Raw genomic sequence first — 72,089 nt, forward strand, 5'->3', positions numbered from 1 at the left:
ATAACTACCTAGCTAAAATAAATACAAATTGACCTGTAAAATAAAACCTAACCTAAGTTACACTAACACCTAACACTACACTACAATTAAATAAATTACCTAAATGAAATACAATTAAATAAATCAAATACAATTAGCTAAATTACAAAAAACAAACAAACACTAAATTACAGAAAATAAAAAACAAATTACAAGATCTTTAAATTAATTACACCTAATCTAATAGCCCTATCAAAATAAAAAAGCCCACCCAAAATAAAAAAACACCTAGCCTAAACTAAACTATCAATAGCCCTTAAAAGGGCCTTTTGCGGGGCATTGCCCCCAAGAAATCAGCTCTTTTACCTGTAAAAAAAAAAGATTCACTTACCAGGAGAAGTCTTCATCCAAGCGGCAAGATGTCCTCAACGAAGCCGGCAGAAGTGGTCCTCCAGACGGGCAGAAGTCTTCATCCAGACGGCATCTTCTATCTTCATCCTTCCGGCGCAGAGCGGGTCCATCTTCCAGACACCCGGCGCGGAGCATCCTCTTCCAACGACGACTACCCGACGAATGAAGGTGCCTTTAAGTGACGTCATCCAAGATGGCGTCCCTTAGATTCTGATTGACTGATAGAATTCTATCAGCCAATCGGAATTAAGGTTGAAAAAATCCTATTGGCTGATGCAATCAGCCAATAGGATTGAAGTTCAATAATATTGGCTGATCCAATCAGCCAATAGGATTGAGCTTGCATTCTGTTTGGCTGTTTTTTCAACCTTAATTCCGGTACACCTATACCTACAAGACTTGTAATAGCAAGCAGCGTTAGGACCTGTTAACGCTGCTTTTTTACCTTAATGCACAACTCGTAATCTAGCCGATTGATAGCAAGAGATTTAAGAAAAATTGATAATAGGAGTAAATTAGAAAGTTACTTAACATTGCATGCTCTATCTGAATCACGAAAGAAAACATTTGGGTTCAGTGTCCCTTTAAAGAGAATAATTGGAAATTAACATTATATTTCTCATCTCTTCCTCCTCCCACTGGGAGTGTAGTTTCTTCTGCTGGCTATGTTTACACAGCTTTTTTATAGCCTATACTTAGGTTATAAAAACTTTCAGTATAGGTAGGAATACTACAGACAAAATAAGCTATTTTAAATGCTGATATGAAGGTAAATTAGCTATTTGTAAACAATTGAATACACTCCAGTAGGTAAAATTGATCATTAGAAACAAATTAAAAGGGAAAAAAACTTTTGCAATGTGTGGATGTGGCGGTTTATAGAAGGAGACTTTGTGATGGGCTGTTTGGCAGTTTAGGGGTTAATAGTATAGTTGTTTTTTTTTTTTTTAAACTTTTATTTATAACCAATAAAGGGTGCCAAGTTACAAGGTGCCTCCCCAGCCCACCTCGCAGGATGGGCACGGGGGGCAGATAAAACAATATAAGCATTAGATTCATACGTTAACATGCATTTGTCTCCAAGAATTCTCAAGTGACAGTCATTGCTCTAAAAGATAAGGGTTTGCACCACTTCCTTGGGGTTTTATTAACATTATTTCAAAACACAACAAAACCAGACAAACGGGGGGGGCGTAAGGGGGGGGGGACAGATGAGAGGGAGGGCAGGATGGAAAGGAATGGGGGGACAAACAGACTTAAGACGTAAAAAACAGGGGAAACGGAAGGGTGGCAAGGGAGGGGGGGGGGAAGGGATGGGGTGGTAGGAGATGGGGGGGGGGGACATGGCGAGTGTACGTGGACCAACCGATAAGATTTCTACATGTTTCGCAGGACAGACCTTGAGTTATCGTGGTGATCGTGAGACAATACCATAATGGGCCAATACTAGTGTTGGGTCATTTATATTGATGTGGAGTTTGCAAAAGTCGAGCAGAAAAACAGTGATCACCCTTTGTGGGACATTGGTATACCTTGCTGAAGTCAGAGCAAAACAAAACTAATTAACAGAAAGCCATGAACAGACCACAGCAAGTATCATTTCCTAACTTGTTATGTAAAGATACGGTAGGATAACAGCTATAGGCTGATAATGGGAATTATTAATACAAGTGGTGAAGCGCATATATCTTTGAATTTTAGTAGAATGTGTAAAGGCAAAGTGAGATTTAGAGTGGGTACTCAGCTAACAAAGAGGCTGTGAGGTAAGAAGTAAGGTCTCCTTATATACAGAATAGAGCAGTTGCGGATCTGATTAGAGATAGGCACTAACAGCTAACTGCTTGCGAACATGTGTTTAGAGACATAAAGCCTGTAACCTAAGAAACAGAAATGTGCGGGACGGAAATAAAAAAGTGGATACAGGACAGCTGATCTGGGCTAGATCTGTCCGCAGTAGAAAAGGTAAAATTGCTTAGTGCATATAGAAACTTGAGGTAAATCCCCTGCCAAGAGATCGCTAGCGCCACTGTGAAGTGAACCTCAGAGCTGTGCCGCAATCCATAAGGATACCTCAGTCATCCACAACCCTTTACAACAAAAATTAGCCCATAGCTGCTTAACACAGCATTCTTATATGTATCTAAGACAAAATTAAAATTAAACCCTTGTGACGCTCGAGTGGCCATAAGTAATCATCTTAAGATGTATGCATTACCCGTTTCCAAGTCAGCAGGGTTACTGAGAACATAAGCACAGTGGTGGGGCTATATATCAAGCGTAACTCTATAGATTGAGGCACTGTAGTCACATTTATCTCTAAACAGACGCATAGTTTGCAAAGTCGCATGTAGTGTACATAGTTAGGCATCGGAAATGTAGACAAGAGGTAGTGGTTCAGGAGCTGTGTTAGAGGCGGATGGCACTTGACGTAGATTATGTGTCACAGAACACTGACTGTAGCTGGGTGTGTCTAAGAAGAAACAGTCATATCGGAACCCAAACACAACCATAGAAATATACATAAACTTTTTTCAAAACAGTATGCGTTAAACATCAAGACATATTAACATATTGACATAAGTCTCTTATCTGATTGTGTGGCTAACAGGTTGTCACTACAATATTTAACAAGGCTGATGGTCTCCGCACATTGGCGGCTTAGCAAGAGTCATAATAATGGCAGTCCCGGTCAGTTTGTATACAAGTGAGTTAGGTTACAGACCAGGTGACAGCTACGCTTATTTCAGAATGCCCATAAACCAGAGGAGAGCAGCAAGCTCTGTCCTGCTGCCAACATGATACCTCAGCCAATGCCTCTCCTGAGCTTCGATGCAAGTACAGTACCCGATAGCGGCAATAGTTCCTTTAATCCATGGGTGCATTGTGGCCTGTCCTCCCTCAGTAGATCAAGTTCTCCATCTGCCACAAACATGCCCGTGTCAAAGATAAGCAGCCGATGAGACGCCAGCGTCTGCATTCCACCAGGTGAAATGTTGTTGCGCTGTTGATGTATGCTTTGAAAGATAATGCGATTCAGGGGCTGGTGGAAGTAATAACGGATGTCAGATGACTGCTGCAACTTAGGGGGATCATGATTCAATACGGTAGTTTCAGGTGACCCTGTGTCTGAGATTGCGAGCGTAGTGGCCGGTAGGCTCTGGGTCCCATCCAAGCTCAGTACCCTAGTAGAAATAGATGTCATCACGGTGACGGCAGAGGCTCTAGTAAACACATTTCCCAAAGGGTCCGTGGCAGGATATGTAGGAGAGACTGTAGGCAAGTTTTGAGTTCCAACAGCGTGTCGACCTGCCCCAGCCATCACAGCGATTTCAGAAGTTGTCGTTACTTCAGTCGCCCATACAGTGTGATAGCTGAGGATATCTGGTGTAGAGAAAACTGCCACCTGATTATTCAGACCGGACCCAGACTTTGTATCTACTTCTAAGCAAGGTTCGTGCTCCTCTGCTTTTACATTACTTTTCTGAGAAAAACTTTCCTGTGTAATATCTCGATCATTAGCTGGTAAGACAGCTTCTGGTCGACGCCATTTTGTCAGGGTGTCTTCGGGTCTCTGTGCCTGGATTTCAGCTATCAAATGCTGCGTAGTCACATCCAGCATAATAAATTTTGGCAATAGCAGTTCCGTCAAGGAGAGGAAAATTTCCATACACTTGTAGTCTCCTGAGGGTGAGCCCGGTATCTTGTGTTCCCGGGTTGTTGCTGCACAAGACAGCATGCTGCACATATCTCCTTTTCCCCTCTTATATTCCACTTTCTCTGACTTCTCGGGGGCCAGATGATATCAATTCTGATCCCGTAAGGTTCCCAAACAACTTGCTTGCTAAGGGAGATTAGGATGGCTGAAGAAATGGCCACTTTCAAACAAAACTTGAGACAATCTGCAGAGCTTCACAATCTTGTGGCCATCTTGGGGTGCCGCCCACCCGGAAGTCCGTTAATAGTATAGTTTAGTTTAGTGCAACTATTTCCCCTGGACAAACTTTACTCAACCTTTAAGGGTGCACAAAAAGTTTGAGTGGTAAATGTGATTGCGTTTGAGCAATCGCATTTACTTTTAACTTGTAATATGAGCGCACATTTCCGCACCACTTGTAATATGGATTTGAGCGTAAAGAACACTGCAATCTCGCAATTGCTAATGATAGCGCTCCACTCATCTAGGCCTTAATTGGGTATGGTCATAGGCGGACTTATGTACTGCACTACTTAGGGCGAGCTGGCCAGGAAGCTTAGGAATCAATTGTTGTTTGAGTCCCCGTGGTTTTGCTGTTTTTGTGCACTCTGGTAAGTTGTCATTTTATACAAAGTGCAGACCATACTGGGACTTTTTAAATATGTAGTGTGTGTACATTATATCTAGCATGTTATATATTATTTTTGAAACTTGTTCCCTGTGCTTTACAAAAAAATCCCTTTTTTGGAACAACTGTACACCCTGGGCTAGAAATATTTCTGATTATTTTATTGGATTTTAATAAGCAGGAAATTGCTGTTAAAAAAAAAATAGAAATATCTTAAGGTATCAGACTAAAAGCAAATTTAGAGTCTGAGTATCAATGTGTGTGGGTGTGGTGCAGTGTGTGTTTGTGCAGTATGGTGTTGTGTGTGTGTGTAAACATCTGGTGCGGTGTGTGTGCAGTATGGTGTTTTGTGTGAGTGTGGTGCGGTGTGTGTTTGTGCAGTATGGTGTTGTGTGTGTGTGTGCAGTATAGTCTTGTGTGTGCATGTGGTGCGGTGTGTGTTTGTGCAGTATGGTGTTGTGTGTGTGTGTAAACATCTGGTGCGGTGTGTGCAGTATGGTGTTTTGTGTGCGTGTTGTGTGGTGTGTTTGCAGTATAGTGTTGTGTGTGCATGTGGTGCGGTGTGTGTTTGTGCAGTATGGTGTTGTGTGTGCGTGTTGTGTGGTGTGTGTGTGCAGTATAGTGTTTGTGTGTGCGTGTGGTGCGGTGTATGTTTGTGCAGTATGGTGTTGTGTGCGTGTGGTATGGTGTGTGTTTGTGCAGTATGGAGTTGTGTGGTGCGGTGTGTGTTTGTGCGTGTAGTGCAGTGTGTGTTTGTGCAGTATGGTGTTGTGTGTGCGTGTGGTGCGGGGTATGTTTGTGCAGTATGGTGTTGTGTGTGGTGTGGTGTGTGTTTGTGCAGTATGGAGTTGTGTGTGTGTGTGGTTTGGTGTGTGTTTATGCAGTATGGTGTTGTGTGTGCTTGTGGTGTGTGTTTGTGCAGTATGGTGTTGTGTGTGTGTGGTGCTGTGTGTATGCAGTATGGAGTTGTGTGTGTGTGTGGTGCGGTGTGTGTTTGTGCAGTATGTAGTTGTGTGTGCGTATGGTGCGGTGTGTGTTTTTGCTGTATGGAGTTGTGTGTGCGTGTGGTGCTGTGTGTGTTTGTGCAGTATGGAGTTTTGTGTGCGTGTGGTGCGGTGTGTGTTTGTGCTGTATGGAGTTGTGTGTGTATTTGGTACGGTGTGTGTTTGTGCAGTATGGAGATGTGTGTGCGTGTTGTACCATGTGTGTTTGTGCAGTATAGAGTTGTGTGTGCGTGTGGTGCCGTGTGTGTGTTTGTGCAGTATGGAGTTGTGTGTGCGTGTGGTGCTGTGTGTGTTTGTGCTGTATGGAGTTGTGTGTGCGTGTGGTGCGGTGTGTGTTTGCGCTGTATGGAGTTGTGTGTGCGTGGTGGTGCCGTGTGTGTTTGTGCAGTATGGAGTTGTGTGTGCGTGTGGTGCGGTGTGTGTTTGTGCTGTATGGAGTTGTGTGTGCGTGTGGTGCTGTGTGTGTTTGCGCCGTATGGTGTTCTGTGGGTGTGTGAGAAAATAAGACAAGACAAGATAAAGAAGACTGTGATTTTTTTAATTTTGTCATTTTTATTTCACATCACATGAATGTACACACTCAAAATAATATGCAAAGTAATATATACAAACTACGTATCTCAAACACTGAACCACCATGTGGTCCAGATGACTCACAGACTATAAAACCACTTATATAACTGGGTAAGCAAGCAACACAGATTAAAGGGATATTCCAGCCAAAATTGGAAATCACATGGGTGCATTTCGGTATTTAACAGAAGCAGTTTTGTAATATACATGCATTAGCAAAAATGCTTCTAATAAAAGCTATAGCTGTTTCAAAAGTGTATTTAAGTATGCTCCGTGCACCAGCATTTTAAACACAGCACTTGCTAATAGAGCCTAAGGTGTCTGTACCATCTGTTAATGACTCAATCTGATAATTGCTGACACGATACAAGCCCCACTGATGATCTGAGCATCTGCAGTATTTAAAATGTAGGTGCAGTGACAATATCTAGCTATGCTTCACGTGCACTTGCAGAGGAAAATGTTAACACTAAAACAGTGATAGCTTTTACTAGAGGCATTTTTGCTAATACATTTATAGTGCAAATATGTTTCTATTCAAACATGTAATTCATCTATGTGCATTTACATTTTGACTGGAATATCCCTTTAAGCATTTGGGCATCATATGGAGATAATGCAGAAATGTCCAATACTCGGATTTCGGTATAGACATTTTAAAGAAACAGTGTACTGTAAAAATATAATTTCATTAGTGATCTCTTCTACTCACCGCCGGGAGTGTATTTTTTTTCTGCTGGTTGTGTTTACATAGCCTGTCAATAGCCTGGATTTAAAGGGACATAATACTCATATGCTAAATCACTTGAAACTAATGCAGTATAACTGTAAAAAGCTGACATAAAAATATCACCTGAGCTTCTCTATGTATAAAAGGAAGATATTTTACCTCACAATTTCCTCAGCTCAGCAAAGCAAGTTCTGTGTAAAAAGTTATACTCAGCTGCAGCCCAGCTGAAGGTAAAAATAAAAAATGAAGAAATGAACAGCAGCCAATCAGCATCAGCAGTGCTGAGGTTGTGAACTCTTTTACTGTGATCTCATGTGATTTCACTTAACTCTCATGAGATTTCATTGTAAACTTCCTTACACTGAATAGGGAAATAAGATGAGTGTGCACGAAAGCTCGCTTCTTCCGCTGTCCCGGAATAGACATACTGATTTGCTTCTTAGAAGTCCTTTACAATGGGATGTGGCTACTGAGAAACTTTTGAGGTAAAATATCTTTCTTTTTTACATAGAGATGTTCAGGTGATATTTTCTAGTCAGCTTTTTACAGCTATACTGCATCATTTTCAAGTGTTTCAACATTTGGGTATTATGGCCCTTTAAAGTGAAAGTCAACCATAGCGTTTTTGAAACGCTAAGGTTGACTGTTGAAACAAACAAAGGGCACTTTCATTCATGAAATATAAGATACTTCATGCTGAAAGTGCCTTTATTTGTTTCAACCGTTTGCCGTTCTTAGCTGCTACAGCAGCCCACGGCCAAAACATTTTTTTGCTAAGAGGTCACATTTTCACCTCTTAGCCAATAGCCATGGGGTAAATCCGGTTTTGCATCCATGGCAGCCGGATTTACAGCACGGCTATTTGCTAAGAGGTGAAAACGTCACCTTTTAGCAAAAAATGTTTTCTCTTGTAAGGTGTATCCAGTCCACGGATTCATCGATTACTTGTGGGATATTCTCCTTCCCAACAGGAAGCTGCAAGAGGATCACCCACAGCAGAGCTGTCTATATAGCTCCTCCCCTACCTGCCACCTCCAGTCATTCTCTTGCAGCTCTCGACAAGGAAAGTAGCTAGAGAGATGTGGTGAATTAGTGTAGTTTATCTTCAATCAAAAGTCTGTTATTTTTAAACGGTGCCGGCGTTGTACTGTTTTTTTTACCTCAGGCAGAAATTAGAAGAAGAATTTGCCTGAGGTTTTTGATGATCTTAGCAGGTTGTAACTATGGTCCACTGCTGTTCTCACACATAACTGAAGAGTATGGGGAAACTTCAGCTGGGAGAAAGGCCTGCAGAATTAACTGCCCTGAGGTATGTTCAGTATATTTTTTTTCTAGAGGATGATAAGAACTAGAAATTGCTGACAGTGCCTGATATAGTTAAGGTAAGCCTGATTGCAGTGATTTAATAACGACTGGCATCATGCTTGCAGTAAAAAGTAATTTTTCATTTTACTTTCTATTATTGCTTAGTATGTAAAACGTTTGCATATATATAAAGAACGTTTTTTACTGAGGTGATAAATCTTTATTTGGGGCCTAGTTTTCCACATGGCTGTTATTTTAATACTAGGAATAGTTTTTTAAGGCCCTCTGACTTTGAGTGCATGGTGGGAGGGGCCTATTTTCGCGCTCTAATTGCGCAGTTGTTTTTACATTCTGAGACATCCAGCTTCCCTGAAGGAGTCCCCTGACATATTGGATCTCTGTAAAGGGTTTTTGTGCCTACAAAAGTCATTTTATGGGAAGGTTGGAGCCACAGTAGAGCTGTGGCAGTTTGCTTGTGACTGTTATAACGGTTTTTACTGTTTTTTTTTTTTTGCTTCGTTTTTGAACCTGAGGGGTTAATCATCCATTTGCAAGTGGGTGCAATGCTATTTTAGTCTATTATATACACTGTAAAAATTTCATAGTGTTAACTGCTTTTTTCACTGTTTTGCAGTTTTTGTGTTTGTTTTTTCCCTTAAAGGCACAGTACCGTTTTTTATATTCTGCCTTTTCACATTAATTAAAGTGTTTTCAAAGTTTGCTGGTCTCATTACTAGTCTGTTAAACATGTCTGACATAGAGGAAACTCCTTGTTCATTATGTTTAGAAGCCATTGTAGTCCCAGAGAAATTGTGTAAATTGGATAAATACTACGCAGTGCCTGTTTACACTGATGTTTTTCCAATACCTAAGAGGTTTTCAGAAATTATTACTAAGGAATGGGATAGACCAGGTGTACCGTTCTCTCCCCCTCCCCCTTCTGAGGGAGCAGTTTCTACTCTAGCGAAGCGTACAACTATCCCTGTTGAAGACAGTTGTGCTTTTCTAGATCCAATGGATAAAAAATTAGAGGGTTACCTTAAGAAATTTTTTATTCAACAGGGTTTTATTCTCCAGCCCCTTGCATGCATTGCCCCTGTCACTGCTGCTGCGGCCTTCTGGTTTGAGTCTCTAGAAGAGGCTCTACAGGTAGAAACCCCATTGGATGATATCCTTGACAAGCTTAAAGCTCTTAAGCTAGCCAATTCATTTGTTTCTGACGCCGTTGTTCATTTAACCAAACTAACGGCTAAGAACTCAGGTTTTGCTATTCAGGCGCGTAGGGCGCTATGGCTTAAATCCTGGTCAGCTGACGTTACTTCAAAATCTATGCTTCTCAACATTCCCTTCAAGGGGCAGACCCTATTCGGGCCTGGACTGAAGGAGATCATTTCTGATATTACTGGAGGAAAAGGTCACGCCCTTCCTCAGGATAGGTCCAACAAATTAAGGACCAAACAGCCTAATTTTCGTGCCTTTCGAAACTTCAAGAGTGGCGCAGCTTCAACTTCCTCTAATACAAAACAAGAGGGAAATTTTGCCCAGTCCAAGCCGGTCTGGAGACCTAACCAGGCTTGGAACAAAGGAAAGCAGGCCAAAAAACCTGCTGCTGCCTCTAAGACAGCATGAAAGATCAGCCCCCGATCCGGTAACGGATCTAGTAGGGGGCAGACTTTCTCTCTTCGCCCAGACTTGGGCAAGAGATGTCCAGGATCCCTGGGCGTTGGAAATTGTGTCCCAGGGATATCTTCTGGACTTCAAAGCTTCTTCCCCAAAAGGAAGATTTCATCTCTCACAATTATCTGCAAACCAGATATAGAGAGAGGCATTCTTAGATTGTGTTCAAGACCTCCTAGTTATGGGAGTGATCTACCCAGTTCCAAAGGAGGAACAGGGGCAAGGCTTCTATTCAAATCTCTTTGTGGTTCCCAAGAAAGAGGGAACCTTCAGACTAATCTTAGATCTCAAGATCCTAAACAAATTTCTCAGGGTCCCATCCTTCAAGATGGAGACTATTCGAACCATCCTACCTATGATCCAGGAGGGTCAATATATGACTACCGTGGACTTAAAGGATGCTTATCTGCACATTCCGATACACAGAGATCATCATCGGTTTCTCAGGTTCGCCTTCCTAGACAGGCATTACCAGTTTGTGGTTCTTCCCTTTGGGTTAGCTACGGCACCAAGAATCTTTACGAAGGTTCTGGGGTCACTCCTAGCGGTCCTAAGGCTGCGGGGTATAGCAGTAGCCCCTTACCTAGAGGACATTCTAATACAGGGGTCAAATTTTCAAATCGCCAGGTCCCATACAGACATTGTTCTGGCATTCCTGAGGTCGCATGGGTGGAAAGTGAACGAAGAAAAGAGTTCTCTATCCCCTCTCATAAGAGTTTCCTTCCTAGGAACTCTGATAGATTCTGTAGAAATTAAGATTTACCTGACAGAGGCCAGGTTGTCAAAACTTCTAAATTCCTGCCGTGTTCTTTATTCTACTTCTCGCCCTTCAGTAGCTCAGTGTATGGAAGTTATCGGCTTAATGGTAGCGGCAATGAACATAGTGCCGTTTGCCCGCCTACATCTCAGACCGCTGCAACTCTGCATGCTCAGTCAGTGGAATGGGGATTACACAGATTTGTCCCCTCTACTAGATCTGGATCAAGAGACCAGGGATTCTCTTCTCTGGTGGTTATCTTGGGTCCATCTGTCCAAGGGTATGACCTTCCGCAGGCCAGATTGGACAATAGTAACAACAGATGCCAGCCTTCTGGGCTGGGGTGCAGTCTGGAACTCCCTGAAGGCTCAGGGCTTGTGGACTCAGGAGGAGACACTCCTTCCGATAAACATTCTGGAACTAAGACCGATATTCAATGCTCTTCAGGCTTGGCCTCAGCTAGCTGCGGTCAGGTTCATCAGATTTCAGTCGGACAATATCACGACTGTAGCCTACATCAACCATCAAGGGGGAACAAGGAGTTCCCTAGCAATGTTGGAGGTTTCAAAGATAATTCTATGGGCAGAGGTTCACTCTTGCCATCTATCAGCTATCCATATCCCAGGAGTAGAGAACTGGGAGGCGGATTTTCTAAGTCGACAGACTTTTCATCCGGGGGAGTGGGAACTCCATCCAGAGGTGTTTGCACAGTTGATTCAACTTTGGGGCAAACCAGAACTGGATCTCATGGCGTCTCGTCAGAACGCCAAGCTTCCTTGTTACGGATCCAGGTCCAGGGATCCCAAGGCAGCGCTGATAGATGCTCTAGCAGCTCCTTGGTCTTTCAACCTGGCTTATGTGTTTCCACCATTTCCTCTGCTCCCTCGTCTGATTGCCAATATCAAGCAGGAGAGAGCTTCGGTGATTTTGATAGCACCTGCGTGGCCACGCAGGACTTGGTATGCAGATCTGGTGGACATGTCATCCCTTCCACCATGGACTCTACCGCTGAGGCAGGACCTTCTACTTCAGGGTCCTTTCAACCATCCAAATCTAATTTCTCTGCGTCTGACTGCTTGGAGATTGAACACTTGATTTTATCAAAACGTGGTTTCTCCGAGTCGGTCATTGATACCTTAATTCAGGCTCGAAAGCCTGTCACCAGGAAAATCTATCATAAGATATGGTGTAAATATCTTCATTGGTGTGAATCCAAGGGTTACTCATGGAGTAAAGTCAGGATTCCCAGGATATTATCTTTTCTCCAAGAAGGATTGGAGAAGGGATTGTAAGCTAGTTCCTTAAAGGGACAGATTTCTGCTCTATCTATTCTTTTGCACAAACGTCTGGCGGATGTTCAGGCGTTTTGTCAGGCTTTAGTTAGAATCAAGCCTGTGTTTAAACCTGTTGCTCCACCATGGAGTTTGAATTTAGTTCTTAAAGTTCTTCAAGGGGTTCTGTTTGAACCTCTACATTCCATAGATATCAAGCTTTTATCTTGGAAAGTTCTGTTTTTGGTAGCTATCTCTTCGGCTCGAAGAGTTTCAGAGTTATCTGCCTTGCAGTGTGATTCCCCTTATCTGATCTTCCATGCAGATAAGGTAGTTTTGCGTACCAAACCTGGGTTTCTTCCTAAGGTGGTATCTAATAAGAATATCAATCAGGAGATTGTTGTTCCGTCACTGTGTCCTAATCCTTCTTCAAAGAAGGAACGTCTATTACACAATCTTGATGTGGTTCGTGCTTTAAAGTTTTATTTACAAGCTACTAAAGATTTTCGTCAAACATCTGCATTGTTTGTTGTCTACTCTGGACAGAGGAAAGGCCAAAAGGCTTCAGCAACTTCTCTTTCTTTTTGGTTAAGAAGTATAATTCGCTTAGCTTATGAGACTGCTGGCCAGCAGCCTCCTGAAAGAATTACAGCTCATTCCACTAGAGCGGTGGCTTCCACATGGGCTTTTAAAAATGAGGCTTCTGTTGAACAGATTTGTAAGGCGGCGACTTGGTCTTCGCTTCATACTTTTTCTAAATTCTACAAATTTGATACTTTTGCTTCTTCGGAGGCTATTTTTGGGAGAAAGGTCTTACAGGCAGTGGTACCTTCCGTTTAAGCGCCTGCCTTGTCCCTCCCTTCATCCGTGTCCTATAGCTTTGGTATTGGTATCCCACAAGTAATGGATGAATCCGTGGACTGGATACACCTTACAAGAGAAAACAAAATTTATGCTTACCTGATAAATTTATTTCTCTTGTGGTGTATCCAGTCCACGGCCCGCCCTGTCATTTTAAGGCAGGTGTTTTTTATTTTTAAACTACAGTCACCACTGCACCCTATAGTTTCTCCTTTCTCTTGCTTGTCTTCGGTCGAATGACTGGAGGTGGCAGTTAGGGGAGGATCTACAGGGAGTGCAGAATTATTAGGCAAGTTGTATTTTTGAGGATTAATTTTATTATTGAACAACAACCATGTTCTCAATGAACCCAAAAAACTCATTAATATCAAAGCTGAATAGTTTTGGAAGTAGTTTTTAGTTTGTTTTTAGTTATAGCTATTTTAGGGGGATATCTGTGTGTGCAGGTGATTATTACTGTGCATAATTATTAGGCAACTTAACAAAAAACAAATATATACCCATTTCAATTATTTATTTTTACCAGTGAAACCAATATAACATCTCAACATTCACAAATATACATTTTTGACATTCAAAAACAAAACAAAAACAAATCAGTGACCAATATAGCCACCTTTCTTTGCAAGGACACTCAAAAGCCTGCCATCCATGGATTCTGTCAGTGTTTTAATCTGTTCACCATGAACATTGCGTGCAGCAGCAACCACAGCCTCCCAGACACTGTTCAGAGAGGTGTACTGTTTTCCCTCCTTGTAAATCTCACATTTGATGATGGACCACAGGTTCTCAATGGGGTTCAGATCAGGTGAACAAGGAGGCCATGTCATTAGATTTTCTTCTTTTATACCCTTTCTTGCCAGCCACGCTGTGGAGGACTTGGACGCGTGTGATGGAGCATTGTCCTGCATGAAAATCATGTTTTTCTTGAAGGATGCAGACTTCTTCCTGTACCACTGCTTGAAGAAGGTGTCTTCCAGAAACTGGCAGTAGGACTGGGAGTTGAGCTTGACTCCATCCTCAACCCGAAAAGGCCCCACAAGCTCATCTTTGATGATACCAGCCCAAACCAGTACTCCACCTCCACCTTGCTGGCGTCTGAGTCGGACTGGAGCTCTCTGCCCTTTACCAATCCAGCCACGGGCCCATCCATCTGGCCCATCAAGACTCACTCTCATTTCATCAGTCCATAAAACCTTAGAAAAATCAGTCTTGAGATATTTCTTGGCCCAGTCTTGACGTTTCAGCTTGTGTGTCTTGTTCAGTGGTGGTCGTCTTTCAGCCTTTCTTACCTTGGCCATGTCTCTGAGTATTGCACACCTTGTGCTTTTGGGCACTCCAGTAATGTTGCAGCTCTGAAATATGGCCAAACTGGTGGCAAGTGGCATCTTGGCAGCTGCACACTTGACTTTTCTCAGTTTATGGGCAGTTATTTTGCGCCTTGGTTTTTCCACACGCTTCTTGCGACCCAGTTGACTATTTTGAATGAAACACTTGATTGTTCAATGATCACGCTTCAGAAGCTTTGCAATTTTAAGAGTGCTGCATCCCTCTGCAAGATATCTCACTATTTTTGGCTTTTCTGAGCCTGTCAAGTCCTTCTTTTGACCCATTTTGCCAAAGGAAAGGAAGTTGCCTAATAATTATGCACACCTGATATAGGGTGTTGATGTCATTAGACCACACCCCTTCTCATTACAGAGATGCACATCACCTAATATGCTTAATTGGTAGTAGGCTTTCGAGCCTATACAGCTTGGAGTAAGACAACATGCATAAAGAGGATGATGTGGTCAAAATACTCATTTGCCTAATAATTCTGCACTCCCTGTATATAGACAGCTCTGCTGTGGGTGATCCTCTTGCAGCTTCCTGTTGGGAAGGAGAATATCCCACAAGTAATGGATGAATCCGCGGACTGGATACACCACAAGATAAATAAATTTATCAGGTAAGCATAAATTTAGTTTTTGTCCGTGCGCTGCCGTAGAGAACGGTTGAAACAAATAAAGGCACTTTCTGCATGAAGTATCTTATACTTCATGAATGAAAGTGCCCTTTATTTGTTTCAACAGTCAACCCTAGCATTTCAAAAACGCTATGGTTGACTTTCACTTTAAAGGGACAGTCTACACCAGAATTTTCATTGTTTTAAAAGATTTGCATAACCAACACAGTTATATTAATACACTTTTTACCTTTGTGATTAAACTGTATATAAGCCATGGCAAACTGCCCCCTTATTTCAGTTCTTTTGACATACTTGCATTTTAGCCAATCAGTGCTGGCTTCTAGGTAACTTCACGTGCATGAGCACAGTGTTATCTATATAAAAAAAGGATGGTGATGTGAGAGCTTCCCTATTGACAGTATTTAGCAAAAAAAAACAAAAAGTTTGCACACAAATCTCTAAAAATGTGAAACACACAGATATGTTGGAAGAAAAGAAGGGGATACACTCCAGATAGAGCTAACTGTCTACAAAGTGTAAATTAGTATAAGTACCTAATGAGTACAACCAGTGTAAATAACAACTGAATATTTATTTTACTAAAAAATAGACCATAAAATGTTATTGATCCAATATGTGTACAGATAAATCAGATGCCGGCATCTAAATAAAAAACAAGTAATATTTAAAACATCACAATGTGCAAAAATGTAAGTTTAAAAAGAATAAAAAGTCATTAGCGTGTCTCAAAAAAAGGAGTGTGTCAGATTCTGTATTTGACCATATAACAGGATGGTTTTAGAGCAGGTCTGTGGGATTCCAGACTAAATGTAAAATCCTGCGTTTTTGAAGAATCGTATGTTTTACTATAATAGTACCTTTACCCTTGCACGTGGTAACGCTAGGTTTCTGAACTCGTCGTTTGTGTTGAAGGAACCCTCTGTAAGACACTATGTGTATAGACGCTCGATTTTCTGAAAGCGCCGTTCGTTATAGTGTAGAGACTTTAATGATCATGTGGCCTTTGTTTTACTTCTCCGATTGGTTATTTGGTCTAGTCCAGTTAATTGGTTAATCTTTTATGTGAAGACCACACCAGTATTTTTCGTAAGGTATTTATTATTGTAGCCTTTATGATAATTGCAGTCTTTATGATAATTGCAATCAGAAAGGGATCTTATTCAACTTGTTTAGCTGATAACCCAATAACTAGAGGTTAGTGAGAGCGCCACAACAGGATTTACACAGCCAGAATCACTTGTAATAACACAAAGTGCTGAAATAACCTGTTCAGCTCTGGTTACCTTTTTGTTATGAAAAGGGAGGACGACTGTGACCATTAGGAATCAAAGTGTGTCTGAAGTCAGTTTAAAAGAGCACCACAACAGGTTTAATTGTTTAAGCATAAAACACTCATATGTAACACAAAGTGCTTGTTGCCACCGTTCTGCTCTTACTAACGGACACCTTCTCCTGTTATCTGTTGGTGAGCAAATCTACGCGTTTCAGCAGTTAACTCTGCCTTTATTGTATGTTATCTATATGACACACATGAACTATCACCCTCTAGTGGTGAGAAACTGTCAAAATGCTTTCAGAATAGAGGTCTTCAAGGTCTAAGAAATTAGCATATGAAACTCCTAGGTTTAGCTTTCAACTAAGAATGCCAAGAAAACAAAGCAAAATTGGTGATAAAAGCAAATTGGATAATTGTTTAAAATTACGTGCCCTATCTGAATCATGAAAGTTTATTTTGGACTAGACTGTCCCTTTAAAACCAGAAACTTTTAGTATAGGTGGGGATACCACAGGCTAAATTAGCTGTTTTTAAATCCCGAGGTAAGGTTTAACAAGCTACTAAACAATTTAATACACTCCTGCAAGTAAAATTGATTATTGTAAACAAATTAAAGGGAAATTAAACCCAAAAGTTTTCTTTCATGATTCAGATAGACCATACAATTTTAAATAACTTTCCAATTTACTTCAATTATCTATTTTTCTTCATTCTCTTGGTATCCTTTGTTGAAAAGCATATCTAGATAGGCTCAGGAGCTTGGAGCTAGCTGTTGATTGGTTGCTGAACTTGTATGCCAATTTTCATGGGCTTACAAATGTGTTCAGCTACCTTCCATGAGTGAAATGCTGCTTCTTCAATTAAAGATACCAAGAGAATGAAGCAAAATTGATAACAGAAGTAAATTCGAAAGTTGTTTAAAAATGCATAATCTATCTGAATAAAGTTGCATTTTCATTTTCAAGGGGATAACATTTTTAATGTAAACTGTCCCTTTAAGCTCACAGATTGTCAGTTTACCCACTCCTGTTGAGCTGCAAAATATGCAACGGACATCAATGAACTACCCCGCCCTGCTATCCGTGTGCAACCACAATTGTTGCCTCTATGATCTATATCTTAGTAGCATAACAATGTGCAATCTTACTAGTTACAAATGTGTGGGTGGGTGTACACTATTCCTTAGAGATTGCAGTGTAATTTCTCACAAATTAGAATAAAAGTGGTAGATAGAAAGTCGTGTGTTGTTAGGGGCGCCCCAAAAGGCTGACTGTGAATGTGACTGTACTGTGAGTATTTATACTGAAAATTTAAATTCTTAAAAAATTCTTAAAAAATTGTTGATAGTACTATGTACGAAAAAACTTTTGGTGCGAGTTATTTAGTTAACTCTATGTTATAAACCTAGGTTGGAGTAATCAGAATTTGAATCTAAAGCTCAAAGGTAATTTGACTAACGGACCCAATGTTCACTCTAATTGTACTTGCCAAATGAAGGGTATATTACCATTGGTAGATATAAATTATATACATAAAAATAAAAATATAAAATAAATTGACATTCAAATATCTTGCTAAATACTAAAATTATTAAAATTATAGACACCGATGTCCCCAACAATTAGATGTTCAGTTATTTATAGCTTTGCATAAAAACATATAGATACATTCATCTAATGATTAAGGCGTTTCAAAATTTTGCTACTACTGGCCATGTATTACATGCATAAAGTAAATCATAGGCACTTGTGATGTATTACACAATGCTCAATTATATCTCAATATATATGTTCTTATCTTTATCAAATCTTTATCCAATCCTTGTGAAGTATGATGAGTGCGCGCACTTTTGGAAAATTGTCGGTTGATTCCCGTCTCCTACTGCTTCTCTCTGTATTCAGAATTGGTTCTGGGAGTGGGATCTAGCAATCTCCTAAGAATTCAGTTTGCACCTATGTATGTTAGTGCAATACTGATAATGGTCCTGGGAGATCTATTGCCTTGTCTTTAGTTCTGGGAGCTTAGTAGTATGATCTACGCGTTTCAGCTATGAATAGCCTTTATCAGATTTGAACAGCCAATAGGATTTCAGTAGCTCTCATCCTATTGGCTGATTTGACTTTCCAAAATCAAATCAGCCAATAGGAATGCAACGGACGACATTTTGAATCGCGTACCTTGCATTGAAGATTCAGTATACGGCGGTGACCGTATGAAGAGGATTCTCCGTGCCGAATGTCTTCAGGATGAACCCACTCCACATTGCTGGGATGAATATAGAAGACGCCATTTTTAGAGTAGTGTTAGGATTATTTTAATGTGTAATATAGTTTATTTAATTAGTAGTTAGTTTAATTTTAGTTTAACAGTTAAATTAGTTTAATTGTTAGTTTAAACTTAGTTTTTTGAATTTGACAGGTATCATTATTATTATTATTATTGGTTATTTGTAGAGCGCCAACAGATTCCGCAGCGCTATTAACAAAGACGGAGTACAACAAAACAATTATAGGGATCAAATGGGTAGAGGGCCCTGCCAAGGGTTGCACTGTTGTAGTCAGCTCTTGAGAAGGTGATCGACAAACAGCTGGACTCAGGCCTACATGCTAAGGGGGTTCAGGGGATAGCAATGGAGGAGAGAAACTGGTATAAAGAAAGGTTAACGTAGGTTGTATGCATCCCTGAACAGTAGAGCCTTTAGGGAGCACTTGAAGCATTTAAAACTAGAAGAGAGTCTTGTGTAGCGAGGCAGAGAGTTCCACAAGATGGGAGCCAGTCTGGAGAAGTCCTGTAAACGGGAGTGTGATGAAGTGACAAGAGAGGAGGAGAGTAGGAGGTTGTGAACAGAGCGAAGAGGATGGGAGGGAGAGTATCTGGAGACAAGGTCTGAGATATAGGGGGGAGCAGTGCAGTTGAGGGCTTTGTATGTCAGAATGAGAATTTTGTGTTTGATCCTAGAGGCAAGAGGAAGCCAGTGAAGAGATTGGCAGAGAGGTGCAGCAGATGAAGGGCGATGTGTAAGGAAGATGAGTCTGGCAGAGGCATTCATTATGGATTGTAAAGGAGCTAGGCGGTAGGTGGGGAGACCAGAGAGGACAGAGTTGCAGTAATCGAGGCGGGAGAGAATGAGAGAGTGGATTAAAATCTTAGTTGTGTCTTGTGTAAGGAAGTGTCTAATTTTAGAGATGTTTTTAAGGTGGAAGCCACAGGCTTTAGCCAATGACTGAATGTGAGGAGTGAAAGAAAGATCTGAGTCAAATGTGACCCAGAGACATTGGGCATGCGGGGTAGGGGTAATGATGGAGTTGTCGACAGTTATAGAGAGATTGGGGGTGGAGAGTTTAGAAGAAGGGGGGAATATAAGGAGCTCAGTTTTGGAGAGATTTAGCTTGAGGTAGTGAAAGGATATCCAGTTGGAGATGAGAGAAAGACAGTGACACGGGTTAGCAAGGAAGGAGAAAGGTCTGGTGCAGAGAAGTAGATTTGGGTGTCATCGGCATACAAATGATATTGTAAACCGTGGAACTTTATTAAGGAACCTAGTGATGACGTGTAGATTGAGAAGAGAAGGGGACCGAGGACAGAGCCTTGCGGTACTCTGACAGAAAGTGGTGACGGGGCAGAGGAGGCCCCAGAGAAAGCTACACTAAAGGTACGGTTTGACAGGTAGGAAGAGAGCCACGAGAGGGCTGTGTCACATATGCCAAAGGATTGGAGGGTTTGGAGCAAGAGAGGGTGGTCAACAGTGTCAAAGGCTGCGGACAGATCAAGGAGGATAAGCAGAGAGAAGTGGCCTTTTGATTTTGCTGTAAGTAGGTCATTGGTAACCTTAACAATTGCTGTCTCTGTGGAGTGATGGGGACGAAATCCAGATTGCAATGGGTCAAGGAGGGAGTTTATTGTAAGGAAATGGGATAGGCGTGCATAAGCTAGTTTTTCGAGAAGCTTTGATGCAAGAGGGAGGTGGGAAATAGGGCGGTAGTTGGATGGGGAGGTAGGATCAAGGTTTTTTGAGGATATGTGTGACCAGTGCATGTTTCAGCGATGAGGGAAATATACCGGTGCTGAGGGAGAGGTTGAAAGTGTGTGTGAGTATAGGGGTAAGGGTGGCAGAGAGGGAGGGGAGTAGCTGTGAGCGGATAGGGTCAAGGGGACAGGTAGTGAGATGAGAGCGCAGTATAAGTGCTGAAACTTCTTCCTCAGTAACAGGGGAGAATGAGCTAAGTTTAAGGTTTTATGGGTTGTGGGTGAGAGAATGGAATTATGTTGAGAGCTGATTTCATTTCTGATGGAGTCGATTTTGTTATTGAAGTGGTTGGCAAAGTCTTGAGCAGACAGAGAAGTTGTATTAGGAGGTGGGGGAGGGTGGAGAGATAAGAGTAGAGAAGTAGTGTTGATTATGGAAATTATGGACAGGTAAGTTTTAATTTAAATAAGGATAGGGAAATTGTAATTTTTTATAAAGTTAGGGGGCGTTAGGTTTTAGGAGTTACTAGTTTAAATTAGTTTATTGCGATGTGGGGGGCTTTCGGTTTTGGGGTTAATAGGTTTATTATAGTGGCGGCGGAATAAGGGGTTAATAACTTTAGTATAGTGGGGGCGATGTGGGCGGACGGCAGATTAGGGGTTAATAATATTTAAATAGTGTTTGCGATGCGGCAGGGTGGCGGTTTAGGGGTTAATAACTTTAGTATAGTGGCGACGATGTCGGGGAGCGGCGGAATAGGGTTTAATAATTTTTATTAGTGGCGGCGATGTCGGGAGCGGCAGATTAGGAGTTAATAACTTTAATATAGTATTTGCGATGCGGGAGGGGCTCGGTTTAGGGGCTAATATGTAGTTTATGGGTGTTAGTGTTCTTTGTAACACTTTAGTTATGAGTTTTATGCAACATTTTTGTTGCGTAAAACTCATAACTACTGCTTTCAGATGGCGGTACGGAGCTTGTCGTTTTAGGGTGTAATGCAAGCTTTTTAGTCAGAACGCAAAACGTGTAATGGCTGCGCCATGCAAGTCGCATGAAAAAAACGTCATTTTTACGAGTGCGAGACTGACGTTGCATTATAGGCTAAAAGGCTTGCGGCACAGCTATACCGACAAGACTTGTAATGGCTGTGGTGATGTTTTTTTAACTCTACAATTACCATTTTTTCAGCGTTAAAACACGAACGCAAACTTGTAATCTAGGTGTAAGTCTTTATAAATTACTTTAAAAGGTTATTAAATCCAATTTTTTTTGTTTAATGATTCAGATAGAGTATGCAATTTTAACCCCTTAGTGACCAGAGCACTTTTCCATTTTCTGTCCGTTTGGGACCAAGGCTATTTTTACATTTTTGCGGTGTTTGTGTTTAGCTGTAATTTTCCTCTTGCTCATTTACTGTACCCACACATATTATATACCGTTTTTCTCGCCATTAAATGGACTTTCCAAAGATACCATTATTTTCATCATATCTTATAATTTATTATAAAAAAAATTATAAAATATGAGAAAAAAGTGGAAAAAACACACTTTTTCTAACTTTGACCCCCAAAATCTGTTACACATCTACAACCACCAAAAGTTCCCTTTTTCACAAACTTTTTGTTTCTCACTGAAATTATTTACAAACAGCTTGTGCAATTATGGCATAAATGGTTGTAAATTTTTCTCTGTGATCCCCTTTGTTCAGAAATAGCAGACACATATGGCTTTGGCGTTGCTTTTTGGTACTTAGGCCGCTAAATGCGCATCACACGTATTATGGCTAGCAGTGAAGGGGTTAATTAGGTAGCTTGTAGGGAGCTTGCAGGGTTAATTTTAGCTTTAGTGTAGAGCTTAGCCTCCCACCTGAAACATCAGACCCCCTGATCCCTCCCAAACAGCTCTCTTCCCTCCCCCACCCCACAATTGTCCCCGCCATCTTAAGTACTGGCAGAAACTCTGCCAGTACTAAAATAAAAGCTATATTTGGGCTTTTTTTTTTAAAAGAAAAGGCATATTTACATATGCTGCTCTGTAGGACCCCCCTTTAGCCCCCAACCTGACTGATCCCCCACCAAACAGCTCTCTAACTCTCCCCCTCTGTCTTAATGGCCGCCATCTTGGGTACTGGCAGCTGTCTGCCAGTACCCAGTTTAGAATAAAATTGCTTATATTTTTTAATGTTTCCCCTTTTCTGTAGTGTAGCTCCCTGCCCCACCAAAGACCAACCCCCCACCCCCTCCTAGATACATTTGATTTACATTTTTTTTTATTCAGATACCCCTTTCTCAAACTTTGATTTTCTGTAGTGTAGCGTTCCCTCCCGCTCCCGCCCCGTGCACGCGCCCGCCCGCCGCCCCCCGTGCACGCGCGCGCGCCCGTGCGCGCCCCCATCGGCCCTGCCCCCGATCCCGCCCCCCTCTACATTACCCGGCCCATCGATGGCCGCCCACCCGCCTCCCAAGTCGGCTCCCACCCACCAACGATACCGGCCATCGATGTCCGGTGCAGAGAGGGCCACGGAGTGGCTCTCTCTGCATCGGATGGCCATCTAGCGTTATTGCAGGATGCCTCCATATCGAGGCATCACTGCAATAACCGGAAAGCAGCTGGAAGCGAGCAGGATCGCTTCCAGCTGCTTTCCACACCGAGGACGTGCAGGGTACGTCCTCAGGCGTTAACTGCCTTTTTTTTGAGGACGTACCCTGCACGTCCTCGGTCGTTAAGGGGTTAAGCAACTTTCTAATTTACTCCTATAAACAATTTTTATTTGTTCTCTTGTTATCTTTATTTAAAAATCAGGAATGTAATGCTTAGGAGCTGGCTCATTTTTTGTTCAGGACCTGGGTTACGCTTGCTTGTTGGTTGGCTAAATGTAGCCACCAATAAGCAAGCGCTATCCAGGGTTCTGAACCTAAAATGAGCTGGCTCCTAAGCTTTACATTCCTGCTTTTTAAATAAAAATAGCAAGAGAACAAAGAAAAAATTATATTAGGAGTAAATTAGAAAGTTGCTTAAAATTGCATGCTCTATCTGAATCATGAAAGAAAGAAAAAATTGGGTTTAGTATCCCTTTAAAGAGAGTCTTAACACATGTGCATGTTGTTATTTTGTAGCCAACAAAAAGTAAAAAAATTAAAAACACATTGCTCAGGCACCACTTGTCACGTCAGATATGTTCTAGTATATAAATGGCATTAGTAATGATCAGCATTAGAATATAAATAATAATATGCGTTTAGCCAGCACTTCTTAAAGAAATACGTTGGTTGCGGAAATATACTAGCACCTAAACTGCGGCTAAACTCCTACAAACCGTGCGCTCAAATTACATTTATCTCTCACTGAGCATTATCAGTTTATAAAAATATACTCTTATTATGCAAAAGAAGATGCTGGAGCAAGCAAATTAAAACATGGAGACACAGCTCCAAAAATCCCGGACCTCTGATGCGTGTTTCGCTAGCACTTCTTCAGATTCTTTAATCTAAGTATTTGAGCATTTGCCCTTAAAGGGACATGACGCCCACATTTTTTCTTTCATGATTTAGAAAGAGAATGCATTTTTAAACATCTTTCTAATTTACTTATATTATCTAATTTGTTTTATTCTCTTGATAGTCTTTGCTGAAAAGCATATCTAGATATGCTCAGTAGCTGCTGATTGGTTGCTGCACATAGAAACCTCATGTGATTGGCTCACCCATGTGCATTGCTTTTTCTTCAACTAAGGATATCTAAAACATGAAGCAAAATAAATAATAGAAGTAAATTGTAATGTTGTTTAAATTTGTATGTTCTATCTGAATCATGAAAGAAAGATTTTGGGTTTAGTGGCCCTTTAACAGAGAGGCTGTGGTCAGATACGTAAGGAGACCTCCCAACCCATGACATTTTCACAGGATCTGGGAAAGTTTGGAGGTCTGTATATGTGATCTGCTGATAATAGGCTTGTGGTACAATGATGCATGGCATGACTCAGAAGAGGATAATGCATGTGCACAAAGTTTCCAGCTGTTATGGCAGCAGGTTGTTTTCTGCATTATTAAAGTTACTTCTGAAGCATTGATAACCAAAACTGGAAACTTTTATGATCTGACCCCAAGACACAGTGTTTTACCTATAATCTCAGGGTCCATGTGAAAATTTCACAGGGTTAGACTGTTAGACACAAATTCACCTGTTTTATTCATTTGTTAGATTCTAATTTACCTGGGAATCGCTTCCTATAGGGTTTTCTGAAAGGTCTCATATATAGTGACATTAGGTTTTACTGTCTCTGCATAAATATCAACTTGTATAAGGAATATGTAATATTTTCAAGTATCTCAGTGAGAACCTTATTTAAAAAGCTCCCAGTTATGCTGACCTGAAGTCCGATGAGTGCATGTGGCTTATAAAGAGGCTGTATAGCCAAAGGTCTTATCTGAGGTCTTATAAGTGGACATCTGTATGTCAGGCTCTGGGCCAGGAGAAGGATCTGCGTCTTAAGTGGACATCTCTATGTGAGGCTCAGCACCAGGGAAGGAATCTGAGGTCTTTAGTGGACATCTGTATGTCAGACTCAGCAGCAGGGGAGGGATCTGAGGTCTTTATTGGACATCTGTATGTCAGGCTCAGTAGTAGGGGAGGGGTCTGAGGTCTTTAGTGGACATCTGTATGTCAGGCTCAGCACCAGGGAAGGGATCTGAGGTCTTTAGTGGACATCTGTATGTCAGGCTCAGTAGTAGGGGAGGGATCTGAGGTCTTTAAGAACATGTAGGGATGTATTTTGGCCTAGGCAAACAAGGCACTTGCCTAGGGTAGCAGATTTAGGGGGGGGGGGCAGCACTTTTTGAGTCAACACATACACATTCAATGCTCTACACATGCACACTACACTACACACTCGCAAACTACACACACAAACTCACCATATATACGTACACACAAACATATATACACACACATGCAATTGAACATGAACAATTACTTTGGAAATGCCATGAAAAAAAAAGTCACAGTACACCCTCACCAAAAAATAGTACGGCCTAAAACTGGAGGGGCAGCAGTAGAATGTTGTGTGCCTTGGGCAGCACAAAACCTAAATAAGCCACTGGGGCCAAGGATTTGATCTAAGCTTCTATGTGGGTATCTGGGTGACAGTGCCAGGAGTCTGATTTGGGTGAGAAGCTCAGGACCAGGGGTCTGAATTGTTAATGTAGGGAAGTGGCTGAGAGGGGCTGTACCGTCTTGGGGTTTGATTGTCTTAACCTTTATGTCTTTACAGTTTACTGCTCAGTACTAACATAATATTGAATATGTTTTATACATGTAAAAAGCAATAAAAGGTTTCACATATGTTGCTCAATCAACTCCAGCATTTAAAGTTAACATTTAGAATTGCATTGACTATATTTATCTCAACACTTACTCAAAATGTTTATAGCACATCTTGTATGAAAGGGAAAAAGTCTCAGATTTGAGCACAGGCAAATAAGCATTTTTTTTCTTTTCCTTTTTGGATCTGTGTGTTTAGGTGCATTTTCAGAGGTGTAATTTTATATGCAGCTCACATCCCACCTCCAGTTTCTCATTAAATAGAATCTCCCACTTTGAAGTCACAATTATTCCACTAAAATGTTGCTTTATAGTCAATAACACTCAGCTGTGAATGTGCAGGAAATTAGAGGTGGTTTTTGGGTATAACCAGACTATGCAAATGATTTGGCTCTCAGCAGCTGCATGATTATCATGCTTCTTAGTGAAAAGTGTCTGCCATGGTCTAAGATTCAAGTTATTCATCAAAGTACCCAGTACCTAGGACAGAGCAAATAAGGCCAACTAGATTTACAAAAAAAACACGATTTTACTATTAAAGAAAAACAATAAACTAAAAAAAATCCATCTGGCCTATAAAGACTGCCATTTAAACATGCTTTTTTCTACAAAGAAACGTTAAGCTGTTTAAAATAATGCCAAACAGGAAGAGCAGGTTTGTGCACAACACATCCCTCAGTGGACTTAATCATGCCTCCAACTGCAAAATAATAATAAAAACAACAGCAACATTCTCTATCTATCTTAATGCACAGCAAACACCACAGCAGCTCACTTTTAAAGGGCCCATGCTTTAGTCCTATTTAAATGGCAAGTGATCTGCCTAAAATCATATAGGACCCTCCTTGACCTACTACTCACAGACTAGTACTTGTTGGAGGACATGCTGGTGAAGATGCAAATATTATCATTGTTGTGTGATATGTGTCACTGCTGGCTCTCTAATCAGGTGCAAGCTGTCAATATAGGTGCACACAGAATATGGACGAATGGTTCTTCCCTTTAATTTGTGTGCTTTAGATATACTAGTTAGATGCAATCAAATATCCATATATAACTAAATGCATAGCTCATACACAACCATAATTTTACTGAAGATAAATCTTCCAACACAATGTTAAAGCTTATAATTATGAATGTTGCACCTCCTGTTAAAATATATTTTCTACCAGCACCAGACATTGTCATGCCAGTTGATGTCACTGATGTATGATTATATTTCAGATGACATAACAAGAGACATATTGGGTGTAAGCCAACTAAGCATGTGGAAAGGCAGCAGGATTTGGAGTGGCAGCACATTTTATGATAATATTAACAACAAAATATCAATATCAAAATTGTGATCCCTAAATTGTTTTTATATGTTTGGAAAAAGTTGGTGCAGACAATGTCTGGTTTATTTGATTTTATCTAAATGTACATGTTTGAGTTGGACACACACACACACACAGATCTGTTACAGAAGCTGATCTGTCATTTAATACATACACTACTCCTTTTGCCTCCCCTACTGTCAGTATTCCCTCCACCAGCGATGCAGGGAGAGTGAGCTGTGTGACATAGGGCTCAATTTATCAAGCCTTTCTCCTCCCTTTGACTGCAGGTTCGCACAAGAGAACCTGCAGTCAGTATTTATCAAGCAGCGGTCATCAGACTGCTGCTTCCCTACCCTGTTCTCCCCCTCTTAGGTGGAGAATGTGAATCTCCCTAGTCTTGTCCGATAGGGGAGATTGATAGCTCCTGCCTGTGCGTGACTGGCTGTGCGCAGGCAGTGGACAGGGTTGCACGTGAGTGCAAAGGAGCACTCGTGTACAATGTTAAATTTGGGCAGCAGATTGCTGCCCGCCAGATGAGAAGTCAGGGGCAGGGGCAAATATGTACGCCCCTATCCCCCTGTGTTTGAAAAAGTCAGCCTATATGTAGTCAGTGTCACATGAACCCACAGCAGTATGGAGGAGAGAGCCTAAGCAGAGAGAAGCCAGTCAGCATTAAATCTGCAGGGAGAAGGTAAAATAAGGATTTTAGTAGGGCAAGCAAAGATGGATTGGGCCAACAGAGAGAGTGAAAAGAAGAGGGAGAGAAGCAAGGATAAGGGAGGGGTAAAAATGAGTTAGGAGATGATGGGAAGCATGAAACAATAAGAGGAATCAAAGGATGTGAAATGATAGATGGGTGGAAGAAACGAGAAAAGAAAACTGGAATTAGGACACTGTGGATAAAGTGGTTGAGTGGAATTAAACTGGACAAAGATGAAGATTAAAGTGACAGTGAAGTCAAAAGTAAACTTTCATGATTCCGACAGAGCATACAATTTTAAACAACTTTCAAATTGACTTCTATTATCAAAATTGTTGTTCTCTTGGTATTTACGTTTGAAGAGTAAACCTAGGAAGGCTGATAGGAGCTTATGAGCGTGTGCATGTTGTTAACATTTTGTTGCAGCAGTGTTTGCAACTATGTATAACATTGCTATAAATATTGTTGCAAACACTTCTCCCAGATGGTTAAAGGAATATGAAACCCAAAAATGTTCTATTATCATTCAAACAGAGCACACCATTTAAAAAAAAGTTTCCAATGTACTTCTATTATCATAGAGGACCGGGGTTGGGAAACACTGTGCTAGATTGTAAGCTCTTCTGAGCAGAGTGTTCCTCCTCCTGTATCAATTAATTAGATACCTCAGAATTAATGCAAGCAAAAACCAGTAAAAAAGGGTACTTTAACATTTTACTATTATTATTATTATTATAGAATTATTTTATACATTTTATGGGAGCTGTGCGCACATGCATGGGTGCTGATTGGGTAGGTAGTTAGGCAGGTAGGTACCGATCGCTGCTATGCAGTAGACCAGCATACTTTAGAAAGTGTGTGTTCCTTTAATTCTCAAAAAAACACAATAAGAGTGCTGGGCTGAGTGAGTACTGTATGTGGCTCGTTGTATAACATTAAGGCAGTTCCCAAATGCGTGAGTCCCACTGTGTGGGTAAGTGGTCAAACAGTCTTATAATACACAAACTCCCTCTCAAATACCAAACCTCTATTTCATAGCTCACACGTTTTCTGCATTCCCGCAACCAATATAGAGGATCAGCGTTACCTGTGTGAATACTGTGCCATAACGGAATAGACTCACTCTAACATACTGCAGTGATTACAGTCATAGTTCCGTGACGGTTGATCCCTTGTCCTGTAGTGTCCTCTCCTGCAACTTTCTTTCGGTACGTGAATAGATTCCCTATCAATCTGCTCACTATTCACTGCACTCTGGTGTCTTTTCCTCTCCTGCAACTCTCTTTCGGTACGTGAATAGATTCCCTGTCAATCTGCACACTATTCACTGCACTCTGGTGTCTTTTCCTCTCCTGCAACTCTCTTTCGGTACGTGAATAGATTCCCTGTCAATCTGCTCGCTATTCACTGCACTCTGGTGTCTTTTCCTCTCCTGCAACTCTCTTTTGTTATGTGTATATGTATATAGAGCAAATTATTTTAGGTTGCTAATTTAGTCCTACATTTGTTGTACTGTTATCCAATGTCTTACTTCTAATGTTTTGTTAATTGTCATGTGATGCTCAATCCTTATCAATACTTGCTATTATTCTAAAATGTATAGCTGTCTTATGCCATAGCTTAACCTCCTCCAAATGTTATTGTCTGTTTACTTAACATCTCACCCTGACCAGACCAGAAACTAACTTTCCAATTGGCCTTTTAAATTGTCTTTGATTAGCAATCAACTAAATTTAGTGGACTCAGCTGACTGCCCTGCCTGTATATATTTCACACTAGTTTGGGAGGTGCATTGCACAGGGGTGCATTGCCTGGGCAGTGTACATTGTAACAATAGCATATGTTCACATTTTCAAAGTAAACATTTTATAAGTGAGGCATTAACATAGAATTATACAAGAATTAAGTGAACATTTTATAAGTGAGGCATTAACAATAGAATTATACAAACATTAAGTGAACATTTTATAAGTGAGGCATTAACAATAGAATTATACAAGAATTAAGTGAACATTTTATAAGTGAGGCATTAACAATAGAATTATACAAGAATTAAGTGAACATTTTATAAGTGAGGCATTAACAATAGAATTATACAAGAATTAAGTGAACATTTTATAAGTGAGGCATTAACAATAGAATTATACAAGAATTGAACAAGGATTGGGCAAGGGGCAAGACACAAGGCAAGTACTTTTGTAAAATTATGTTTTATATACCTTATTGTTTTCTTATGCAATTGCTACTGTAATACTGTGTCTTATGTGTTTAACTGGTTCCCACTTTTGTAAAAATGCTCAATATATTTATATTCCTTTTTGCTGCCTCTTGTCTCTATAACAAACTACATTATTCAATTACTCCTTCTCCCTCTCCACCTGCACTGTTCATGAGCCAATCTCTCTTAATCTCGCCTTACTTTTGTACTCATGCACTTTACCTATTCCTAAACACTCTCTCTCCCCTCTGTACCTCGTCTCAAAAGCAGTCTCATTACTGCAAATCTGTATCTCATCTCATGTCACTCTCCCTCTTACTTTTACTAACTGTGGGTGACACCTTCCCTAATCCTGGTCCCCAACAACTTCCTAGCCGTGCACATCCATGTGTACCATCCCATAGACTCAGAAAACAAAACTCTGCAAACCTTACTCACATTCCTGTTGCATCAAAAGCCACTACCCCTTTCACTTGCGCACTCTGGAACTCCCACTCTGTTTGCAACAAGCTCACTTCTATACATGACCTCTTTATCTCCCGCTCCCTCAACCTTCTGGCCCTAATAGAAACCTGAATCTCTCCCATAGACACAGAATCCACTGCTGCTCTGTCACATGGGGGTCCCCACTTCAGCCACACTCCTAGGTCTGGTAATAGACAAGGAGGTGGTGTAGGTATTTTACTTTCCTCTCGTTGCACCTTTCAACAAATACATCCCATCTCTTCCCTCACATTTCCCTCATTCGAAACCCACATGATTTGCTTATTCTCTCCTCTCTCTATACGTGTTGCAGTCATATACCGACCCCCTGGCTCCTCAACTCAATTTCTAGATCACTTGGCTGCCTGGCTACCTTATTTCCTTTCCTCAGACACCCCTGGCCTCATTCTTGGTGACTTCAACATCCCTCTTGACAATCCCACTGCCTCCTCTGCAAAACAACTTCTGCAACTCACTCACTCTTTCAGTCTGTCACAATGGACTGATTCTCCCACTCACAAAGACGGTCACTCTCTTGACCTAATCTTTAGCTATCAATGCACTCTCTCAAACTTCACAAACTTCCTCTTTCTGACCACCATCTCCTTACTTGCAACATATAATCCCTCCCTAGAACTCTCCCTCCTTCTTCTCCTCACACCAAACTTCATAGAAGCATTATGTCATTAGATTAGCAACAGTTTGCTAATTCCCTCAAACCTCTCCTCTCATCCTTCTCCTCCTTTTCCTGCCCTGAACAATCTATCTGTCACTATGATTCCACCCTTACATCCATCCTTGACAATCTGGCCCCTCTTACCATAGCTCGGAAATCACACACTCATCCTCAGCACTGGCATACTGCTCTGACACGGTACCTATGCAGATGTTCCCGTACTGCTGAGCAGCACTGGAGAAAATCTCGGAGTTCAGCTGATTTTCTTCACTACAAATTCATCTTGAACTCCTACTATTCTGGCCTTAATCTCCATAAGCAACACTACTTCTCTACTCTTATCTCTAATCTTTCTTCAAACCCAAAATGTCTGTTCTCCACTTTCAAAACTCTCCTCCACCCTCCCCCAACTCCTAATTCAACTTCTCTGTCAGCTCATGACTTTGCCAGCCACTTCAATAACAAAATCAACTCCATCAGAAATGAAATCAGCTCTCAACATAATTCCATTCTCTCACCCCCTCAAATGCTCTCAATCAACCACAACCCACATAACCTTAAACTTAGCTCATTCTCCCCTGTTACTGAGGAAGAAGATTCGGCACTTATACTGCGCTCTCACCTCACTACCTGTCCCCTTGACCCTATCCCCTCACAGCTACTCCCCTCCCTCTCTGCTACCCTTACCCCTATACTAACACACATTTTCAATCTCTCCCTCAGCACCGGTATATTTCCCTCATCGCTGAAACATGCACTGGTCACACCTATCCTCAAAAAACCTTCCCTTGATCCTACCTCCCCATCCAACTACTGCCCTATTTCCCTCCTCCCTCTTGCCTCAAAGCTTCTTAATAAAATTAGTATATGCACATCTATCCTATTTCCTTATGTTAAACTCCCTTCTTGACCCACTGCAATCTGGATTTCATCCCCATCACTCCACAGAGACAGCGATTGTTAAGGTTACCAACGACCTACTTACAGCAAAAGGCCACTTCTCTCTGCTTATCCTCCTTGATCTGTCCGCAGCCTTTGACACTGTTGACCACCCTCTTTTGCTCCAAACCCTCCAATCCTTCGGCATCTGTGACACAGCCCTCTCGTGGCTCTCTTCCTACCTGTCAAACCATACCTTTAGTTTAGCCTTCTCTGGGGCCTCCTCTGCTCCGTCACCACTTTCTGTCAGAGTACCGCAAGGCTCTGTCCTTGGTCCCCTTCTCTTCTCAATCTACAGGGAGTGCAGAATTATTAGGCAAATGAGTATTTTGACCACATCATCCTCTTTATGCATGTTGTCTTACTCCAAGCTGTATAGGCTCGAAAGCCTACTACCAATTAAGCATATTAGGTGATGTGCATCTCTGTAATGAGAAGGGGTGTGGTCTAATGACATCAACACCCTATATCAGGTGTGCATAATTATTAGGCAACTTCCTTTCCTTTGGCAAAATGGGTCAAAAGAAGGACTTGACAGGCTCAGAAAAGTCAAAAATAGTTAGATATCTTGCAGAGGGATGCAGCACTCTTAAAATTGCAAAGCTTCTGAAGCGTGATCATCGAACAATCAAGCGTTTCATTCAAAATAGTCAACAGGGTCGCAAGAAGCGTGTGGAAAAACCAAGGCACAAAATAACTGCCCATGAACTGAGAAAAGTCAAGCGTGCAGCTGCCAAGATGCCACTTGCCACCAGTTTGGCCATATTTCAGAACTGCAACATCACTGGAGTGCCCAAAAGCACAAGGTGTGCAATACTCAGAGACATGGCCAAGGTAAGAAAGGCTGAAAGACGACCACCACTGAACAAGACACACAAGCTGAAACGTCAAGACTGGGCCAAGAAATATCTCAAGACTGATTTTTCTAAGGTTTTATGGACTGATGAAATGAGAGTGAGTCTTGATGGGCCAGATGGATGGGCCCGTGGCTGGATTGGTAAAGGGCAGAGAGCTCCAGTCCGACTCAGACGCCAGCAAGGTGGAGGTGGAGTACTGGTTTGGGCTGGTATCATCAAAGATGAGCTTGTGGGGCCTTTTCGGGTTGAGGATGGAGTCAAGCTCAACTCCCAGTCCTACTGCCAGTTTCTGGAAGACACCTTCTTCAAGCAGTGGTACAGGAAGAAGTCTGCATCCTTCAAGAAAAACATGATTTTCATGCAGGACAATGCTCCATCACACGCGTCCAAGTACTCCACAGCGTGGCTGGCAAGAAAGGGTATAAAAGAAGAAAATCTAATGACATGGCCTCCTTGTTCACCTGATCTGAACCCCATTGAGAACCTGTGGTCCATCATCAAATGTGAGATTTACAAGGACGGGAAAACAGTACACCTCTCTGAACAGTGTCTGGGAGGCTGTGGTTGCTGCTGCACGCAATGTTGATGGTGAACAGATCAAAACACTGACAGAATCCATGGATGGCAGGCTTTTGAGTGTCCTTGCAAAGAAAGGTGGCTATATTGGTCACTGATTTGTTTTTGTTTTGTTTTTGAATGTCAGAAATGTATATTTCTCTTGTTAAGTGTATCCAGTCCACGGATCATCCATTACTTATGGGATATATTCTCCTTCCCAACAGGAAGCTGCAAGAGTCCACCCACAGCAAAGCTGCTATATAGCTCCTCCCCTAACTGCCATTCCCAGTCATTCTCTTGCAAGTCTCAACATAGATAGGAGGTCGTGAGAGTCTGTGGTTTTTTATACTTAGTTTATTTCTTCAATCAAAAGTTTGTTATTTTTAAATGGCACCGGAGTGTGCTGTTTATCTCAGGCAGTATTTGGAAGAAGAATCTGCCTGCGTTTTTTCTATGATCTTAGCAGACGTAACTAAGATCCAGTTGCTGTTCTCACACATTCTGAGGAGTAAGGTACTTCAGAGGGGGAATGGCGTGCAGGTTTTCCTGCAAATAAGGTATGTGCAGTAAAATATTTTTCTAAGGAATGGAATTGACTAAGAAAATACTGCTGATACCGAAGTAATGTAAGTACAGCCTTTAAATGCAGTGAAAGCGACTGGTACCAGGCTGATTGATAGAGATATATGCTAAGGTATGTGCAGTAATATATTTTTCTAAGGAATGGAATTGACTAAGAAAATACTGCTGATACCGAAGTAATGTAAGTAAAGCCTTAAATGCAGTGATAGCGACTGGATCAGGCTTATTAATAGACATACATACTCTTATAAGAATGTGTTTTAAAACGTTTGCTGGCATGTTTAATCGTTTTTTAACATATGTTTGGTGATAAAACTTATTGGGGCCTAATTTTTCCACATGGCTGGCTTAAATTTTGCATAGAAACAGTTATAGGGAAGGTAATCCACAGCTCAGCTGTGGCAGTTTTGTTGTGTCTGTTTAAAAAAATGTCGTTTTTTTTTTTGTTTTGTTTTTTTATCTGTTTTTTGCATTAAGGGGTTAATCATCCATTTGCAAGTGGGTGCAATGCTCTGTTAACTTATTACATGTACTGTAAAAATGTTGTTTGATTTACTGCCTTTTTTCACTGTTTTTCAAATTTTGACAAAATTTGTTTCTCTTAAAGGCACAGTAACGTTTGTTATATTTGCTTGTTAACTTGATTTAAAGTGTTTTCCAAGCTTACTAGTCTCTTTATTAGTTCTAACATGTCTAACATAGAGGAGGCTCTGTGTTTATTATGTTTAAAGCCATGGTGGAACCCCATTTTAGAATGTGTACCAGATGTACTGATTTCATGTTAAACAATAAAGATCATTTTTTGTATTTAAAAACATTATCACCAGAGGATTCTGTCGAGGGGGAAGTTATGCCGACTAACTCTCCCCACGTGTCAGACCCTTTGACTCCCGCTTTAGGGACTCACGCTCAAATGGCGCCAAGTACATCAAGGGCACCCATAGCGTTTATTTTACCAGAGGATTCTGTCGAGGGGGAAGTTATGCCGACTAACTCTCCCCACGTGTCAGACCCTTTGACTCCCGCTCCAGGGACTCCCGCTCAAATGGCGCCAAGTATATCAATGGCGCCCATAGCGTTTATTTTACAAGACATGGCAAAGGTTGTGTATAATACACTGGCAGCAGTATTAGTCAGACTACCTGAAATTAAAGGAAAGCAAAACAGCTCTGGGGGTAGATACAGAGCATACAGACGCTTTAAGAACCATGTCTGATACTACCTCACAATATGCTTAGTCTGTGGGTGATATTTGTGACTCAGGGAAGATGATTTAACCTCATTCTGATATTTCTACATTTAAAATTTATGCTTGAGAACCTCCACTTGTTGCTAAGGGAGGCTTTAGCTGCTCTGAATGAATGTGTACAATCGCAGTGCCAGAGAAATTGTGTAGACTGGATAAATAATATGCAGTGCCGGTGTGTACTTATGTTTTTCCAATACCTAAAGAGGTTTACTAAAATTTTTCATAAGGAATGGGATAGACCAGGTGTGCCGTTCTCTTCCCCTCCTATTTTTTAGAAGAATGTTTTCTAATAGTTGCCACCACACGGGACTTATGGCAGACAGTTCCTAAGGTGGAGAGAAGAGTTTCTACTCTAGCTAAGCGTACCACTACCTCTGGCGAGGACTGTTGTGCTTTTTTAGATCCAATGGATAAAAAATGTTTATTCAACAAGGTTTTATCCTGCAGCCCCTTGCACGCATTGCTCCTGTCACTGCTGCTGCGGCGTTCTGGTTTGAGTCTCTTGATGAGGCTTTACAGGCTCCATTGGATGAATATATTTGACAAGCTTAGAGCACTTAAGCTAGCCAATTCTTTTGTTTTCTGATGCCTTTGTTCCTTTGACTAGACTAACGGCTAAGAATTCTGATTTTTACTATACTGGCGCGCAGAGCGCTATGGCTTATATCATGGTCAGCTGTCGTGACTTTAATAAATAAGCTACTTAACTTCCCTTCAAGGGGCAGACCCTATTCAGGCCTAGTTTGAAGGAGATTATTACTTATATCACTGGAGGAAAAGATCATGCCCTTCCTCAGGACAGGTCCAAATCAAGGGACAAAAAAGGCCTAATTTTCGTGCCTTTCGAAAATTCAAGGCAGGTGTGGCATCAACTTCCTCTAAGGCAGACAACCGGACCTGGAACAAAGATAAGCAGGTCAAGGAGCCTGCTGCTGCCTCTAAAACAGCATGAGGAATGGACCCCTATCTGGTAACGGATCCTATAGGGGGCAGACTTCATTCTTCGCCCAGGCGTGGGCAAGAGATGCCCAGGATCCCTGGGCATTGGAAATTATACCCCAGAGATATCTTCTGGATTTCAAAGCTTTCCCCCCCAAAAAAGGGGAGTTTTTGCCTTTCACATTTATCTGCAAACCAGATAAAGAAAGAGACATTCTTGCATTGTGTACGTGACCCATTCAGTTCCAATAGAGGAACAGGGACACAGTTTTCCTCAAATCGGTTTGTGGTTCCCAAGGAAAGGAAACCTTCAGACCTATTTTGGATCTAAAAGATCTTAAACAAATTCTTTAGAATTCTATCATTTAAGATGGAAACTATTCGTACCATCTTAACTATGATCCAGGAGAGTCAATAGAGGACTACAATGGATTTGAAGGATGCTTATCCTCACATTACGATGCATAAAGATCACCATCGGTTTTTCAGGTTTGCCTTTCTAGACAGGCATTACCAGTTTGTAGCTCTTTCCTTTGGGTTAACTACAGCCCCTAGAATCTTTATGGAGGTTCTGGGGTCACTTTGGCGGTCCTTAGGCCGCGGGGCATAGAAGTGGCCCCTTATTTAGACGACATCCTGATACAGGCGTCAAACATCCAAGTTGCCAAGTCTCATACGGACGTAGTACTGGCATTTCTGAGATCGCATGGGTGGAAAGTGAACAAGGAAAGAGTTCTCTATCCCCAATATCAAGGGTTTCCCTCCTAGGGATTCTGATAGATTTTGTAGAAATTAAAATTTACCTGACGGAGTCCAGGTTGTCAAAGTTTCTTAATTTCTGCCGTGTTCTTCATTCCATCCGCGCCCTTTGGTGGCTCAGTACATGAATGTAATCGGCTTAATGGTAGCGGCAAGGGACATAGTACCGTTTGCACGCCTACATTTCAGACCACTGCAACTATGCATGCTCAGCCAGAGGAACGGGGATTACACAGATTTGTTCTCCTGTTAAATCCGGACCAAGAAACCAGAGATTCTCTTCTCTGGTGACTATCTCGGGTCCATCTGTCCAAGGGTATGACCTTCCGCAGGTCAGATGGGACAATTGTTACAACAGATGCCAGCCTTTTAGGTTGGGATACAGTCTGGAACTCCCTGAAGGCTCAGGGATAGTGGACTCAGGAGGAGACCCTCCTTCTAATGAATATTCTGGAACTGGGAGCGATATTCCATGCTTTTCAGACTTGGCCTCAGTTAGCAACTCTGAGGTACATCATATTTCAGTCAGACAATATCACGACTGTGGCTTACATCAACCATCAAGGGGGAACAGAAGTTCCCTAGCAATGTTAGAAGTCTTAAAATAATTCACTGGACAGAGACTCACTCTTGTCTAAAAGCTATCCCTATCCCAGGTGTTGAGAACTGGGAGGCAGATTTTCTAAGTCGTCAGACTTTTCATCCGGGGGAGTGGGAATTCCCTCCGGAGGGGTTTGCACAAGATCAAGCAGGAGAGTGCTTTGGTGCTTTTGACAGCGCCTGCGTGGCCACGCAGGACCTGGTATGCAGATCTGGTGGACATGTCATCCTTTCCACCACGGTCTCTGCTTCTGAGACAGGACCCTCTACCTCAGGGTCTTTTCAACCATCTAAATATAACTAATCTGAGATGGACTGCCTGGAGACAGAACGCTTGATGTTATCAAAGCATGGCTTCTCCGAGTCAGTAATTGATACCTTAATACAGGCATAAAAGCCTGTCTCTAGGAAAATTTAACATAAGATATGGTGTAAATATCTTATTGTTATGAATCCAAGGGTTACTCATGGAGTAAAGTCTGGATTCCCAGGATATTATCTTTTCTCCAAGATGATTTTGAGAAAAGGGTTGTCAGCTAGTTCTTTAAAAGGACAGATTTCTACTCTGTCTATTCTTTTGCACAAGCGTCTGGCAGGTATTCTAGACATTCAGGCATTTGGTCAGGCTTTGGTTAGAACCAAGCCTGTGGTTAAAAATGTTGCTCCGCCATGGAGCTTAAAGCTGGTTCTTAAGGTTCTTCAAGGAGTTCCATTTGAACCTTTTCATTCCATAGATATCAAACTTCTATCTTGGAAAGTTCCTTTTTGGTAGCTATTTCCTCGGCTCATAGAGTCTCCGAGTTATCTGCGTTGCAATGTGATTCTCCTTATCTGGTTCTCCGTACGGATAAGGTAGTCCTGTGTACCAACCTGGGTTTTTACCTAAGGTGGTATCTAACAAGAATATCACTCAAGAGATTGTTGTTCCATTCTTGTATCCTAATCCTTCTTCAAAGAAGGAACGTCTATTACACAATTTGGACGTGGTTCGTGTTTTAAAGTTTTACTTACAAGCTACTACAGATTTTCATCAAACATTCACCTTGTTTGTTGTCTATTCTGGACAGAGGAGAGGTCAAAGGACTTCAGCAACCTCTCTGTCTTTTTGGTTAAAAAGCATAATTCAGGCGGAGCCTGACCACGCTGGAAGATGGTCGCACACTAGAAGGGCTCCTGCTTCTTATACTGATAAAAGAGCTCAAAATAGCTTTAAAGCACCTTACAGATCCACTTTTATTAAAGGACTGACCCAGCTGGACAAGAAGCCTTTAATCCTGTCTCCCCCTAGCCCCAGGAACTACTGAGAGGATATATTTATCACGACGCTCATCTGCCTGCATCTGAATGGCGCCAAACCGGAGGACTACCTTTCTAAGCCCCCTACTACTCCTATAAACCATACCGGCCATCCTCTATGCTACGAGCAGACTCCCGGTGGACCCATCACTCAGCCTCAGATCCATTTGCACCAAAACGGACCTTTGAACTCCCACCGGCAGGTCTGCTCCGGCCTAGCTGAAACACCATTACAGCTACACCATTCTGGCCCCTAAATACGCAGAAACGGCTCCGGGAGCAAAGACATCCAAACACCTACCCCCAGCAAGATCCCCGGTGTAGTGAGTACAAAGCGAAAGCTCCGGACACTGCCGACTCGCCGACTCAGAAGGATCCCCGGCGGGAGAGCCGCATCTGGTAAGCCACACACAGGCCTTGAATAGGCGCGCACCGGAGACACACACACACTGTGATAATACAGAGCGGAGCCTAGGCAGGACTTTGAAGGGGCAATCTGCTGATCTACTAGCCCGCATATAAGTAAAGATTGCCCTCTCTTCTGCTCCATTAAGGCAATTCAAATAATATAACACTGAGAGGCCTAACACAGGACTGGCAATACAATTAAAATTCTCAGCCAGGAGCACACAACAGGATAGATACATATCACCCCTTTTCAGAACCCTTGTGAACCTTCTTAAGTATTCAAGAATATATATATACATTAACTGTCTGAATAATTGGCTAGTTCACAAAGACTATATAGTGGGGTTGCCAAAGAAAACATATCTTAAGGCAGCATAAAGCCAACCATTTTTCAGAAAGGGCATGCCTATCAAAAAGAACAACAAAGCTGACAAGATAGCTGTTTCTAAATCAATGAGTCAATATCTAAAGCCCTTAGACACTACAAAAGAGGCTTTGATCGTCAGCATGGATGTCCCTCAGGACCTCCCTGCACCCACTAATCTGCAACATACTGAACATCACCCCCAATTTGTCACTAAGGATGACATTAACCACCTGTCTTCTAAAGAGGACATTCAAGGGGTACTGACAGAAATGAGGAGCCTTTTTGGGGACCTTAGAAAAGACTTTTCTGCACTAGAGACTAGGGTTCTGAAGATTGAAAAAACTACACAAGATAATGCAAAAATGGGGACACAACATGCTGTAGAACTACAAAACCACGCCGACAATCTACAATTTTTGAATGAAAAGCTGGAAGACCTTGATAACCGCGGACGTAGGAACAACCTGCGGTTCCGCGGGATATCCGAATCAGTTTACCCACAGAGCATTGAAGGTTATCTGCAAGCCTTATTTCGCATTATTAAAGACTCACCTTCTTCACCTGACATCCCTATAGAGAGGGCTCACAGGGCCCTCAGGCCCAAACCACCTAGTAAAGCGCCCCCACGGGACATAATAGTCCGCTTTCTAAGTTACAAAGACAAGGAAGATCTTCTTCAAGGAGCCCGCAAGAAACCGTCCATCACGCATGCAGGAGAGGAAATACAGGTCTTCTCTGATCTGTCCCCTGTAACTTTACAGAAAAGAAGGGAACTGAACCATATTACATCTGTTCTACGCACTCACAAAATCCCTTATAGATGGGGCTTTACAGTCTCAATTATCGCTACAGGTAATAACAAAACTTTTATCTTCAGGCCAGGAATGGATCACATGGAATTTTATGAGAACTTGGCCATCCAGACTCCTCTCTCTAGCGGTTCTCAATCAAGAAGGCCGCCCCAGCTCACCCGCCCTTCACCTGACCATCCTGAGAACGAAGCATGAGGGTAATGTACTGTAGGACTTGGTGGGATTAAGCTCATCCTACCCTGTCTTCTTCCAAATACCTGTTCAGAAATCACGAAAATGTTGATGTCCTTAATATGTTTCTGTAAATGCAAAATATGTTCATTTGTTCTTTATTAATGTTGAATTGCATGCTTCACTTTATTTTCTAAGTCTGTAAATGCACTTCCTGAGTAGTATGTCTACTCCTTAAAATTACAAGCTAAAATTTAATGCCACAGAACTGCTACCAATCATCCTTTACTTGGCTTGATAAGACAGACATCGTTTGCTACAATGTTCATAACCGAAGTTAATTACAGTTATTTGTTCCCTGAGTTATCTCCCTATTCTGCTATTGATATACATGATCCTTCTCACGGTGGATTGTCTATATCTAAAAAACTCTTATAACTGATGGTTTTGCCTTGGAAATGCATGTATGTCTCTTATAAGAACGTTTTGTAATATCTATGCCCTATAACATAAGCAGGTTCATTCTGTACACAGAGGACACTATAATCTATATGCACTGACTCACTGACGTAAACACAGACCTAACAAAGGACTTTTTCTTGGGATTGGCGGGCTCTCACTTTTCTTCACTCAAAATACAGCCTGATTAATTAATCAATAACAGACTCCAAAATCAATGTACGCTAATACAGGACCTACCCGATAGCAGGCAAGCACACATTAATGACGCGCCCCTCTATAGAGGCAAGTTAAACACACTTACTACCATCTACATAAGGAGTGGGGAGGATGTTAGCTTACAAGCACGTACAGCCTTATCTTAAACTGCTTAGCAGAAAAAACACACACAAGCCTTAGTTGAGCTCTCTTAGATGAGATTTCCAGCGAAACAGCAAGGCCCCCCCACTTGCAGTACCAGCTTTACCTCACACACCAAAAAAATGGTACTTAACTACATAGTTCCTCAGCAGACATGACCTACTCCTTCTTGTGACTGGGCCTCCCAGCTTGACAAATACAACACCTGACTCTACAAAATAGGCATACGGCAGGGACCACACGGGCTTGCTGACTGACATTTCCTTTCACTCTACTTCAACTGGTCAGTCCTTACAAGATTGTCAAGCTATAAGTATACTTTTGTTTAATTATAACTCACATCAGTAAAGGGGCTTTTCCCCTAATTCAGGTTTGTTATAAAGTTTTTGTACATACAATTATTTATAGGAGTGACCCACCTTCTGTGATCACCCCGCTCTCTCATATTTCGCTCCCCCCTCTCCATTTATTCTCTTCACCCCTCTAACTTCCCTCTTCTGCAATACCACCCATTATATCCTCTTCCCTATCCTAACCACCACATCCCTCCTACCCCCCTTTTTTTTTTTTTTTTTTTTTTTTTTTTTTTTTTTCTTCTCACCATGGCTGCGCGCCAGAAATCCAAAAGGTTTTTTGAACATTCAATTAACCTCACTACCATAAATGCAAAAGGTCTGAATAACCCAGGCAAACGCTCTATAGCGTGCAGAGAATTAAACAAAATACAGAGCCATATAATCCTGCTTCAGGAAACACATTTTAAAAAGGGAAGAGAACCTAAATGGCATAACTCCCAATTTCCTCTAGCTTACTTCGCCTCTGGCCAGACTAAAAAAGGGGGAGTAGGTATTGTTTTTCACAAAACTATCCCATTCAAAATGACACATATTGAGAAAGACCCAAATGGCAGATACCTCATTCTCGTAGGCACCCTATTTGGTCATCACATCACCTTAGCCTCAATTTACTCTCCCAATCACGGTCAAGATACATTCTTCAAACAGACCTCAGATCTCCTTATGGAGCTTTCTAGAGGCATCACCTACATAGGTGGAGACTTTAATATAGTGGCTGACCCCGCTGTAGATACATCAAGGGGTATTTCTAGCACTCCTTCTTCAACAATCAAACAAGTAAATGACACACTTAAGAAGCTAGCTCTGCATGACATCTGGCGAACCCTGCACCCAACTTCTAGAGATTACTCTTTTTACTCTACCCCCCACAACAGTTACTCGAGGATTGATTACATATATACAGACTCCTGCGGTCTCTCGATCACCCACCACTCTATTATTGATCACATCACATGGTCAGACCATGCCCCAGTCTCTTGTTCAATACTCTGGCCAGATATACCATTTACACAGAATACATGGAGAATGGATGATTCCATTCTAGATAACCCTTTAATTTATAATGATATACATAAGATTATGACAGAATATTTTGAGATTAACAGTCACCCCGCTACCTCGCACGCCATTATATGGGAGGCACACAAAAGTGTTATTAGAGGCGCCATGATTAAACACAAGGCCTTTCTTAACAAGCAATACAGAACTAAATACGCCGACCTACAAACAAAAATTAATACCCTGGAAACTAAACACAAAGCAGACCCCTCTTGCCTCATTACTAGCAATCTCTTAAAAGAAACAAGAACTGCATTTCATAAACACTTAGCTGAATCACACCAAAAAAAAACACTCCTTTTGAGGCAGCATTACTATGAAGGTGGCATTCTAGCCAGAACTCTAAAAAAAAGACAGCTCAGCTCTTATATTCACTCTGTCGAATCTACAGGCGGCCATCAGGTGCACAGTAGCGAGCAGATAGCCTCAGAATTCCATAAGTACTACCACTCCCTATATAATATACATAACCATCCTTCCGACCCTCAACAAGCGACAGAAGGATCCCACAATGAAACGTTCATAAACTCCTATCTAAATAAAATAAACCTCCCTTCTATATCTGCAGAAGACGCTAAACTCCTAGACTCGCCAATAACCGCTGAAGAGCTTTTCTCAGCTATTAAAAATTGTCCAAACGGCAAAAGCCCCGGCCCTGACGGCTTTTCGTCAGTTTACTATAAAAAATTTAAGGAGACCCTAGCAGGCCCATTCCTAAAACTACTCAACGACCTTCAAGAGAACCCCTATCTGTCCCGTGTCCTTTTAGAGGCACACATAACAGTGCTACCCAAACCAGGAAAGACCCCAGATCGCCCCAGCCATTTTCGGCCAATTTCACTCATTAATTCGGATATGAAGCTTTTTGCAAAGATTCTTGCGTCCAGACTAAATAAATACTTGCCTGATCTGATAGGCAATGATCAAGTTGGTTTTGTCCCTGGTCGAGAGGCCAGGGACAACACTATCAAAATTACACAACTAATCAATCACGCTAGAGTCTCGGGCCTTCCTCTCGTGCTCTTTTCTACAGATGCAGAGAAGGCCTTTGACAGGGTAAACTGGGCCTTCCTGCGTCAGGTAATGGAAAGAATGGGATTCGGAAGAATCTTTATAAACTTAGTTTTTGCCCTTTACTCTAACCCCAACGCTAAAATTAGGATTAACGGCACATTATCAAAACCTTTTGACATTAAAAACGGAACTAGACAAGGCTGTCCCTTATCCCCACTACTATTCGCCCTCTCGATAGAAGTGTTAGCCAGCATTGTAAGGGCCTCCCATCACATCAAAGGTATAAAAGTTGGAGACTCAGAATTTAAACAAGCGCTATATGCCGATGACGTTCTTTATACACTAACAGATGCCTCTGAGTCCCTTCCGGCACTCTTAAACGTCCTCAAGGAATATGGCAGAGCTTCCGGCTTCTCTCTGAACTTACATAAATCAGAACTACTGAACGTTAATACCTGTCCCAAAATTATACAAACCTTACAGCACATATACCAAATCCCCTTAGCTACATCTAAATTAAAATTCCTAGGTATATATATAACTCCCGATCCATCTGACCTATTCAAATATAATTATATCCCCCTCAAGAACGCGATTTCAGCAGACTTATCCTCATGGAAAAGCAAATACACATCTTGGCTTGGCAGAATAGGGGTGATTAAAATGAATGTCCTGCCCCGAATCCTCTATCTCCTTCAAACCCTTCCCATCACTCTCCCTAGGGGCTACTTATCTCAGTTGCAAAAAATAATAGAACAATACATATGGGCTGACACCAAACCCAGAATCCCCAGACGCACTATGTATCTACCAAGAGACAAGGGCGGACTCGGGCTACCAGACATCTCCCTTTATAAAAAGGTAATTAGCCTTCAGAAGATAGTTGAATGGGCACAAAACGAAAAATACAAAGCATGGATCGAGATAGACAGGCAAATCCTCAGAATTAATAATGTGAGCACTTTAGCGTGGCTCCAACCCTCTCAGCGCCCTAACATAATCAAGAATTATCACCTCTTAACAGAAACATTCAATACTTGGGACTCAACCGTAGCTACCTCCACTCACATCTCCTCGAGACACTCACCCTTAACACCAATACTTGAAAACCCCGAAATTCCCTATCACAAAATAGGTTTCTTTAGACTAGCACCATATAAACTCAAAGAAGGTTCAGTCTATGGAGTAGTTGAAAATGGAAAGATCATCCCACAAACCACACTCAGGGACACCTTCCCTAAGGTTTTCTCCTCTTGGCTGCAATACAACCAGCTGGTACATTTTATATCCGGCCATAGACAAAAGCAAAATATGGGCAGGGCACTCACTCCATTTGAACAACTTTGCACGGGGAAATCCCTACCAAGACACCTAATATCTCTCCTTTACAAATTAGGCGCTTCCTTGGGCACAGACACGCTCCCGTCTTATGTCACACAATGGAACACAGATTTAGGGATAGATAACGATGAACACTCATGGTTAAAAGCTTTTAGATTAATCAAAAAATCATCTGTCTCGTCAATCATCCAAGAACTCCATATTAAACTCATAGGTAGATGGTACCTAACCCCAGTTAGACTTCACAGAATATTCCCAACAGTAAGTCATATGTGTTGGAGAGGTTGCAGAGGGACTGGTTCCCTGCTTCACATATGGTGGTCCTGCCCCCTAATTATGCCCTTCTGGACAGAAATTTTGGACAAAATGTCTGAAATCCTCAACATCCCCCTGCCAAAAACACCTGAGATTTTATTATTCTTAACGATTCCCAAAACACAAAGCCAAACACACCTCTCTCTACTGTTAATCATGCTCACTAGTGCGAAAAAACTGATCCCTAAAAAATGGAAGAAACAAAATCCTCCCACGGTAGGTGAATGGCACTCACAAGTCGAGGAAGTCCTATTACTAGAAAGATATTACTACCTGAAAAATCACAAACTAGAAGAATACGAATTCCTGCGCGCACTATGGCAAGGAACAATATAACCAATCACTTAGACATACGCGCATGCTGTGTTGATTCTTTTTTTTTTTTTTTTTTTCTCCCCCAATCCTTTTCCTCTATCCCACCCCCCCCTTTCCTCCTGACTATGGAACCCCCCCTGATGCCCCTCCTTATCCCCCCTTCTCCATCTATTATGACCCTTCTAAACTCTTAATTGTTTACTCTGAAAAATGGAAAAGTTTATATATGTTTACTCTTGCTTCTGTTACAGACCAAGGAGCAAGAGTTGTGTATCATTTTTGAAGTGTAAGATTTTTCTGCACAAGGAAACACAATGTACAGTTTCCTCCTTGTATATGTTTTTTATACTATGCTGACTGTTATTATATCCAACTATGCTATTGTAATCTTTACACTTCAATAAAGCTCGTTTTAAAAAAAAAAAAAAAAAAAAAAAAAAGCATAATTCATTTAGCTTATGAGACTGCTGGACAGCAGCCTCCTGAAGGGATTACAGCTCATTCTACTAGAGCTGTGGTTTTCACTTAGGCCTTTTTTAAATGTGGCTTCTGTTGAACAGATTACAAGACGGAGTCTTGGTCTGCGTTTCATACTTTTTCAAATTTAACAAATTTGATACCTTGCTTCTTCGGAGGCTATTTTTGGGAGAAAGGGTTTTTTACAGGCAGTGGTAACTTCCGTTTAAGTACCTGCCTTGTCCCTCCCATCATCCGTGTACTTTAGCTTTGGTATTGGTATCCCATAAGTAATGGATGATCCGTGGACTGGATACACTTAACAAGAGAAAACATAATTTATGCTTACCTGATAAATTTATTTGTCTTGTAGTGTATCCAGTCCACGGCCCGCCCTGTCACTTTAAGGCAGGTAATTTTTCCATTAAACTACAGTCACCACTGCACCCTATGGTTTTCCTTTCTCTGCATGTTTTTCGGTCGAATGACTGGTAATGGCAGTTAGGGGAGGAGCTATATAGCAGCTTTGCTGTGGGTGGACTCTTGCAGCTTCCTGTTGGGAAGGAGAATATATCCCATAAGTAATGGATGATCCGTGGACTGGATACACTACAAGAGAAATAAATTTATCAGGTAAGCATAAATTATGTTTTGTGAATGTTGAGATGTTATATTGGTTTCACTGGTAAAAATAAATAATTGAAATGGGTATATATTTGTTTTTTGTTAAGTTGCCTAATATTTATGCACAGTAATAGTCACCTGCACACACAGATATCCCCCTAAAATAGCTATAACTAAAAACAAACTAAAAACTACTTCCAAAACTATTCAGCTTTGATATTAATTAGTTTTTTGGGTTCATTGAGAACATGGTTGTTGTTCAATAATAAAATTAATCCTCAAAAATACAACTTGCCTAATAATTCTGCACTCCCTGTACATGTCATCACTAGGCTCCCTAATAAAGTCCCATGGTTTCCAATATCATTTGTATGCTGACGACACCCAAATCTACTTCTCTGCACCAGACCTATCTCCTTCCTTGCTAACCCGTGTCACTAACTGTCTTTCTACATCTCTTCCTGGATGTCCTCTCACTACCTCAAGCTAAATCTCTCCAAAACTGAGCTCCTCATTTTCCCCCCTTCTTCCAAAATTTCCACCCCAATCTCTCTATAACTGTCAAGAACTCCATCATTAGCCCTACCCCGCATGCAAGATGTCTTGGGGTCACATTTGACTCAGATCTTTCTTTCACTCCTCACATTCAGTCCTTGGCTAAAGCCTGCCGCTTCCACTTTAAAAACATCTCTAAAATTAGACACTTCCTTACAGAAGACATAACTAAGATTTTAATCCACCCTCTCATTCTTTCCCGCCTTGATTACTGCAACTCTATACTCTCTGGTCTCCCCACCTGCCGCCTAGCTCCTTTACAATCCATAATGAATGCCTCTGCCAGACTCATCTTCCTTACACGTCGCTCTTCATCTGCTGCACCTCTGCTGTTTGTAGATCACCTTCTTAAGAGCTGACTACAACAGTGCAACTCTTGGCAGGGCCCTCTACCCATTTGATCCCTATAATTGTTTTGTTGTACTCCGCATTTGTTTATAGCGATGCGAAATCTGTTGGCGCTCTACAAATAACCGATAATAATAATAATAGTGCTGCGAGCGTACACCCTCCTGGGTGACAGGTTTAGTGTCAATGCGTCAGGCTAAGCCACTTTGCTAGCAGGTGTATGAAGACAAGGAGGAGTGGGTACATATGCTCACTGTCACGGCTCCTCTGTACCTTCCAGCATGGAGGCCGAGTCCTCCGTCTACACCTCACTGGTACGCTCCAATCACGTGGTGCTCCAGACGTCACTCCTTCAATCCTTCACTCTCCGGAAAAAAACAGGTAGGGAAATCAGCTGTGGACGGAACCTCCAAATCGGGAAAAGCACCACCAGTGAGGGAATGCTGCTCCGAATCAGGCAAAGATATCCAATCCAATAGAAAGCGAGGAGGAGCAGCCTTTGTTAAAAGTCAAAACTTTATTATCACAAATTAAAAAGTATATTCACTCCATGGATAAGCAAATGGAGACTGATACAAGGTATAAAAAATACAGTATACACCACACATTAAAGGGATAGTAAACACCAAAAAATTTTATTGTTTAAAATGATAGCTAATCCCTTTATTTACCATTCCCCGGTTTTGCATAACCAACACTGTTATAGAAATATAAGATGAGTGTTGAACTTCAGAATGTGTGAAACCTAGCGCTAAGGCAAATGAACCTATGGCTTTAGACAGTTGGCACCTAGCTGCCAAAATAAACAATTAGACTAAATTTAGATAAGCGCAGAGCGCCTACCTGAACAGTGGCTAAAGTTTCATTGCTTTTAAAGTTTAGAAGAACACTATTTATAAACATGTTGTATCAAAAATGTAATAATCAATAAGATGTAATAGGAATACAAATGTATAAATCAATTTAAACCGGTGCCATAAAAAGCATTTGTTATAAAAAGCATGGATCCATGCACCTTATGAACACATATTTAAAAAACAATTGCTTGATTACAATATCTTAAAACAATAAAATTAACAATAAAAAACATTTAGCTGGTTCAATCCTATATGAAATTTACAAACAATAGTGATGGCTGATGTAAAATTTGACAATATCTAATCCTAGTGAGCAGTTAGTGAGCTTGTGACTTGAAGTGATATCCTGGATAATCCCACAGAGGGGGGTCTCCTATAGTGTCCAATAGTGTGAGAAAATGAGCTCCTATAGTGTTTAAAAGTGCCACTTGCCTGATGTTCCAAGATTATAAATGTGCACACAAGTGACAAGTGATGTCACAATGTGTTTTTCAACCAGAGTGCCGTGGCACACTAGTGTGCCGTGAGAGATCCTCAGGTGTGCCACGGCTGACAACAGTGCGGGGGTGTCCCTCTTTCAAATTTTGAAATATTGGGAAGTATGTGACAGGCTCATCAGGCATCATTTACAACCATGACATTGACATTCATTCACAGACAATCATTATGATTGTTTGTGAATGAATGTCAATATGTCATGTATAGTTTGTAGGAGGCATGGCATGACAGCACAGTACAGTGTATATATATATATATATATATATATATATATATATATATATATATATATATATATATATACACACACACACATATACATACTGTGTATATATATATATATATATATATATATATATATATATATATATATATATATATATATATATATATATCCTGTATTAGGCTACAAAGTGTGATTTTGGGATGGTGGTGTGCCGCAGGATTTTTTAATGAAAAAAAAGTGTGCCACAGCAAAAAAAAGTTTGCAAATCACTGATGTAGAACAGGAGCTCCAGATAGCAGTTGAGTCAATAAATGAGATCCAGAATGAGGGATGAAAAATAAGATGAAAAATAGTGCACACTTGGAAAAACTAAAATCAAACCAAAACTATTAAAATCAAAACAAAAGCCTCAGCTCACAAGTGGTGTATGTGGCTTGCTTTACAAAAATATAAAATGTTAAAAAAAAAAAATAAAAAAAATGCAAATATGCAAAATGTGAATATGCAAAATGTAAAAAAAATGAAAAAATGGATACATTTTAAAATATGAGCTAAAGTGAAATATTGAAATATCAAAATAAAAATAGAGGATTGCGAAAAAATATGGTTTTAACAACAAATTTGTGTTATTGCAATAAAGTGAACAAGATTGTAATTCCTGGTGATGAAGATATCCCTTCCTAGTGGTGAGAATTTGTCTGTGTCGCCCTTCTGTGGAAAATAATTATTATAGTGTAGATTGTTTTCCAACTTAGAATATATTAGAATAAGGCTTACCAGTTAGAAGTCAGTCGACGTGTTTCGGCCCTTCCTCTAGGCCAGAGCTTACCAAACTTTTCATGTTGGTGACACACTTTTTAGACCTACATCATTTCGCGGCACAGTAATTCAGTTGTGCTAGCAAACAGGAGGTTAAACTAACTTGTTTTAAGTGATACGGACACATACATAAATGATATAATAACGGAATGTATTTACAAGTAACAGTATGTATGTGCAAGAATTTAAAAAAAGTTTAATAACACCAATAGCTACTTACTATTTTAATGAGATGTATTAGGTTGATGGGATGAACACAGTTTCTGAATATTTAGTGGAATATAAGATAAAAACATTCACATTTCATCATCAAGCATTTTTAAGCTTCCACTTCCTATCCATATATCAAGAGCAGGAGCAGCAATGCACTACTGGGAGCTAGCTGCAGAAAAAAAACACTTTGACTTCTGACTTCAGCTCAGCGTTTAAGCTGCCACCCTCAGAGCTCTGCGAGTCTGACTACTGCCCGCGCTGCAAACACACTGCTGTCCCACTCACTGACTACACATGCATTCACAAGCTGATTGAGGAGACTACACGTGCAGTCAGGAGCCAATGTGCTGCCAAAGCCGCCAATGGGAATAGTTTCAGTTCCCGCTGAGCTGCGCCAATAGGTTAAGATGATCTGTGAACCACTAGGTGTCAACTACGTGATATGTGTAGCAGGCAGGCGGAAAGTCAGAAACCACTGCTGAAGCAGTGACACACCTACACACTGCTGCCGACACTAATGATTCACAACACACAGTTTGGAAAGCACTGTTCTAGGCCTTTATCCAGACTAGAAAACTGTGAGCTGCTGGTGACCTTATATACATTTCTTCTCCCCAATTGATTTTTTTGGGCGCCATGATTAAATCCAGAAGTATCATTTTCAAAATGACAGATTATAAAGTATTATAAAGCTCACGTTTATTCATAACATCCTAGTTACACTATATACTATTCTCAGACTTTACTTTTTTATGTCTTATATATTTTATTTTATCCGATAATCCTGACTGCCTATTAGTGGTGACGTCACTTCCGTTTTAATTTGCGTCTTGTATCACACAAGTAGTATACATGTATTTAGATGTACTAGACTACTGGATTACACATTACTTAAATACTTGTTATTTATGTGTCCTACGAATTGGCATTGTTTTTGTCTATTAGTGTCTCTTCCATTATATTGCAGATTTTAAGCTGATCCTATTGGATGTGACGTCACATCCACTGACAGTCTTTCTCAATTTTGTGCGATCAGCTTAACAGCTGACTTCCAGCTGTGTTTTGACAGTCTGACAGTGTTCTTGTTTCTTCCCTGTACATAAGGATATTTACACAGATCCTCAAACTTAATTGATGTCCTAAACATAAGTTTTGAACAACCTACGGGATATTTAGGCTAATGTTTTATTCATTTTTAACTTTTTCTTTTCCTTTTATAAGTGTGTTCAATATGTCTGCTTATTCAGGTATGCAATATTTATAAACAATGTTTTGAATGTAGTAATCGCAACCTTGCAGTGACAGCTTATGATAAAAAATTATGATAAAAAATTTGATAAAAGAATATTCATATCATTGGTAACTTTACCTAAAGGCTAATTATAGCTGTATATAAAGTAAAAGGTTAGTCTACCAAGAATTACACACATGTTAGAATCCACTATAAACATGTGTGTTACATTCGTGTACTAATGATCTTATTATATTTAGTGATATCCACATAAATTTTACAAATGGCTAAAAACCAAAGAAAATATAAACTAGAATAGTGGAATTAACCATGTCAGTAGAGAGTCTATTTGGTCTTTCTTTCTAATTCCCTATATAGTGTATTCTTGACTATAACAATGGGGGAATATTTGGTTCCTTTCCATATCTACCAGCACTCACCTCTCAGTGCTATGTTTTTCTTTTCTCTGCTGGGAGAAAGTTGTGTGTGATATTAGGAATGTGCCCCCTTTTTTTGGATTATGGGGGAATTCGGGTCAACCCATACCATTATGATAATCCCAATCTTAGACGTGGTCAGATAGAGGAGTGCATGCATTCTAAGGTAGTTCAATACTAAAGATTAGAAGGTGATCATGATGTAGATGCCTATTATAATAGGTCTTCTATAATCTGCTTCTAGATGTCCAAGAGATGTCAGAAGAAAATGTCCGAAAAATATATAAGAAAAAAAATAAAACAAATAAATAAATATATATATATATATATATATATATATATATATATATATATATATATATATATATATATATATATATATATATCTTTTCTGTGATATGTTGGGAATACAAATAGGTAGAGTGTCCTTATAGTGGTCCAACTTAATATGTCCTATGTGGGAGATATATCTCATATTTATCCTGCCCTATAATCAGATAGCGATCAAAATGAGATGAACAGATTTAGATTTCAAATGTTACTTAGTTATGAAAATTTGGAGGAGAGGTTATTAACTTGTTGTTGATATTTCTATCTCATGATGTCTTTATTAGATTCAAGCATCTACATGGGAACTAGTAGGATTAAACATGTCCACATGAGGTTTGGGATATATAACTCCCTCATATGCTTTTATATCTAGATTAAGGAGGTATGATAAGTCCTCTTTGTTATTTAGGCCTTTAGGATAGAGGCAGTCCAGGTGGAATTTCCACTTTGATTCTGCTGTTAGTAGTTTTCTCTCATAGTCACCACCTCTCCAGTTCTTATTAACTTTCTGGATACCCATAAATTTTGCATCCTTGATATTGCCTTAATGCTTGATGGAAAAATGTCTGTACAGTGCTGTCTCCATATTAAGTCTCTCAATTAGTAGAAGGTGTTCACGTATTCTATCTCTCAGGGGTCTGGATGTTTGCCCCACATATTGGCGACCACATGGGCATTGTATCAAATATATGACCCCTCTATCTTGGCATCTCACAAGATCTTTAATTTAATATTCTTCTTTGGTGTTATGAGACTGGAATTTGTCAGTTTTAGTTCCACTATTGCATGCTTTACAGGTGTGGCATGAGAAGAAGCCTTTAATCTTCTTTATGAAGATGTCGTTCACTCCCCATTTTGTATTTGGCTGTATTCTTGGTGCTATTCTGTTCTTAAGGTTATTCGTCTTTCTATAGACAAATCTTGGTTACGTTGGTAGTCTTTCTCCTTTTATGTCATCATCTCTCAATAATGACCAATGTTTTCTGAATATATTTTCAATGATGTGTCTATTCTCGCTGTACTCCGTTATCAGCGGAACATCCAGAGTCTCCTCAATCGCATCCACATTTCTTGGGGATTTATTTTTGTATGCAGTTAGATCCTTTTTTTCTATTTCCCTTACTTCTTCTATTCTTTGATCCAGCATATCTTCACTATATCCTCTTTCTATGAATTTGGTTTTTATTACTTGGGTCTGTGATTACTACATTCAAAACATTTTTTTATAAATATTGCATACCTCAATAAGCAGACATATTGAACACACTTATAAAAGGAAAAGAAAAAGTTAAAAATAAATAAAACATTAGCCTAAATATCCAGTAGGTTGTTCAAAACGTATGTTTAGGACATCAATTAAGTTTGAGGATCTGTGTAAATATCCGTATGTACAGGAAAGAAACAAGAACTCTGTCCGACTGTCAAAACACAGCTGGAAGTCAGCTGTTCAGCTGATCGCAAGAAATTGAAAAAGTCTGTCAGTGGATGTGACGTCACATCCAATAGGAATTAGAGTAAAATCTGCAATATAATGGAAGAGACACTAAGAGACACTAATAGACACTAATAGACACTAATAGACACTAATAGACAAAAACAATGCCAATTCATTGAAGGACAAATAAATAACAAGTATTTAAGTAATGTATAATCCAGTAGTCTAGTACAGTGTTTTTCAACCAGTGTGCCATGGCACACTAGTGTGCCGTGAGAGATCCTTAGGTGTGCCGCGGCAGACTGACAACAGTGCGGGGGTGTCCCTCTTTCAAATTTTGAAATATTGGGAGGTATGTGACAGGCTCATCAGGCATCATTTACAACCATGACATTGACATTCATTCACAGACAATCGTTATGATTGTTTGTGAATGAATGTCAATATGTCATGTATAGTTTGTAGGAGGCATGGCATGACAGCACAGTACAGTATATATATATATATATATATATATATATATATATATATATATATATATCCTGTATTAGGCTACAATGTGTGATTTTGTAAAATTTTGGGATGGTGGTGTGCCACAGGATTTTTTTATGTAAAAAAGTGTGCCACGGCAAAAAAAGGTTGCAAATCACTGGTCTAGTACATCTAAATACATGTATACTACTTGTGTGATGTCACCACCAATAGGCAGTCAGGATTATCAGATAAAATAAAATATATAAGACATAAAATAAGTAAAGTCTGAGAATAATATATAGTGTAACTAGGATGTTATGAATAAGCTTGAGCTTGAAAATTAGGTCACCTTCTGTATATTTGGTGCTTCACTTTACTTTATAATCTGTTATTTTGAAAATAATACTTCAGGTTTAATCATGGTGCCCAAAAAATCAATTGGGAGAAGAAATGTATATAAGGTCACCAGCAGCTCACAGTTATCTAGTCTTGATAAAGGCCTAGAGGAAAGGCCGAAACGCGTTGACTGACTTCTAACTGGTAAGCCTTATTCTAATATATTCTAAATTGGAAAACAATCTACACTATAATAATTATTTTCCACAGAAGGACGACACAGACAAATTCTCACCACTCACCACTAGGAAGGGATAGCTTCATCACCAGGAATTACAATCTTGTTCACTTTATTGCAATAGCACAAAATTGGTGTTAAAACCATATTTTTTCATCATTTTTCACAATACTCTATTTTTATTTTGATATTTTTATTTTTCACTTTTGCTCATATTTCACATTTTACCCATTTTTTCATATTTTGCATATTTGCATTTTTGTATTTTTATTTTTGATATTTTTGTAAAGCAAGCCACATACACCACTTGTGAGCTGAGGCTTTTGTTTTGATTTTAATATTTTTGGTTTGATTTTAGTTTTTTCAAGTGTGCACTATTTTTCCTCTTATTTTTCATCCCTCATTCTGGATCTCATTTATTGACTTAACTGCTATATGGAGCTCCTGTTCTACATTGTGACATCACTTGTCACTTGTGTGCACATTTATAATCTTGGAACATCAGGCAAGTGGCACTTTTAAACACTATAGGAGCTCATTTTCTCACACCATTGGACACTATAGGAGATCCCCCTCTGTGGGATTATCCAGGATATCACTTCAAGTCACAAGCTCACTAACTGCTCACTAGGATTAGATATTGTCAAATTTTACATCAGCCATCACTGTTGTTTGTAAATTTCATATAGGATTGAACCAGCTAAATGTTTTTTATTGTTAATTTTATTGTTTTAAGATATTGTAATCAAGCAATTGTTTTTTAAATATGTGTTCATAAGGTGCATGGATCCATGCTTTTTATAACAAATGCTTTTTATGGCACCGGTTTAAATTGATTTATACATTTGTATTCCTATTACATCTTATTGATTATTACATTTTTGATACAACATGTTTATAAATAGTGTTCTTAATTATTATATAAAAATAATTAAGCATACATACACGCTTGACATCAGGCATTCATTTCACACAGAGAAAATGATGACTGCACATGAGTGCTTAGTGCCATATTTACATAGTTCTTGCTCACTGTATACAGTGCATAGATTCAGACAATTCTGGTTTCTGTGAGTTTATCTCAGCCAGAGAGGTTCAGATGGAGGATTTCCTAGCTTTACACCCATACAGTTTATTGGTTCCTGTGGATTGATCTCTTGGATTTGTGCGAATACACTGCAGTGTGCTGACGTTTATTAATATAGCAGGGTAGGTTATGAGAGGCAAGGCACAAATAAAAGCTTCACATAAGCCATCATTTTGCCTAAGGCTAACAGTTCTTGTTGCTGAAAACTACACAATTTAAAGTGATGGTAAATGGTAGCGTTTTTTAAATGCTAGTCTGAATGTAAGGAGTATTATAAAGATACATTCATTCATAATTTTTAATTAAACCATGTGCACTATCATTACTCTGAATGGGAAAACTTTTCTTTTTCAGACTTAAATGACAGGAAAAGGAAGTCAAAATAAATAATAAAAGTGTCTTTCAAAGTTTTTTGTATTTTTACTACACATAATTAAATATTGTATATTACAATTGTAAAGTGTTTATTTTCCCTTTAAAACTGCTGCCATATGGGCCAGTCCTGCTCGAGAGGAGGGGTACTTGCTTGCACAATAATAAATGAGGGCAGAGGTTTAGTTTAGTAGTTACAATGTGGGGGGCTGGAAGTTTAGGGGTTAATACTTTATTATAATGTTGGCGATGTGGGGGGCCGGCAGTTTAGGGGTTAATAGGTTTATTTAGATGTCAGCACCTTGCTAACTGTGAATGTGAGCAGACAGGTTCCCTAGCAGGGAACTTTGTCAGATCATAGTTTAATAATTTGTGGGCTGGTGAACGGTTAATCTAGAAGTTAAACCTATAGTGACAGATGCACACTGTGCATGCTCCAAATCAACACACAGTCCATAAGTAGGGTACATACATATACCTCTGCTGACTGTCTAAACATCTGCAAAAATACTGTGTTTGCAGGTGTGTAATATTACTTTCACACTGTTGTGTGGGTTAAACACACAAAAGTCAATCACTATCTTTGTTTTATCTACAAAAAACAGCAAACAAAAAAAAAAAACTAAGACTTTAATGGTGAATTTTGTAGAAAAATCATTCTCTAGGATTTTAATCAACCTCATAGTCATTAAAGGTAATTAATAAAAAATAAATAAATAAAAAGCTCTAACTAAATAGACAATGTTATCTTTACACTAGGATGTCCCTTTAACACTAGGCAGTGCATGTTTTAAGAGGACGAAGGACCCCCCCCCCTCCTTTGAGAAATGTGAAATGCATTTCTTAGACAAAGTCTGAGTGCTCCCTGCCACATGTGGTTCCTTTCCATCAGTTTGCTGATAGATCATCAGGCTGAGGAGTTGTGTGCACGGACATAATAGGATTGCCTGCAGAGTCTGTCAGTTCACCCTCCCCCTCTACCTCAGCCCTCAGGGTGCTGACCTCCAGGTCAGGCTGCTGTACGCTGCACTCAGTAAGGCGGCGGTCGGGAAGAGCTGTGTGTGAGACAGTCTGGTGGCGAGGAAGTGAGCGCAGACCTGGAATCAAACACAGGAAACACCATCTAGTTTGGAGACCTATAGATATGCACATTAAGGGCCCAATTCTCAAAACCTCGTGGGCATGGAGAGAAATCAGCTTATTTTACTGAGCATTATATTGTAAAGTAAGGAAGTATCTCTTCTTCACAAAACTCCCTTTAATGTAAAAAATCAGAGCCTCGTAATACTAAGAAGGACTCTTATAGAATCTCTCCAGAGAGCTTTAGAGAATCAGGCTCCCAGTTTTTATGCGTCGACTATTAGAGGTTTGCCTTATAACTTTACACCACTGACATTTATAAAAATAAAATAATGCCCTATAGTGATTTTATATAATTTACTACATACGGATAAAAGATAATGTAAAAATCTATTATTTTCCTCCACTAATTTTAAACACTTAACCCTTATATATTCTCACGCAGCAAAATCACTTAAAAGGACATGCAACCCAAAATCTTTCATGCTTGTGATTGTTGAAAAGGATACCACCCTGAATAGCGCTTGCTGATTGGTAGCTACATTTAGCCACCAATATGCAAGCGTAACACAGGTTCTGAACCCAAAATGGTCTGGCTCCTCAGCTTCCAAAATCAGAAGATTAATCCAGCACACAGCGACCCTATTGCCAGCCACTCCAGAGATCCACTCCAGTCTCTGTAACATCAATACAATTTCCACTCTGAGTAGCAGCAAACAAATAGTGTTTATTAAAACAACACAACACAATCAGCTGATTGTGTTGTGTTGTTTTAATAAACACTATTTGTTTGCTGCTACTCAGAGTGGAACTGGCTCCTAAGCTTTACATTCCTGCTTTATAAATAAAGATGGGGAAAAAACGAAAAAAATTGATAATAGGAGTAGATTAGAAAGTTTCTTAAAATTGCATGCTCTATCTGAATCAGTAAAGAAAACATTTGGGTTTAGTATCCCTTTAAGAGCAATTTTATGGTATGATGATGTTCCACTTCTTTGCTCCTGTTTATTCATTTTAATACAAATGAGTGATTCCCGAGTGTCTAGTGAGGTGCATGACACACACAAGTCCCTGGCTTCCATTTGTGAGAAAATGACACGAGGAAAATAGTTTAAATTGTTGAGGATAAGGTGTTTGGTGGGCAGCAGATTCCTCAGTGCTGAGTTAGCACTAAAACTAAATATACTTCTGCACTAATGTCATTCTCTTACACACTCAGGTGCTAAAATATTCTAGTTGAGAATCGCTGTTAATGATTATATTAAATACGGGTCCATTTTACATCATTTACTGCTAATGCGCTAATGCTCATGATGTCAGTTTATGCCATTTATAGAAACTGCCAGTCTTCAACACACACACTCACTTCTTAGTGAATTCATTTTGGCAGCAACATTACTTTATGAACTTGTCATTGTAACAAACCATTACAGAGAGAGCTTGCAAGCTCAGAGAGACGTGCACAAGTAGATAAAGGTTTCAGCCTTTCACAAGCCAATACCACTCTCGTACTTCTTGACTCGATGCCCCAAATCAAGTTAACATTTCAATCAGTGTCACATGAAGACCTTCAGCCTTTTACCTCCAAGGGTGTAAGCCCCAAACAACATCCCCAATCTTGTGACAAACACAACTGTCATGTGGATATAACTTCATAAATGACACAATACATTTACATAAACAATTTAACAGGCACTTAGTAATGATCACAGTATACATGATGAAACTGTGCATATATATATATATATATATATATATATATATATATATATATATATATATATATATATATATATATATATATATATATATACAGTATACATGATGAAACTGAGCATATATATATATATATATATATATATATACAGTATACATGATGAAACTGAGCATATATATATATATATATATATATATATATATATATATATATATATATATAATTATAGCAACCAAACCCATTCACAGACTCACACACTGCAGACCCAGATAAAAGTTAAAAAATGAATATGCTTTTACATGTTTTCACCTACTTAACGGGAAAGGTGTGCAATATATTTTTTAAATAATTTTTATTAGGCAGTGTTATTATGAGTGTAATTTGTAATGTATTTTTGATGTGTTTTGTGACACAGTTAACCACAGCTCTGAAATCGCGGTAATGATTCAACTTGTAATATGAGCGCAATTAAAATGGAGTGTAAACGATTGCGAAACCCCTCACAAAATAGTTTGCGCTCCGCTTCTAATCTAACCTTTATTCTCTTAAAGCCTTACGGATTCAGTCAGTCAGCAACCAACATCTAATCTGCTCTGCACTCTTGCCCTTGACTGACACTGTCACGCTTCCCCATGTCTGCTGTACCACGCAAGCTCTTGATGTGAATGAGCAACACTCTCAAAGTACCTGTAAAAAGCTATAATGTAAAATGTGTTATAGAATGCACTATTATTACTTCATGGATAATATACAGCAATATTTACATTTGCAAAGCCCTTTGCCTTAAGTACTCTAGCAATTAGAATATTTTATTAATTAAACTTTCATGCACTAATTAACTTCTACTTTTTTTCTTAAAGGGACAGTCTACTTAAAAAATTGTTTAAAAAGATTGATACACTGTAATCCCTTTATTACCCATTACCCATTTCCCAGTTTTGCATAACCAACACTGTTATATGAATACACTTTTTACCTCTGTGCTTACCTTTTTGATCTCTGCAGACTGCCCCCACATCTCAGTGCTTTTTACTCACCTGCATTTTAGTTAATTAATGCTGGTTCCTGCATAAATCTATGGGAGTGAGCACAATGTTATCTATATGGCACACATGAACTAGCACTGACTGGCTGTGAAAAGCTAATAAAATGCACTGAGATAAGAGGTGGCCTGCAGGAGCTTGGAAACAGGCAGACATTTAGAGGTTATAAAATATATTACTATAACCATGTTTGTTGTGCATAGGTGGGGTATAGGTAGTAAAGACGTTATCTATCTTTTTAAACAATAAACAAAATTAAGTAGACTGTCCCTTTAATACAGCTGCATTATGCAGAAGCTTCTTGTTTTGCCACACATTGTCGCCAAGAAGAGGGGATTTAGTAACTAGCACTTATAGGAGATAGGTTGCTTGTTTGCATATGTCAGGGAGATGCTGTTCACAGTGACAAAGATGAAAATACGTCAAATCTTTTGTGAATAAAAGTTCATTTTAGAAATACAAGGATGCTCTGGAGCTATTTAAATGTCATTATAAACATTACTCCTCACCAATAATTGAATATATACAGCGAATAAAGGCAATGGAATCGAATATTAAAATGTACATACTTTGGGCTAGATTACGAATGGCGCATTAACTTTTGTGCACAAGCGATATTGTGTTTTTTTCCGGCTTTTTGTGCACAACGAAAATAGTGTGCATGTTATGAGTTGAAATTGCGTTCACTCGAGCACAATCGCAATTTACACTCGTCAGGTTAGTGCGACTTGAGAGCTTGCATAAAGGGTAGGGGAGGAAAAAAGTTGCATTAAACACAGCATAAATACACTTAAAAATACAGTTATACTCATATTAACAATATCTGATAACAAAAAGTAAAAAAATAAATAAATATATACATGGCATAAGGTGTTTGACTAAAAAAAAAGGACTTGAACGTGTATTTAGGTTTTTTACTGTAAATATTTAACATTCCAATGTTCTTCACATACAGTATAATGTAATTTGTATTGTAAATATATATATATATATATATATATATATATATATACACCTATACATGTATATCCATATTTTACATTAACATTATCACATATATATATATATATATATATAAATATATATTTAATAATAAAAATTACATTATTTTCTACGTGAAGAACACTGGAATGTAAAATATGCGTCACTCACTTCAGGTCTAACTTGGTGTCAGGTTAGTGCACATGAAGCGTTGCTAACTTCAATGCGCGTTATTGAAATATGAAATATAAAACATTAAAAATATTAATAATATCATTATTATAATGAATTAAAATGATTATACATTACACACTCAGCTACCAATAACATCTCCAGAAAAACCCTTTCACACGGAGGATACAAGTAAGGTTCAAGTTCACTTTCTTTTGATTCTCTGCCATGACTACTGCAACTAACTGCTAATTGATCTTCTCATTACCTGACTCTCCTCGCTCTCATTAGCTATGAATTCCATTGCCAGACCCATCCCCTTCACTCATCATGTGCTGCTTCACTCTGTCAGCCAAATCCTTGTCTGCCTGAATCCATCAAAATTAAATTCAAAACCCTGGTCCTAACATAATAAAAACATAGTATTATTGAAGCTTGCGAGCTCCTACATTTCTCATCTCCATTTACTCCCCAAACCACCCATTCTGCTGTACTCATAAACCCCTTTTGATTCTTCTGCTTTATTCAGTTTAGTTAGATTTTCCTGAATACACAATTGCAAACAATCCCTAACATTGTACGCCTGAAGAACATCAAAGTTACCAGCTCATTTTAGCACAATACATAGAGTGCCTTAAAACTAGCAATACAGGTTCTTACATTTTTTAAACGTAGGGCATTTTTAAAGTAGAAGTAATTTTAAGATATTATATTGAAAATTAAAAGGCCACTCACTCAAGCTAAGATGCTTAATCAATTTAGAAGACTGCCCCTTGCATCCACTGTAAATAAGCTGTTTTTAGTCAATTAAAGGGGAAGTGCATTTGTAGATTGTAAATTCCTACGGGATAAGGGCCCTCAATTCCTCCTTATGTGTTTGTCAAATTTTGTCTTGTCTCTTACAAGTTTCTTTCTTTTTTTTTTAGCATTGTTTTATTTAAATGAATTGTACCCATGGACAGCGCTGCGGTATATGTTAGCGCCTCATAAATAAAGTATAATAATAATTTCCCTCTGCCAGAGAAGCACAGTGACTTGCTTGTGGATCAGCCAATCAACAGCTGCAGATGAACATTGAAGCCCTTGACTAATCTCCACATATACTCTCTGTGGGTGGAAAGGGTACAAGCCAAATGCACAAGTACTTATATGTGTTTAACCCTTTAATAAGAAGATACATTAAAATATACATTTGCAACAGAGAAGTTCATGTGTTTATATTGTTATGATGTCATTTTTATTTAGCTAAATTTATCTGCAGTACTTTCTAATTACTTTACTTTTGTAATCAATGTATCAAACCTTGTAGCAGTAATCACTGTAGTAGCTCTCCGGCTGCTCTTATGCAAAGCTATGCAAGCTCCACCCCTTACTGACAATTAACTCCTTCCATGTTTACTAGTAAGCTTGTTTTTGTGACTTACTGTATATGCTATTGCATGCCTTTGTATTGTTGAGAACAGGAGCATATTTGTTCTAGGGTTTGAAATGATTTATTTCTTGTATGATTAGATAACTGGACTCCATCATCTACTGCTTCTTCCTAAGTTATCTCACTCATTGCTTTATGTAGAACCCGAGTCACATTAAAAAGGACAACTTTGACAATTCAAGGCAGCTGGCACCTTTGAAGTATGTGTGTAGCATGCTACCCCCAGCGTAGTTAGAATCAGGCATTGTGCAAGACCCTTGTACACAAGCGTGCAGGCCCAGTTTGAAAATCTACTGAGTGAATTTAAAAAAGTATTAAGATTGTGAGTTTGCCAGTCTATTTTATGACTAAATTGTAATTAACCTAGAAGGCCCAATGCGTTTTTTCACATTGTCCAGTGACTCATTTCAGAGTCTTATTTGTGTGACAAATTTCAGATAGTAAGCTAAAAGCATGAGATTGTAAAGACTTAAAGATTACCATATGGATAAGTACTTTCTAGGGCGATATACACAGAAGTGATTACATTCAAAATTGCTATCTACATTCAGTTATTTTTACTAGTGTGTTTAGTGATCAATATGGGAAATTCAGCTGTGTCCTTATTAATAGTGAGCTAGATTACAAGTGGAACTCAAATTTTTTGCGCACCCACAAATGGGCAAATTTACCTGTTTGCAGGCTCGCGATAAATAACCAGCCATTACAAGTGGCATTAGCGCTTATAAAAATTAACCAGAGATCAGATCTCTGGTTAATTTTCTAAATGTCTACAAAATGCCCCCTAAATCAAGTGTGATATATTTGATTAAAAATAGAGATAGTGTCATCTTTATCTTTTTAATAAAATAACTGCAAAAAGCAGTTTTTGGGGTCTAAATGAAGCAGGTGTGGGGTGTTAGAAAAAAAAAAAACGACACTGAAAAGAGCCTTTAAATTGTGGTCTATGGCAGTGTTTTTCAACCAGTGTGCCGTGGCACACTAGTGTGCCGTGAGAGATCCTCAGGTGTGCCGTGAGAGATCCTCAGGTGTGCCGGGAGAGATCCTCAGGTGTGCCACGGCTGACAACAGTGCGGGGGTGTCCCTCTTTCAAATTTTGAAATATTGGGAAGTATGTGACAGGCTCATCAGGCATCATTTACAACCATGACATTGACATTCATTCACAGACAATCGTTATGATTGTTTGTGAATGAGTGTCAATATGTCATGTATAGTTTGTAGGAGGCATGGCATGACAGCACAGTACAGTGTATATATATATATATATATATATATATATATATATATATATATATATATATATATATATATACATATATCCTGTATTAGGCTACAATGTGTGATTTTGTAACATTTTGGGATGGTGGTGTGCCACAGGATTTTTTAATGTAAAAAAGTGTGCCACGGCAAAAAAAAGGTTGCAAATCACTGGTCTATGGGGACTGTGTGTTCCCAGTAAATATATATGTATATGCTTATATACATATATATATATATATATATATATATATTATATTTGTGTATTAATATGTGTATATACACATATTAACACATAAATATATATGTATATTTTCATATACATATATATTTATACTTTGCTGCCATCGCTGCACTACTTACCCCCTGCGCTGCACGAGTTCTCATTCCGTGCCTGACAGCAAGAGAATGAGGCTCCCATTGGAGCCTAAGGAAGCGCTCTTGTGTAATACCAGCACCCATTAGCGATATTTGGTGCTCCACTTGTAATATGGCCCTGTGTGTTTAATGCATTTTCAATGTAAAAGGCAAAGGTATCATATTACAGCCACTAAAATAGAAGTAGTTCAATAGTAGTTAAATATTTAAAGGGACTTTAAGACTGTTACATATAATGTACCTAACACATAGCTACAATTAAGTCCTGCATTGGGAAATTCATGAGTACAAATAGAGTGGTTATAATTAATATTTTAAGCACAATATAGGGTTCGACAAATCCAGGGTCGGCTTCAAGGGGGGGGGGGGGCATTTGTTATTGTATAAATAAGTGTGTCATAATTCTGGAAAGGTGGTAACCCTAGTTATGATACCAGTCACACCAAGTGGGTATTCACACAGCATATTGTGTGTGTATCGTTTTCTAAGTGGAATGATGCTGACCTTTTACAAGCAACACACAGAAACTGTTCCCTGCACAATGTGTGCAAACCAGACTCTTACACGCAATGCGCCTTCACCTATGGTAGCTATGACACCAGCCCCGAACTGTAAACGTTCTCAAACAACTTTGTAAACCAGTCACTCAATGGGAACAGTTCACAAATGATACCAGCAATTGTGTATATATCAATCATGGTGTGGGTGTTCCCATTATAGTGTGTATATAGCAGTCACACGCAGTAGGTGTTCCCAGCATAGCGTGTCTATCTATACCAGTCACACACAGTGGGTGGTTCCTTATACAATGCCAACCTCTTGTCCAGCCCATATGCGTGTCGTGCTCAAGTTACAGTCCAATGCCTGCAGTGGGCCAGCAAAACAAGCAGTAGGGGAAGGTGCCCTTCTCATCCGACAGCAGCAGTACACTAACTAAGGGAATGCTTCCACTTTACATAAACATGGCGGCCCTCAGAGGCGCATGACCGTTGCTGTATCACAGTAAGTCCCAAGCTTTTCTATTTACCATATTATACAGTGTTAACCGAGCTTTAACCCTGCTCTGTGCCTGCATTATATACCCACCGGGCAGACGAGCAGCATTCGCTTTAAGCCGGTGACTGGCATAGCGGGTCACTTACGACCTTGTACAGGCAAAGCATGTGGTTTCCTGATGCTAATATATCTTCACGTCACGCATATTTTATGTAATATACTAACATTACCAGCTGATTACATTAACCAATAGTTTACTCTCTATATGCATTTGCTTGATATATCCACTATAGTCTCAGTGCAGTATGGATTAAAAGTGCTTCTATCAGATGCTTCTGTTGCAAGTGTATTTGAGTAGAAACACTGATGTTACTCTGAGTGCTAAACCGTCAGTGTAGCATTATTTTATTTCTTTTTTAAGGGATGTCCCCTCACTCTGCTCTTATTTTGACTCTCATATATGCTTTGTAAAAAATGTGCGCCCCCTCGTGAAAAAAAAATGCCCCCCCCCCCATTAGTTCTGGAGCCGAGTCTGGGCAAATCAAGTGCAGTTTGATGGGAATTATGTTCCTGGTATTCTTAGCTGAGGTGAGTTAGGGTATTTGCGTTCTATTCTAAGCAACCAGTATTTAGAAAGTTGCAGAGTAGGAATACATTCTGCCATACTTAAAGCATAATTATAATGCAAATACAAATGTTCTTATTTGTCATCACACAATATTTTTGTAGTAATGTCCCTTGCTAAATATGTGCTTAACACCAGCAAAAGGGTTAAACAAAAGCATACGTTAGGAAGCTGCTGAGCAGGACGCGGCTGGTGATTGACACACATGATTATGCGTCTCCTAATTGATTCGCTGGTTGTGTCCTTTACAGGAGCAGCAGGGATATTAAACAGTAAATACATACTAGACATAATGATATAAAGTACTCTACTCTAGTTCAGGGTTCTTCAAACTTTTTTTCCCCCAAAACACAGTGCAATGATACCATATACCTTTGCGACCCTATTTTTATGCTTGGTCTAAAAATTTCTGAAGTAATATACAAGATAGCTGCAATTTTGTAGTCAAACTTGAAAGGGTTTTTAAAGGGTAATAACACACAAATTCTTATACAACACCCACACACGCACACTCTCATACCACACACGCTCATAAAACACACACTACACACTCATAAAACACACACACTCTCCTACAACACATCACACACTCTCCTACAACACACACTCTCATACCACACACGCTCATAAAACACACACACCACACACTCATAAAACACACACCACACACTCTCCTACAACACACACTTTCCTACAACACACACAATCTCCTACAACACACACACTGTCCTACAACACAGACATTGTCCTACAACACACACACTCTCCTACAACACACACACACTGTCCTACAACACACACACACACACACTCTCCTACAACACACACACTGTCCTACAACACACACTGTCCTACAACACACACACTCTCCTACAACACACACACTGTCTTACAACACACACATTGTCCTACAACACACACACTCTCCTACAACACACACACTATCCTACAACACACACACACTCCTACAACACACACACTCTTCTACAACACACACACTGTCCTACAACACACACTGTCCTACAACATACACACTCTCCTACAACACACACACTGTCCTACAACACACACACTCTCCTACAACACAAACACTTTTCTACAACACACACACTCTCCTACAACACACACTCTCTCCTACAACACACACACTGTCCTACAACACACACTCTCTCCTACAACACACACACTGTCCTACAACACACACTGTCCTAAAACACACACACTGTCCTACAACACACATACTCTCCTACAACACACACACTTTCCTACAGAACACACACTCTCCTACAACACACACACTCTCCTACAACACACACTGTCCTACAACACACACACACACTGTGCTACAACACACACACACTCCTACAACACACACTGTCCTACAACACACACACTCTCCTACAACACACACACTGTCCTACAACACACACATTGTCCTACAACACACACACACTCCTACAACACACACACTCTCCTACAACACACACACTATCCTACAACACACACTGTCCTACAACACACACACTCTCCTACAACACACACACACTATCCTACAACACACACTGTTCTACAACACACACACTGTCCTACAACACACACACTCTCCTACAACACACACACTATCCTACAACACACATTGTCCTACAACACACACACACTCCTACAACACACACACACTATCCTACAACACACACTGTCCTACAACACACACACTGTCCTACAACACACACACTCTCCTACAACACACATGCTCTCCTACAACACTCACACTGTCCTACAACACACACACACTCCTACAACACACACACACTATCCTACAACACACACACTGTCCTACAACACACACACTGTCCTAGAACACACACACTCTCCTACAACACACACACACTATCCTACAACACTCACTATCCTACAACACACACACTGTCCTACAACACACACACTCTTCCCTACAACACACACACAAGTTGTGCCCCAGTAAACATGGTGTTGTGACCCAGTAATTGATTTCTGAAAGAGAGGAGGAGAGCGCAGACTCAAATGTAGAGTAGTAATCCTTTAATACGTGCGCACACACAAAAAGTGGCAACTCACAAGATAAATAAAAACAGCATAGAACACAATGTGTTATAGTTATAGATGTGACTTATCCCACAAAACACCGGCTTAGCAAGCAACTCCAGATACACTCCCACACTCCTGGGCTGATGTCAAAGATACCCGGTCCGGGTTAGTAGCGATATTGTCCAAGTCCGTTTGGATTCCGTGTGCTGATGTAGTTAAGCAGGCAATGATTGTTTTTATTTACACTATTTATTTTGTGTTTATATTACACAGTAATTGATCCCGACCCGTGGTTTGAAGAACCTTGCTCTAGTTTTCATAAAGTAATGGGAACCTCTGATTATAAAATCCCTTTAAGGCTTAGTAAATAAAACATTTTTAAAAAAAAGTTAATAAAGTGTATGCAAAGGGGTGATAGTGCGAAGGGGTCAAGTGTGTGTGTGTAAAGTATTTAGCAAATAATGAAATGAGGTTTTTCACACTATCTACTTAGCCCTCAAGTATAATCTGACATGAATACTTTTAGTGCATGCTTCATAGAAATATATTATTCCCACACTACTGGCATTTTTTAGCTCAACTTGTAACCTTACATAAAAAGTGTGTATGTTTACAGAGAAAAATAAAAATGATTAGTAAGTTACAAGTGAATGTGATAAAATTGAGCTTATATTTTTTTTAAACACTTTTGGAGCATTTTGTCTTGTACATTTATTAATAGCCCCCATATGTTACTGATTATTTCCACTCCTTGCTATATGACTGAACAAAACAAGCGTACAGAGTAGGCTTCCATCCTTTGCTATTATGCAGCCTGTTCACAAAGCCTCAACACAATATGAATAATGAGCAGTGCCCTGTGCATGTCTTGGGTTTGTGGTTAGTAGGAGTGATTGGACCACCAAAGTACTACACCCATGAACTAGGACTAATTTGAGGAATGTGTCTATGCAGAGATTTTCTTTACAAACCTGTGTCCACAGCTGCTTTGAGAAGACTGAAGCACAATGCGTGCAGACAAAACACAGAATAAAGCAGGGGAAAACAGCAAAAGGACCTGAGTTAATGATACAAAGAGAAGGAGAAGAAAGAATTCTGAGCAACCAGCCATTGGGCTAATCTTGATGGGAGAAAAAAGGGATGTGGTCTAAACAGCCACAGGAAATTGATTGTAAGTTAGTGTTATTATACTTAGTTCATAGTAACATAACATAGTAACATAGTAGATAAGGTTGAAAAAAGACTGAAGTCCATCGAGTTCAACCTATACAAATCTAAAATACTTACAAAAAGCTCCAGTTAAGCTTAAATAACCCCATTAAAATGTGACCCATTTAATACTAGCAATCATATCCATGAATTTTGTTTATATACAGAAAATTATCCAGACTATTTTTAAATGTATCTATGGTATTGGCATTCACTACCTCCTTTGGTAATGAGTTCCACAATTTTATTGCTCTTACAGTGAAAAAACGTTTCCGTTGCAGGAGATTAAATCTCCTTTCCTCCAACCTTAAATTATGACCTCTTGTCAGAACCAATTTTCTTGGAATAAAAAGAGCACAGTTTAAATTGTGGTAGTATTGTTAGTTTTATCAAAATATATATTATATAGCCTAATTGCAGATAATTTCCTAAATCTACACATCATTTTGCCACTATCTCTAAGCATAGGCCTCCCTAGCACCTGTATATTATATATAATTTGCAAATTACTCTTCATTCACTGGACTTTTTTAAAAATAATTGGCCCCAATTTCACTCCTTTAGTTTCCAAGCAAAAACATCATATATCATCTCTGGTGATTATTTTTATTTTATTTAAATTGTATAAGTCATTTCAATCTAGTATAAAGGCCATTAAAAACTGATAAATGATGTAAATGACATAACAGAAAAATCTAGTAAAACACAAAAAAACTATAAGAAATAAACAAAATTATGACAGGTGCAAAAGATGCATGGCCAAAGCAAAATAATGATGACTGACACCTAATGTGTTTCAATCTATTTTTTTCCTTACATAACCAATCATATCAGTTCATGATCTGTGCAATTAACAATTTCATATAATGTTGTGTTATTTTATAATTAACATTTTTAAACATTGACATATAAATTTCAATCATTAATGGACATTCTGACATCTATATTTGTATGTGTAGATAGTTATATATTTATATTTTAAAGGGACAGTCTACTTGAAAGTTGTAATTGTTTAAAAAGATAATCCCTTTATTATACATTCCTCAGTTTCACATACCCAACAGTGTTATATGAATACACTTTTTACCTCTGGGATTACCGTGTTTGTAAGCCTCTGCAGACTGCCCCTGATCTCAGTGCTTTTTCCAAATGTGCATTTTAGGAAATAAGTACTGGTTCTTGTATAACCCTATAATTCTTCACCAGAGTGAGCACAATGTTATCTATCTGGCACACATGAACTAGCACTGCCTAGTTAATAAAAAGCACTGAGATAAGAGGCTGCATGAAGGTTATTAGAAATAGGCAAATTTAGAGGTTATAAAGTATATTAATATAACAATGTTGGTTATGCAAAGCAGGGGAATGGGTAAAAAAGGCGTTTATCCATCTTTTTAAACAATTAAAAAAATCAAGTAGACTTTCCCTTTAACAATAAAAGTTCTAATAATGGAGATATGGAGAAGCTGGGGTACCTGCCTTATGCATTCGTCTGTATTTGGACATGTGCTTATTTATGCAAACCTCTCAGCATTTCAAGTGACAAGGCGAGTATGTACTACTGAATCAGTCTCCTACTGTTCCTGATATACTTAGATGCCCTACAGCAACTGTTCTTACATTTTAGCAATATGTACACAGCATGCACTGATTTGTCTATAAATAGATGCTAGAATAAATCAGAGCTTCCTCACTTTCTGATATGGTTTTGAGTGAGTGTTAGATTTTTCTATTAAACTTGCAAACCTCAACAAAGCCCATTTATTGGTCTAAGAGAATTTAGGGATGTGTGAGGTCATTAGGTGTTCCTTCACAAGGAGATTTGTGAGTCAGGTATGTAAGCTACACCGCCATGACACCATTCTAAAGCCATTGGCCTCTATTTATCAAAGTCTGGCGGACCTGATCCGACAGTGTGGATCAGGTCCGTCAGACCTCGCTGAATACGTAGAGCAATACTCTCTCCATATTCAGCATTGCACCAGCAGCTCACAAAATCGCGGCCAATCGGCTGGCAGCCGATTGGCCGCAGAATCGCAGCCAATCGGCTGCCAGCAGGGGGTGTCAATCAACCCGATCGTACTCGATCGGGTTGAATTGCGGCGATGTCTGTCTGCCTGATCAGAGCAGGCGGACAGGTTATGGAGCAGCGGTCTTTAGACCGCTGCTTCATAACTGGTGTTTCTGGCGAGCCTGCAGGCTCGCCAGAAACACGGGGCCTCAAGCTCTATCCGGAGCTTGATAGATATGCCCCATTGTCTCTAGATTTACTAAACTGATTTATAAATTATACATCAAATATACTTACCCACAATTCTGCATTTTTAGCTGTTACATCCAAAAATGATAAATGCTTGGCTGCTATACATAGTAGTGTTGCCATTCAACTGGTATATTATTGGCACAGTTTGTATTTTTAAGGTTCAAGGCAAAGAAGATCTTAAAGAATAAATATATAAATAATGCTTCTGATAAGGAGGACATTTCTATAACTACATGGTAATATCATTTGAAATAAACAGTAATCATTTAAAATTATATTCTCGACATACTTGTTAACTGTCCCAATTTTTAAAGTACAGTTGTTTTTTGTTGTTGTTTTTTAGAATCTGTCCAGTGATAGAATTGTCCTGGGTACCTTTCCCACATTGGAAAAAATCTCCTCTATGGTTGGCTCAGCTGTTTTTTTTTATTTATTTTTTTTATTTGAGGTTAACGTAACAGCCACAAAATGTCGACAGAGTTCACACAATAGAAATCCACACATCAAGATACTAATAATCCTAACAATTGGTCTACAGTGACACTTGAACCTCAACATTCTGTTACATCACCGATACTAATAATCCTAACAATTGGTCTACGGTGACACTTGAACCTCAACATTCTGTTACATCACAGAGTATTGCAGACATTTTTATATATAACAAAAAAGGCAAACCTCAAATTTTAAAGGAGTTAATCCACACGGGTAACCTAGCAGTATATTGTTTCATTGTTTAACATAAAATTACAACCAAA

This window comes from Bombina bombina, chromosome 3, assembly GCF_027579735.1.
Source record: "Bombina bombina isolate aBomBom1 chromosome 3, aBomBom1.pri, whole genome shotgun sequence".
Lineage (NCBI taxonomy): Eukaryota > Metazoa > Chordata > Amphibia > Anura > Bombinatoridae > Bombina > Bombina bombina.